Raw genomic sequence first — 72,089 nt, 5'->3', positions numbered from 1 at the left:
AGCTGTAAGCACAGCGTGTTCCTCAGAGGGATCGACTTGTGTAGTGAGTGTAGCTAGGCGCTGTTCCGTGGTTGTGAGTGCCTGTTCCAACGTGCGCCGGACCCCTGTGATTTGTTTAATGCATTCCCCCCGTGCCACCACCTTGAACGCATCCCACTCTATTAGTGTCGAAGAAGCTGTGTTCGTGTTGTGCGTGAAGTAGTCCTGTATGCTGCGTGTGTGCGAGTCCCGAAACACCTGATCAGTCAAACATTCCCTAGGTAGTCGCCAGGTTGGGACTGGTGGGTGCGGGGGGCGCCAGGTGAGTCGCAGTATGTGAGCGTCATGATCTGAGATGACCCGCCCCAGGTAGTCCGCAGAGACAACCGTAGGGAGGATCTGTGCTGAGCATAGAAACCTGTCAAGGCGGACCCTGAGGTTGTGAGGGAGAGAGTGGAATGAATAAAGGCGGGCATGAGGGTGTAGGTGTCGCCAAGCATCGGTGAGCGCCCAGTGCGTGGCCCAAGCACGGAATAACTCTGATTGTCGGAGGGCTGGGGAGCGCAGAGGGGGGGGGTGCGATCGGTCCAGGGAAGGGTCAAGCGTGCAGTTGTAATCGCCTCCCAAGATCCAGGGAATAGCAGTGAATTGGGCCAGGACTCCCGTAAGGTGATCCCAGAACTTGTCTTGCTCAGAATTAGGGGCGTATATGCTGCCTAGGAGGATCCCCTGACCGTCTAAGAGCCCCTCCAGTAGAGCGTATCTGCCCTCCCTGTCCACCACCCGCTTAAGTTCCCGGAAGGGGGTGCCTGGCCTAATCAGATTAGAGCGCCGCGCGCAAATGCCGAGTAGGTCGTGGCACTGAACGTCCCGCGCCATTTAGCCTGCAGTCTGCTCAATTCGGTGCTGTTAATGTGTGTCTCCTGCAGGAGAGCAATCCCAGCTGTCTTGCGCTTGATGTATGAGTAGACAAAATAGCGCTTACTGGGCGTGTGGAGGCCCGGTACATTCAGTGTGAGGACATTAACGTCCGATCGTGGAACTGCCATCAATCAGAGGTCGTGTAAACTGCTGAGAGCACCCAGGAGGCCCGGAGAAAAGTGAGGTCGTACACCGTGTGCATGCCCGTGTATGCGTGCTGTTGAGGGGTAGGGACGGGAACTGGCAGGAGGGAAAACTGTGGTAACAGGGGGCGGGAAACAGTCCCAATACCGGGGATACGTCACCGGAGGTGGCATATCCAAACTAGTGTCCCACTAGGGGAAGAATACAACAAGAAACTGCGGGGGTGGCAGCACGTGTGTATGCGAGGCTGGGCGCTGATCGGGCTGTTGCAGAAGTGACGTATGATGCGCGTGAGCCTACATAGGAAAGCGCTGAAGTAGAGTCAGAGCATAAACGGTAAGTAAGGTGTTTATAAAGAGGATACAATCTAGTCCCACATCACTCGGAGGTGCTAGGGCGTCCATCCAGGATAGCGTCCATCGCTTGAGTGATGACCAAGGGAGAGGAGGCCTGGCCTATCCCCGACATTGTGCCATCACTGTCACGGTCTTTCTCCGGGGTGAAGAGGTGTGGCTGGCGTTCCAAGTCAGGAGCCAAGGGCGACGAGTGCAGTTCAATCACCGCTCTCAGGGCATCTCGCCGCTCTCGTATGATCTGCGTTAAATCCGGCGATCTCGAAGGGGATGATCCGTGGCTCTTGGAGGGGCTCACTTGGGGGTGCTTCGAACCCCGTCTCCTGGATCTCCTTGAGCGACTGTTCTGGTCTCGTTGGGTTCCCGCCTTGGGTAGTAGTGGGCAGTGGAGCTCAGTCCAGTCTTGCGCTTCCTCGGCGGTGACGAAGAAGATGGCCCTACCCTTGTGTAGGACCTTGAGGCGGGCTGGGAACAGCAAGGAGTATTGGACGTCGTTTGCGCGGAGGCGCCTCTTGACCTCAAGGAATGTGGACCTCTGCTGCTGAACTCCTCGGGCATAGTCCGGGAACACCATGACATGTTGGTCCTCCACCTGCAAGGGGCCTGCCGCCCGGGCTGCGCGGAGTACCGCATCGCGGTCACGGAAATGTAGGAACTTGGCTAACATGGGTCTGGGAGGGAAGCCTGGTTTGGGCTCCCGGGCGGGGACCCTGTGGGCTCGTTCGATGGAGAAGAACGCCGAGCGTTCCGCTTCGGGGGTGAAAGATCTGGTCCATGACTCCATATAGTTCAGGGGGTCTGAGTTCTCAATTCCCTCCGGGAGGCCCAGGACGCGGATATTACAGCGTCTCGATCGCCCCTCCAAATCGACTGTGTGCTCTTCAAGGGCCGCCACGCGATGTAGGATCTCCTGCAGGTCTGTCCCCTGCACCTTCACGGCGGGTTGTAGGTCGGTCAGTATCTTCTCCCCCTCTGTCACTCTGTCCGCCAGTTTGCGGTGATCGTCGCGGACCAAGCTGATGTCCGTCGAGAGGGTGCCCAAACGTTCTTCCATCGATAGTCGGGACATCTCTATGGCCGCCAGCACCTGGTCCAGCTTTGCCGATAAGGTGGGGTCCGGTGGAGGCGCGTGGGTTTGCAACCAGGTCCGGGTGTGAGGCATATTCTCGGGGGCCGTTTCCGGGACGGCGGTCGCCTGTGTGCCCTTTGGTTTCCCCATGCCGACAGCAGGTGGGGCGCCGCGAGTCAATGAGGGCAGGAAGAGGCGGGCTCTACGAGGGGGGGCCCTCGAGCAGACCCACGCTAGAAGCGTATGCGTGGACACAGCAGGTGCAGGGCGGCCAAGGGCTAGCCTACCAGGTCTTGGGCTCCCGAGCGGTGAAATGTTCGCACTGGAATGATGAAGCCGGGGTGCAGGTTGCGAGGCCCCCCCGCTGGCCGGTCAGACCCTCCAGGTCTAAGTAGCCAGAGTGTGAGGAAGGCGCGCGGTGATCCGGGGCCTCTAGAAGTGCTACCGGGAGCTCCTCAGATGTCGTGTCTCGCAGGCAAGTATGGGTGCCATGTTGAGGTCAGGCACCATCGGGGATCAGGCGTCGGGTGGCTGTGGAGGGTGCCCCAGGCACGCAGGTAGTCCTCGTTTTGTGCCTACCTCCAGTGATGGGCGCAGCAACGTTGGCCGGCTCCGCAGACTGCCTGGTGCGGCCACTGAGGACCGGGACGCAGCAGGAGTGAGTCCCCGAAGCGGCGTGACGGTTCCTGAAGTCGGGGGGGGTTGTCGCAGCGATGGGTCACAGTAGTGCCTAATCCCCGCTGGCCTCGCCGCCTGATCCGGGGAATCCGCCGGTGGTCGCTCCACTGCTGCGCTGAGGAGGTCTCGGGGGGAGCAGAGTCACTGGGTCTTGGCCGCCATCTTGGGTCTCGGTGTGTTTCTCCAGCTGGAGCAAACACGGAGGAAATTTGCCCCTTCCAGCGTTGGAGACGCCACTGTGGTCGGCGCTCCGGGGAACAGGGGTGCTCCGGTTACCAGTTTTGCGTGGAGGGGCCCACGGCGATCCTCAGGGCTAGATATAGTGTTAGCCAGATCGCGGAGCCTCAACAATGCACGGCCGCCATCGTGGCTTGCGTAGCCACGCCCCCGTTTTGGATTCTTTGATGTGATGTTCAAGTGAGTAAAGTATGTCTGATTATGCATAGCTCTCTGCTTATTCGCTGCCAGCCCATTCCGAATTGGTGAAAATAAATCATGTAACCAAACAGTGGCCAATCATGACTCTTCTGTGACTTACACGTGCTGTCCCACTTTTGAACAGTCTTCTTTTTCAATAAATACAAATATATCCATATGTTTGGAAATCTGGAGTTTGGACCTTCATGCTCAGCATCATAATTTGAGCCTCTTTCTTGCAGACACCAGGGTTGTGGTCTCCAGCAGACAGTGGTCCTGGTACATTTGAAATAGGGCTTTTTTTGCGTCATGTAGATCAGCTGCAGAGCAGGGATTTCTCAGCGCACGGCGTGCGTCACCCACAGGCACTAGGCCTCGCCCCAATCCTCCTCTGCTACGCATCCCATTTTCTCCTCACCTGGACATTGACACCGGGGCTCACTGCACTGCACTCTCTCCAAATCTGTGACTGAGCAAATAGGAGCCTCAGCCAGGCAGTTTTTCACAAGCCTGGGTACCGCAGTCACCGCCAAATCCACTGTGGAACCTCCCGATGCAGGTGATGCAACAGGGCCCCTTTAGGCGTGAAGTTGTAGTGCTCCCACTCAATCAATCAATCAGGAGTTTGTTAAAGCGCGACTACTCACCCGTAAGGGTCTCAAGGCGCTAGGGGTGGGGGGGGTGCAGGTTCCATTCCATCAAGGAGGGGGTCTGTCGAAGAGCCAGGTTTTGAGGTTTCTTGCGAAGATGGGGAGCGATTTTGTCTGTCTGAGGTGGAGCGGAAGTGCGTTCCATGCTTTGGCCGCGAGGAAGGAGAAGGAGCGGCCTCCCGATCTGGTCTTTCTGGTGCGGAGGACCACGGCGTAGGAGAGCTGGGCTGATCGTAGGGTCCTTTGGGGTGCGTGGAATTTGAGCCGGCTGTTCAGGTATGCTGGTCCGGTGCCGTGGAGGGCCTTGTGTGCGTGGGTGAGCATCTTAAAGGTGGATCTCTCCTCGACGGGGAGCCAGTGGAGTGTGCGCAGGTGCTGGGAGATGTGGCAGTGTTTTGGCAGGTTGAGGACCAGTCTTGCAGCAGCGTTCTGGATGTTCTGTAGCTTGCGGATGAGGTTTTTGTTTATTCCGGCGTAGAGTGCGTTGCCGTAGTCGAGTCTGCTGGTGACCAGGGCGTGAGTGACTGTCTTTCGGTGTTCGAGGGGGATCCATTTGAAGGTCTTACGAAGGAGGCAGAGGGTGTGGAAGCAGGAAGATGAGACAGAGTTGATCTGGCAGTCCATTTTGAGCTCGGAGTCCAGGATGATTCCCAGGTTGCGTGCGTGGTCTGTGGGGGTTGGCGGGTTTCCGAGGGCGGTGGGCCACCAGGTGTCGCTCCAGGCGTCGGGGTTTGGGCCCATGATGAGTACTTCTGTTTTGTTGGTGTTTAGTTGTAGGTAGCTGTTTTTCATCCATTTGGCGACGGCTTCCATGCCTTCTCGGAAGTTGCGTCTGGCGGTGTTGGGCTCGTTGGATAGGGAGAGGATGAGCTGGGTGTCGTCTGCGTATGACACGATGTTGAGTCCGTAGGTTCTGACGATGGGGGCAAGTGGAGCCATGTAGACGTTGAAGAGCGTCGGGCTGAGGGAGGAGCCCTGGGGGACTCCGCAGGTGGTAGGTATGGGGTCTGAGAGGAAAGGGGGGAGTCTGACCCGTTGCGTCCTGCCGGAGAGGAAGGAGCAGATCCAGTCGAGGGCCTTGTCCTGGATTCCTGCGTTGTAGAGTCTGCATATTAGGGTGCGGTGGGAGACTGTGTTGAACGCCGCTGATAGGTCTAGGAGGATGAGGGCTACTGTTTCTCCTTTGTCCAGTAGGGTGCGGATGTCGTCTGTTGCGGCGAGGAGGGCGGTTTCCGTACTGTGTTTTTTTCTGAAGCCGGATTGGAAGGAGTCGAGGATGTTGTGTTCTTCAATGAATGTGGCGAGTTAGCTGTTGATGGCTTTCTCATCACAGCTCAGCTCAGCACAGCTCAGGGCCTCACCCTCCACAGCGTCCGGCCAGTGCAATATCCTCCAGCCTGTAATGCAGAGAAGCAAAGCCCACCATTGGTAATCTCCTCCGTGCACTCCGGTGAAGTGGTGGTGCCTGGTATGCGATGCAGACCTTCCTATGTTGGTGTGCAGGAGCACCTCTACCATTCACAGCTAAAAGGGGTGCCAGGCGGTCTTCTCATAAAGGTCAGCAACTTGTCTCCATGCGACCTGCCATACTTTACAACCAGGTAAGGGTGATCGCCGATGCCTCAATATCTACCGCCACTGCCAAGCAACTCCACAGCACCTCTGCATCACAATTTGGATCACTGGTGCAGGCCCAGCAAGATCTCCTGGCTCCATGTAATGTCCCGCTTTCAAGGTTTTGGCTGCCATGGTATTGCAAAGAGGGTGCTATGAAAAGTGATGCATCAGTAGGTTTTCCCAGCAATGCGCCTCATTTCATAACGGTAGCCCTGAATCTGTATTTCCCCTTTCCCTGGGACTGTGGCAGGTCATATTGGCTGTTGGGGGGTCAGAGGGGGGGGGGTTCTGATTTGTGCTGCTCTTGGCCCTGGCTGCTCCATTCTGCATTCCATTGGATTTATTGTCTATTTTTTGTTGGAAGTGGATTTATAGGCTATTTTTACCTCTAGAGTCAAAAAATCATGTTGGGCTGACTAATGTGAGTTTCTTTGCCGCTGACGGGCCTTTCGTCACTTTTCTCAAGCGAATGTCAAAATTGTTGTTGGCTTGATGCTAGTGTTAGTGGCAGTTTCCTCTGCGGCTAGCTGTTACTATCGCGATGTAGCAACGTACTCTAAATACATCGCTCACACAGCAATAGTTTTTGGTGATAGGCACCATTAAGAAAACTGCCTCTAACTAACACTAATGCTAGTAAGCGGCAGCTCTTGTAAATATACCCCTTTGTTTCCTTTGTTCCTTTGTCCCTCAACCCCCAATTTTATCCCTCCTTCCTACCCAGGGCACTAGACGTACAGGGCATAGGGTGTTTCCCCAGGAGGCTGGAAGGTTGGGGGGCGGTCTTTTGCAGTGGCAGTCGGTTTTGTTATTGGGAGCCGGTTTAGCAGTGGTGCAGCAATATCGGCTCCCAGTAACAAACGCAGCAAGTAAGCGTTTCAAGCTTACCAGGACCAGGCAGTGCTCTCCCAGGAGCTGGTCTGAGAAAATGGCCAGAGCTGCTTTGAGTTCCAAGTCTGTCCCTGCTCCTACCTGTGCCCGACGTTGCTTCTGCCCCATCTATGTTGAGTCTCTCCATGTTGTTTCCCTCATGTTTCTCCACTCCACCCGCTTTAATAGAAAAAAGAACAGTTTCATGCTTTTTTTAGGTTTCACCTGCACAGTGCTTGGGCTGTGCTTGTGAAATCATTTATAAAGAAAAAAAGGCTTAACCCCATAACCGCAGCGCAAATTCTCCCGCATTGCGGGACAATGTAAGAGTGGACGGGGCTGCGACGGCCAATGGATGTGCACAGCACCAGGGAGGTAGTGAACGGCCAATGCAAGCACCAAGCGGGTTAAACCAGGCTTAGAGCCCGCCATTACTTACCATTACTTACAATCGATTAGCTTCCATGTCACTCTTGTTTCCTTGCTTCTTATTAGTCAGCATCTCCTGCTCGCCTCCTGCTTTCTCGTTGGCCTTCAAGTGTTTAGCCTGCAGTGAAGATTCCTGTCTGTGGCTAGTGTCTTTCCACTTGCTTCAGGCTTCTGCAGATTCTTTTTTTAAATTTACTTTATGCACTCTTAAAAGACTGCATTTGCTGGCAGTCTGTCCGTCATTCACCACTGTCCATTTTGTTCTCTCCGGCCGACTTCCCCTGCCCCCCCCTGCCCCCCCACGTTGCTTGTCTGCCCACCCTCATCCCTTCATCTGTGCTCTTTGTAAAAAAAAATTGCAGTTTAATAAAGCGCCAACTCGACCCGAAGGTATTGGAGCACTTTTACGAGAGCATCAATTACATTACAGAAGATCAGATTTAAAAAAAAAAATTTTTAGGCATGGGAAGATTATGTGATTTATCCAGAATCAATGGATGTTGAGCAGATGTCGAAGCTCGTACCATAGTTGTTGACAGCTTTGGCGTAATGCCACATCCTATAACCCTGACCTCGCTCCCTCGTGTTGCTTGTCCCTCCCACCTTCCATTATGTTACAGCCTGCTCCTATAACAAACACTGGCACATTCAATAGGTTTTGCCTATGCAGATCTATTGGCTTTTTAAATGTTTATTCAGACATGTTGCACAGCAGTGTGGGCTGCTGTTCAATGTGGCTTAAAGTAAAGAAAAAGTAGAGCTATGATGCGGCCAGCATTGACTGCATCATAGCGCTTCGTTTTTCTTTACTTTAAGCCATATTGCACAGCTGCCCACTGCTGTGCTGCACGTCATAAGCATTTACAAAGCCAAAAGATCGCACACAGGTGACACTATTAGCTTTGCCAATTCTTGTTCTTTTTAGTTATTGATCCAAGTCAGATCGGTAACATAAAAGAAAAAAAACTATTTCGTCATGTTGTAGTCACCAAAAGCTTTTTTTTTTAGGTCTCGCCTGTCGATGCGCATGCGCATCGAGCAAGCGAGACTATGGGGGCTTATCCACTCTTTATCCACTGCAAGGAATCGTGGCGATTCCTTGCAGTGCCCGTGACTTTTATGCTCAATGCGCATGCGCATTGAGCTTAAAAGCGCGTGCACGTCCGTCTTGTTTTACCCGCTCCGCCCCCTCCCCTTCCCGCTGTGTACCATTTCTCCTCCCCCCTCCCCTCTCCTCCGTCCGTCTTGTTTGTTTAATTTAACCCGCTCCGCCCCCTCCCCTTCCCGCCGTGTCGCATTTCTCCTCCCCCCTCCCCTCTCTTCCCTCCGTCTCGTTTGTTTAATTTAACCCGCTCCGCCCCCTCCCCTTCCCGCCGTGTCGCATTTCTCCTCCCCCTCCCCTCTCTTCCCTCCGTCTCGTTTGTTTATTTTACCCGCTCCGCCCCCTCCCCTGCCCGCCGTGTCGCATTTTTTTTTATTCGAAGCCTAGTTCAGACTATCGAGGTTCCTGCCATTGTGCCGAGGACCGGAGCCGCACACCGTTGCAACCTCCACGAGACTCCTAAGAGGTAAGCCCTTATCATCATGCTGAGCGCACCCTTGTGCTCCCCATGCCTTCTACCTTTCAATGGTAAAGGATGGCACCGCTGACACAACCTACACCCTTTCCCACTCCCCAGCTCCAACAGCAAGAAACCGCTAATCAGCGAGGTTAAGCTGCCCTACCAGCCACTCCGAGCAAATACGAACCAGGGAACCACTTCCAAGGACCGCACTGAGCGAAGAAAAGGTAATGCTCAACCCTTGGCTATTCACATTCTTTTCTGACGCCATATGCCCGGCAACCAGCCCTGACATTCATCACTTTCTTTCAAAAGGAATGACGCAGCGCTCTATACACCTTAATCATTCGGATTCAAGCAATATTTCGCTTGAACTAGGGTAAGGCAGTCCATTTACGAAGTTCCGCCCATTCGTTCACTTTACCCTGCCGCCTTGCAAACTTCTCTTCCCACGTCTCGCCACTAAATTAATTGACCCTCCGCATACACTCGATCACCCCCATAAATCCATTAGAACATAAGTATCACCTTCTTGAACACTTGTGAAAACACTTGCACAGTATACCTCGCCACGAATAACACAAAGCTAGCAGTTTTCCTGACATGCACAAGTGCTATCTAGGAGCACACATCTCACAGGTGGCACGAGTACCCGACTCCAACATTGTTTTAACTTATGTTGTCTACAAATATGGTGGCACTTGATCCCTACACCAGTTGTTGACATATTGAAATGCAACTATTACAGTAATTCTGACAGGTCGCTGTTGTCTGTTTTTCCTCCCCCCTTTTTCCTGTTCCTTATCCCAACAGGCTCCAACAATAGACACCAGGCAATTGTATTTAAATTAGTCCTGATGATGATCCCCCTTATCTAGGAGCTAGGGATCGAAACGTCGACTGTTCTAAAACAATGCCACAAACTGACCATTGAGTGACATTATTGTGGACATTGTTTGGCAAAGCTTGCTTTACTAGATTTCAAGTGCAAGCCACCGTGGCTCCAAAGTTATTGCCTGATATTTTGTATGTTTTGCACTACTTAGTTCGTTCAGCTGTTTTGTAACTGAACAATTCTTGCCCCCTTTTGTTTGGAAAAAAAAAGTTTAGAATACAGTTATCTCGCACCGTCTTTAACTGAGTTCTTGCATTGCCTTACTTCTGGGGCACTTTAAAATAGAATTAATGGATGACTCCCAGGGTAGAAACTATATTCATTTTGCCTTCTGGTTTGATGAGCATTCTTTGCAGAGATGGCGTACTTACTCCTGCCTAGCGCCAATGTGACATGTCTGGGAGCACTATTTCGAATTACTGATTCGATTCCCTCTGTTCCAACCCAGCCTCACCTCCTTCGGAGGAGTAGGGTTGAGTTTGACATAGTAAGGGGCCTTGTAAAGCTCCAGTACGCTTTATAGAAATATAATCTTCGCAGGGCCTGATACACTTTCTCTGACTGTCGCAACTATTCACCCATTTATCTACGCCCGCTGCATACTTCCTGTAAGACAACTGGAGTTCAGTTTTCGAGTGAATGCTGGGCTCACATTGGCAGGTGATCTTCCTCACTCTCACTCATCCTCACTCACCCTCAACCCCTCACCCTCACTCACCCTCACTCACCCTCACCCTCACTCACCCTCAACCCCTCACCCTCACTCACTCACCCTCAACCCCTCACCCCCCTCACTCACCCTCACTCTCACTCATCCTCATCCTCACTCAACCACCCTCAACCTCACTCACCCTCAACCCCTCACACTCACTCACCCTCAACCCCTCACCCTCGCTCACTCACCCTCAACCCCTCACCCTCAAACCCTCACCCTCACTCACCCACCCTCAACCCCTCACCCTCACTCACCCTCAACCCCTCACCCTCACTCACTCACCCTCACTCACCCTCAACCCCTCCCCCTCGACCCCTCCCCCTCAACCCCTCACCCTCACCCTCACTCACCCTCCCTCACCCTCAACCCCTCACCCTCAAACCATCACTCACCCTCAACCCCTCACCCTCAACCCCTCACTCACCCTCAACCCCTCACCCTCACTCACCCTCAACCCCTCACCCTCACTCACTCACCCTCAACCCCTCACCCTCAACCCCTCACCCTCACCCTCAACCCCTCACTCACCCTCACTCTCACTCACCCTCACTCAGCCTCAACTACTCCCCCTCACCCTCACTCACCCAAAACCCCTCACCCTCACTCACCCTCACCCTCACTCACCCTCAACACCTCACTCACCCTCACCCTCACTCACCTTCACTCACCCTCAACACCTCACCCTCAACCTCAACCCCTCACCCTCACCCACCCTCACTCACCCTCACTCACCCTCAACCCCTCACCCTCACTCACCCTCACTCACCCTCACTCACCCTCACCCTCACTCACCCTCACTCACCCTCACCCTCACTCACCCTCACCCTCACACAGTGCAATAGTTCTCAGACCATTTCAGTTAGAGCTTTTAGAAATGTTTATGGCTTTTTTTATTTGTAATACTTTAGCATTGGCTACAGGAAACAAAAATGCTAAACATTTACAAAAAAAACCCATAAACAATTCTAAAAACACTAACTCTAATGGTGCGAGACCTATTGCATTTCCAATGCTTGTTTTATTCTTTAGGCATGAGGCACATCATTGGGGATGCTGCATCACATGGCTACCAACCAATGCCAAAGCCAATAGGTCTCAAAGGTGAGACGTATTTCTTTGCCAATTCTTGTTAGATTGAGAGCACGATGGGTTAAGAATTAAGATCAAATTTTTCCAGCATTTGCTCTACTATGCTATGCACATTTGTTCTACATAGTACACTGACTTTAAAGCCAGGCGTTACCGCACAACTTGAAATGCAGCGATTTTACAAACAGTATTTCATCCCCTCTCACCATCTCGATTTGTGTTCCCTCTCCCTCCCACCATCAGTGCTGACTGCCTGCCCGACCTCCTTTCCTACTCTCTGTATCAGGTGTCCTTGCGCAGGGAAGCGGTGCGCTGCGTTCTGCAGCCCTGCATTCAGGAGGGCTAATTACCTGCAATAATCACATCGCTTCCATGGAGAGGAATCAAGGGCAGCTCGGTCCCCACTCGTAGCTTATTACTTTCTCGCCTCCGGTGTTTTCAGCGCGCGCCGCGCCTCCCTTCCGTGGTGCGTGCCCTCGCGAGCCTCAGCTGGAGATCTGGCACAGCGCGCGCATCCCGGGCCCGTTCTGGCACAGCGAGGGCTCGCGTCCACGCACTGTCAGGTTGAATATAAATGTCCAAATATTTGTTCATCCTGTGATACCAGTAATCAGGTCGTTTTTAAGCACTCACAATTTTGGCTGAATAGGAAACTCAGGTTGCAGATGATAGCATTGTCTGAACAGCTGCCATTTTAGACACTAGGCCCCACTTCTATTACCATCTTCAACCCGACCATTAGAGGGAGTGTTTGTGTGGTTATATATGTTTATTTATTTATTTATTTATTTATTTATTTATTTATGCATTTTTATATAGCGCGGACTTTACCCGAAGGCGTCAGAGCGCTTCATAATTAGGAACAGAAATTAAACATAATGAGAAACATTACAAAAGAACAGATTGCAAAAACATAGGTTACTTACATAAGGTAATAGTGACAATTGTGAGCAAACAAAATACATGAGGTAGTAAAAACTGTGAGCAACCAAAAATACATGAGGTAGTAAAGGTAATAGTGACAATCGTGAGCAAACAAAATACTTGAGTAAAGATTGTGAGCAACCAAAATACATGAGGTAGTAAAGGTAATAGTGACAATCGTGAGCAAACAAAATACTTGAGTAAAAATTGTGAGCAACCAAAATACATGAGGTAGTCAAAAGTGCATAAGAGGAAATGAAAGTGACAAGTGTGCAGTTATAAGAGAAAACAGAGTATAATTAGAGGTATAGTCCTGCAATAGGTGCTAGACACTCAGGCTCAGGAACAAGCGTTACGTGGGCAAGGTGGCACTTGTGCAAGTATCAAAGGTAAAGACATGTGAGAGGTAGCAGCCGTGTGTTGCAAGGGCAGAGTGGTGTGTGCATGTTACAAAAGGGCACCGAACACCAGTACATGGAAAATACTGCAAAAAGGCAGACCCACCAATCACAGGCATACACTGGGAAGGCACTTCCATGGTCATGGAAAGTAGAAATTATCAGTAGTGGGAAGTCTTCCTCACAAATAGCAAGAGGACGCGAGTTACTTTTGGAGGTGTCTCTGGAGGAGGAGAACTTTGAGGTCCCTTTTGAAGGCCTGGGAGGAGGCGGTGGTCCGGAGCTGAGGTGGAAAGGAGTTCCAGATTCTCACTGCGTTGCCTGAAAAGGATTGGGCCATTGTTCTTTCCTTCTTGAAAGTGGGAGGTTCAAGCAGTAGATTCTCCGCATTGCGTGAACGTCTAGAGCCACCAGAGAGTTTCAGTTTATTCGCCAGGTAGCTGGGAGATGAGGAGTGCAAGGCTTTGTGGGTAATGCAGGCAGTCTTGTAGATAGCTCTAGCCTCGAAGGGAAGCCAGCGGAGGGTGGATAACATCGGCGTGATGTGATCGCTTCTTTTGGCCCCATAAATGAAACGAGCTGCTGAATGGAAGACAGACTTAAGTGGGAACAGGTGAGATTTGGGGATACCAGTAAGTAGAGAATTGCAGTAGTCTAGTCTAGAGAGGACCAGCGATTGCACCAGGGTTATAAGGTCCTGCTCCGGGAAGAAGCGACGGATTCCCCAAAGAAGGCGCAGTTGGTAGCGAGCAGATTTTGCAATAGAATTGATGTGGGGAGTTAGATTGAGTTTTTTGTCTAGAATGACACCAAGGGATTTTGCACTGTCGACAATGATGGGTTTATTGTTTAGTAGATTGTATTTAGTAGGTGTATGTGTGTGTGTGTGTGTGTGTGCATGGGTGTGTGTGTATGTGTGTCAGAGGCGGCTGCCACATTAAAGAGGTGAGGGGTGGGTTTTTGGGGGCAAGGGGAGCGCATGGGGGGTTATAATTAAAAAAAAAAGAAACGCTTACCGGGAGCTGCTGTCTGCCTCCCGCGTCGTGCTGCCCTCGTTCTTCCTGGTCCCAGAAAGCACTGGGGCCACGTCATGGACTCGCTGCAATCCCTGCGCACGAGAGGAGCACGGGTATTGGTCTGTGCAGGCAGGCAAGACACCCTGCTCAGTCCAAGGGAGTCTGTGGGGGTTTCTCCAGCCTGGCTGCTCAATGCAGCCAGGCTGGAAAAACCTAAGTGCGCATGTGTGTTTTGGTCGGCCTGAGAGGGCAGGCTAAACACATATTCGCACTGAAGGAGTGAAATAGCACTACCCCCCCATGCACCACCCTCTCTGCGCAAGCTGGGTCAGAGATGGAAAATAAAAAATAAAACAATGACATTGTTTTATTTTTTATTTACTGGTTCTGAGCCAGGCGGTGGGTTGACGCTCCGCCGCCATTGTGGAGAAGCTGCCCCTGGTGTGTGTGTGCGTGGGTCTCTCTCTCTCTCTTCCTGATTTTAGCGCTGGTGACGCCCGGTGCGGCAATAGTTTTTTAGTTTTTGGCGCACCCCCTGAAGACCTCCTTCTCCAGGGATTGCCTCACTACCACCCTCCAACAGTGCCCCTCCCCATAGCCCCTCTTACATGCATTTTGTATGTTTTATAGCGCTACTCATACAAGTGTAGGGTGTCTAGTAATCATACATGTGTAAATCAGTCTATATGAAATATTATATAACACACTGAGGATTTACCAGATGTAGAACTCATGTCATCCATACTAGTAGGCAGTATATTTTAAGATGTTTGTTCGGGAGAAGCACAATCCCAGGATTTAAAAGTACCACAGTGGTTGGGGTTGGTTTTACTAACAAGAATGTATTTCTACCCAAACAAACCTTTTCATGATGCTAAGGAAAATGAAAAACTGGGGAAAAACATAACATTCTAACCTATACCATGCAGTTTGCATGTAGCACTCTGATGACAATTCTTAGATCACTGTGGCACATTAGGATTGTAACTTATGAATGGCATGTGAAAAAAGGACCTCTGTGACGAAAGCAGTAACCCACTGAGCTATCTACATAAAATGCAGTTCTGTGATCTACATGCTACATGTTCATTACAGCAGGCATATTAACCCTCTGCACTACTTTGTAATGAGTCAAAACAGCCACTAGACAAAACTCTCCAGCAGGAACATTAATCACCAGAGTTATTTTGAGATCTTTATTGTTGCCTGCTGGGCACTCAATGAACTCTGCAGCAGGTGGTTTTAAACCCATAAGTTATTTCCATTATTTCCAAGCAAAGCACCCTCGCCCACCCACCTGAGGTCAGCGCTAAGTGTGGCTGCACCGGTCACACTGCCCTAAAACCAGCCCTCAGTGTGTATATATGGGTATGTGTGTGGGCATTGACTGGTTGGTGGGATTGTCATCATAAATGTGTGAGAATATATTTGTGTGTTTTGTATGTTTGTGTGTGTGTGTTTATCAATGTGTGTACCACTCACCATTATGTTCAAACAGAATTGTATACTCTACTTGTACATGACAAGACGTTTTGGACAGATTTACCAGTAGGCAGTATCACCTTCAGTGCAACCATAAGTGTGTGTTTTTATGTATATGGGTGTGTGAGGCCATATATGTTTAGGCATGCATATTTGTGTGTTTGGGCATGAGCTGGTTAGTGGGATTATAACAATATCTGTGTGTACATGTTTGTGTGTGAGTGTAGGACTATAAGACCATATTTGTGTGTGTGAGTGTGTTTATCAGTGTGTGTGTACCAACCACTGTTATGTTCAAACACAAAATACAACCTACCTATACTGTACACGAAAGTCTGGCATGATTTAAAAGTAGCAAAAACACAGTTGATGGACAGAATGTAGAACAATGTCATACATTCACCCCAGTACAAGGATCTGGGCCTAAATCCATCATTTTTTTGCACTCCACACCACCCTGGGTAAGACACTGGCTATATGCAAATCAGCTCTGACCCTGTGCCTGATGGGAACAGTCCAGTCCGAACTACCAAGCCATGTCTTTCCCAGACCGGAATCAAGCATCCAACGACCGGTTTCTGGCTATCAGCCTTCATCAGCCTGGATAGCTTGACTCCAGTGGTGTGGAGAGCCTGGGACTCACGTCTGAGCATACCCAGCCCACTCGGGGTGAAAATTGCAAAAACACAGTTGATGGACAGAATGTAGAACAATGTCATACATTCACCCCAGTACAAGGATCTGGGCCTAAATCCATCATTTTTTTGCACTCCACACCACCCTGGGTAAGACACTGGCTATATGCAAATCAGCTCTGACCCTGTGCCTGATGGGAACAGTCCAGTCCGAACTACTAAGCCATGTCTTTCCCAGACCGGAATCAAGCATCCAAGGACCGGTTTCTGGCTATCAGCCTTCATCAGCCTGGATAGCTTGACTCCAGTGGTGTGGAGAGCCTGGGACTCACGTCTGAGCATACCCAGCCCACTCGGGGTGAAAATTGCAAAAACACAGTTGATGGACAGAATGTAGAACAATGTCATACATTCACCCCAGTACAAGGATCTGGGCCTAAATCCATCGTTTTTTTGCACTCCACACCACCCTGGGTAAGACACTGGCTATATGCAAATCAGCTATGACCCTGTGCCTGATGGGAACAGTCCAGTCCGAACTACCAAGCCATGTCTTTCCCAGACCGGAATCAAGCATCCAAGGACCGGTTTCTGGCTATCAGCCTTCATCAGCCTGGATAGCTTGACTCCAGTGGTGTGGAGAGCCTGGGACTCACGTCTGAGCATACCCAGCCCACTCGGGGTGAAAATTGCAAAAACACAGATGATGGACAGAATGTAGAACAATGTCATACATTCACCCCAGTACAAGGATCTGGGCCTAAATCCATCGTTTTTTTGCACTCCACACCACCCTGGGTAAGACACTGGCTATATGCAAATCAGCTCTGACCCTGTGCCTGATGGGAACAGTCCAGTCCGAACTACCAAGCCATGTCTTTCCCAGACCGGAATCAAGCATCCAAGGGCCGGTTTCTGGCTATCAGCCTTCATCAGCCTGGATAGCTTGACTCCAGTGGTGTGGAGAGCCTGGGACTCACGTCTGAGCATACCCAGCCCACTCGGGGTGAAAATTGCAAAAACACAGTTGATGGACAGAATGTAGAACAATGTCATACATTCACCCCAGTACAAGGATCTGGGCCTAAATCCATCGTTTTTTTGCACTCCACACCACCCTGGGTAAGGCTGATAGCCAGAAACCGGTCCTTGGATGCTTGATTCCGGTCTGGGAAATACATGGCTTGGTAGTTCGGACTGGACTGTTCCCATGAGGCACAGGGTCAGAGCTGATTTGCATATAGCCAGTGTCTAACCCAGGGTGGTGTGGAGTGCAAAAAAACGATGGATTTAGGCCCAGATCCTTGTACTAGGGTGAATGTATGACATTGTTCTACATTCTGTCCATCAACTGTGTTTTTTGCAATTTTCACCCCGAGTGGGCTGGGTATGCTCAGACGTGAGTCCCAGGCTCTCCACACCACTGGAGTCAAGCTATCCAGGCTGATGAAGGCTGATAGCCAGAAACCGGTCCTTGGATGCTTGATTCCGGTCTGGGAAAGACATGGCTTGGTAGTTCGGACTGGACTGTTCCCATGAGGCACAGGGTCAGAGCTGATTTGCATATAGCCAGTGTCTAACCCAGGGTGGTGTGGAGTGCAAAAAAACGATGGATTTAGGCCCAGATCCTTGTACTGGGGTGAATGTATGACATTGTTCTACATTCTGTCCATCAACTGTGTTTTTTGCAATTTTCACCCGAGTGGGCTGGGTATGCTCAGACGTGAGTCCCAGGCTCTCCACACCACTGGAGTCAAGCTATCCAGGCTGATGAAGGCTGATAGCCAGAAACCGGTCCTTGGATGCTTGATTCCGGTCTGGGAAAGACATGGCTTGGTAGTTCGGACTGGACTGTTCCCATGAGGCACAGGGTCAGAGCTGATTTGCATATAGCCAGTGTCTAACCCAGGGTGGTGTGGAGTGCAACAAAACGATGGATTTAGGCCCAGATCCTTGTACTGGGGTGAATGTATGACATTGTTCTACATTCTGTCCATCAACTGTGTTTTTTGCAATTTTCACCCCGAGTGGGCTGGGTATGCTCAGACGTGAGTCCCAGGCTCTCCACACCACTGGAGTCAAGCTATCCAGGCTGATGAAGGCTGATAGCCAGAAACCGGTCCTTGGATGCTTGATTCCGGTCTGGGAAAGACATGGCTTGGTAGTTCGGACTGGACTGTTCCCATGAGGCACAGGGTCAGAGCTGATTTGCATATAGCCAGTGTCTTACCCAGGGTGGTGTGGAGTGCAAAAAAACGATGGATTTAGGCCCAGATCCTTGTACTGGGGTGAATGTATGACATTGTTCTACATTCTGTCCATCAACTGTGTTTTTTGCAATTTTCACCCCGAGTGGGCTGGGTATGCTCAGACGTGAGTCCCAGGCTCTCCACACCACTGGAGTCAAGCTATCCTGGCTGATGAAGGCTGATAGCCAGAAACCGGTCCTTGGATGCTTGATTCCGGTCTGGGAAAGACATGGCTTGGTAGTTCGGACTGGACTGTTCCCATGAGGCACAGGGTCAGAGCTGATTTGCATATAGCCAGTGTCTAACCCAGGGTGGTGTGGAGTGCAAAAAAACGATGGATTTAGGCCCAGATCCTTGTACTGGGGTGAATGTATGACATTGTTCTACATTCTGTCCATCAACTGTGTTTTTTGCAATTTTCACCCCGAGTGGGCTGGGTATGCTCAGTCGTGAGTCCCAGGCTCTCCACACCACTGAAGTCAAGCTATCCAGGCTGATGAAGGCTGATAGCCAGAAACCGGTCCTTGGATGCTTGATTCCGGTCTGGGAAAGACATGGCTTGGTAGTTCGGACTGGACTGTTCCCATGAGGCACAGGGTCAGAGCTGATTTGCATATAGCCAGTGTCTAACCCAGGGTGGTGTGGAGTGCAAAAAAACGATGGATTTAGGCCCAGATCCTTGTACTGGGGTGAATGTATGACATTGTTCAACATTCTGTCCATCAACTGTGTTTTTTGCTATGATTTAAAAGTAGGCATTAATAGGATATTAAAAGAAACACAACACATGTCCCAACCACCAATCAGACGCCCCCACATCATATAGAGTGTGTTGGCCCTGTCATAGGAAGAATACACACCAAGAAATAATGTCAAGCTAGATGTCTGTCACATCAGTGTTGGTGAACCTCTATGGAAGTGCATCATATCAATTGTGGAGAACATGTACAGCCAACCCTTTAATGGTCCTTGAAGTATTCAGAGAAGTTTCCCAGGGGTTAAAGGACCTTAATAAAGGGGGCAGTAGAACTAAAATATAATATGTTAGTAATATTGATTACACATATTCATGACAGTATATCCTTCAGGCCTTAGAGGCAAGTGAAGGATGTTGAGAAAAAGTGAGTCACTTGATCACATGTCCATTTCACGTCTATGTCTCTGAAGTGTGGTACTGAAATATTGAGTCTGAAATATTGATCGACACATATATCAATTACACAATATCAATTTGCACGACCTAGTAGAAGCATCTACATTTGGAGTTAAAATAGTAAATATATACTTCTCTATGTAGGTTTACTATGATGAAATTGTGGCAGTTGATATTTTGGCTGCCCATATATGTGTGGATCAATTTTCTGACATTTCGGCATAAAATCCTCTTTAAAGGAGGGGAAATGTCGTAGAAATATTCATGAATTTTTGCCTCTGAATTGTAAGGTTTAATCTCCCATCTCCTTCTAGCTGCATTGAGTGATCCTGGGCAAATAAGTTTATTTCTCTGTGCCTCGGTTGACATATCTTACAGTCATTTGAAATATTTAGAAGCACTTTAAAGCCAACTATGAGAAATTGGGCTGTTTGTTGACTGGGTGTGAGCCTTGGTCAAGCAACAGCCACAATCCCTTGCAGAGTGAACTACAAAAAAGTCTGTGTTTAACCCCAGGTGCATGTAATAAAAAGCAGTCAGGCTTAACATAGAAGCAAAATGTAAAGTATGTATGCAGCACACAAATGGTAATAAAGTGAAAACGGGACTCAAGAAAAACACCAAACCAAATTTGAAAAGGATTACTTTTTTTGACACCAATACTACAAAAATCCAATCAGAGAACCAGTGCAATAAATTTTTTATGTTTTTGCAAAAACGAGCACTTAAAAGATCAAATAGTAGATTGGTCCCGGTCAGCGCTTCTTTTCAGACATAGAAGAAATTTTGAGAAAAAGTGTCTTAGTAGTTAAAGTTCAGTGGGGCAAAGCTGCAGAAGGTGTCTGAGGTGGGAGCGTCATCATCGGATAGCCTTGAGTTGAAGCCGTGGTGAAGATTTCTATGTTTGGACTTAGTCTCTGAAATGGAAGTTGAAAATCTCCAGCGGGAGAGGCAGAGGGCTGAAGCATAAGACAGTTCCTCGAATCCAGGATAACCCTTTGGCAAAGGACCACTAAAAAGGATGTTGCTGCGAAGAAGAATATAGCAAAAGAAGCTGCAAAGTCAATCCGACTGGTGACGCACCATGGGAGGATAGATGAACCGTTTGGTCCGATCTCCTCCTGATTCTCAGAGCAGTTTTTGCTCCAAAAATATAAATCCTGAGTTTTGGGATTTGACCATCTGGGCACCTTTAGCACCACTACCACGGGCCAAGAAATGGTGAGACACCTCTTGGGTGTTCAGGACTCAGGCTGGGTCCAGGAGCGGGTTCAAGATGGTGGAAGCCTTTTGTATCCCTATGGCTCTGATCAGAAGGTCAGAAAAATAGCCCTTGGAGTCTCTCGGGTTGTCCTGTGTTCAGGTGAAGATGCAGTGCTCAACAGAAGGGCTGGCCTCTGAGGGTTCAAGGCAGGCTTCTGACAGCAAGTAATCCTTGCAGGTACAGCAGCAGTCTTACAGAGTGGAAAGGAGGTTAGAGCAGCCGGCAGTCCTCTGAGAGTCCTTTCTCAGTTCCAGTAGTGAGTGGAAGAGTGGATCTGAAGCTCCTACTCTTATTGGAAGGTGGGAGAAGCTTCTAGAAAAGTTCTTTGGAGTGCTTGGAATTCCTGACTTCCCTTCCCTGGCTCCAAGCTGGACACAGTGACAATGTGAGGTTGTTAGGTCCTTTGTGTGAAGGCAGATCACACCGCTTCAGTTGCAAGTGAGCCTGAGCTCAGCTCCACCCCCCATCCTACAAGCAAAGGGACCATGGAGGTACACCTGATCTTTCCATTATGTGACTGTCTGGGAGGAATTTACAAAGTCTAACTGTCACCTACACCAAGTCAGGAGACCCAAGACAGGCTGTGGGCACAAAGGGCAGGAAAATGCCAATTTTCTAGAAGTTAGTAATGCAAGGGATGGGCATGGTACCACACAGCTAGATTAGGCCAGTAAATATTAGAGAAGCCAAAGCATCTAGCTGACCATTTGTTGGCTGCTAACGTTTTGACAGACAGACCAGATTCAGAAATCAGTTGGGCTATTACATTTACTGATTCATTTTTAATCATTTCATTTTATAAATCCTCAAGACAGGTCAGATACACATAACATTCACATTACACCAAACCAAACAAAATTGAGACATAGTGACAAATAACAAATAACAAAAACATTTTTGAGATGGTTTCCAGTCCTAAAACAGAAAAACAAGTCACCCATGAATCACATTTTCAAGAAGCACTGCGGTTACCACACAATGGGGGCACACAACATTTCAGGTAACAAAGGGGTACAGTATTCAATACATATATTTTTCCTAAGCTGCTAAACATTCTGATTTAAATTCTTCGCCTGTTGGTTAGAAGTGGGCTTGAATTGTGAATTTGGTCTGAGTCTGTCTAAAAGTTAGCAGCCAACAAATGGTCAGCTAGATGCTTTGACTTTTCTAAAATGTTCTGAAAGTGGCATTATGAAAATTGTAATGTAAAATCACCACAATTTCTTAGATACCAAAAAAGACATAACCTCCTGCTCCCAAGTGGAGATTACAACGTTTTAAATGTAACAAGGAATCTCTAATGTTATCCTACGGGAGGGGTAGGCCTCGTAGTAGTGAAAAACAAATGTAGGAGTTTTTCACTACCAAAGCATGTAAAACGTAAAAGTACATGTTCAACCTTTTAATTACACAGCACCCTGTCCCATGGGCTCATAAGGCCTACCTTAGACGTGATGTATATGTATTAAAAGGGGAGTTTAAGGCTTGGCATGAGGGGCTATATTGTTTGACTGCATTCAGGCTGCACTGGCAGGCTACAATGGCAGGCTAAAATATCAGGCCTTGGTGCTACTTAAGTGGGTGACACAATAAGTGCTGCAGGCTCAGATGTAACATTTAATTTACAGGCCCTGGGCATATGGTATACTACTCTACAAGTAACTTACTGGTAAATTAAATATACCAATTGGGTATTAGCCAATATAACCATGTTTTAGAGGAGTGAGCTCAAGCACTTTAGCATAGGTTAGAAGTGGCTGAGAGCACAGAGTCCTATTGCCAACAAAACAAATTCAGTAAAAAGTGAAGGGAAGAGGGAAAAAAGTTTGGGTTTGACCGTGCAGGAAAGGCCAGGCCCAACAACAAGAATAAGTCAGAACATTGCTGAACATAGTGAAATCTTTGACTCAGACATTTTTTGGCATAGTGGGAATATTGCATTAGAGCACACATCTCTTGGAATAAAGTTTACAATTTATCAACTCACTTTCAAAGCTCGCACACACCCTTATTGACATGTGTCAGTTACTATCCAATGTTCTAGAGGTCTATATATTGCTTTGTCTTAAAATGGAAATTCCTGCATCATTCCCTCTCATCTGAGTCTATTGCTGAAGAGACAAAAACATGAAATAATATTTTTGTCAAAACTATTTGAGTTTGCCAATAGTATATTGTTCAATGCTTGATGCACAGCCTGGAATTCATCTGATAATGTCTTATAATTTGTTTCTGGTGGCATTCTATTAAACACATTTCACGTAACTGTAAGTTGGAAATTGCAATTTATTAAAAGATAATGGGCCATATGTATCAAGCCTTTTTCCCGTTTGCAAATGGGCAGATTCTCAGAATCGGGCTGTTTGCGAATTGGAAAAAGCCTTTTGGGATGTATCATCCCAAAAGGCCATCGCAAAATATAGAATTGCAAAATTTGCGATTCTCTATTTTGCGAATGCAATTAAGGAATTGCAAATTGCGATTCCTTAAATGCAATTCTGGAAGCACCAGAAATTTGCTATTTTGCCTTAAGGAATTGCAAATTACTACCAACTTCAAGTTGGTGGTAATTAGCGATTTTCTTTAAAAAAGCACTTTTTAGTTTTTTTTAAAACTCCATATGTCACACATACATGCCCTTAGGGCATATGTCGCCCTTTGGGCGACATATGGGACTTTTAAAAAATCAAAAAAGTGCTTTTTTAAAGAAAATCGAGGTTTATTAAATAGTGTAAATCTGGGGCAGCATCAAAGTCCATTGCTGTTGCTTTACAACACCCACAGCAACACCCATTAAACACTTCTTTGCTGCAGAGTAAGGCAAGGCAGCGACTTGTGTTGCTTTGTCTTACTCTATATCTACAAGGTTATGAAAAGCCACATAGGATGGCCTTACGTGGCAATGTAGATATGACTAAGCCCTGTTTGCCACTGGAACATCACAAAAAGTGACATTGAAGCGGTGTACAGGGCTTGTAAATATGCCCCAAAAGATTGAAAGAAGATCCTTTTTTCCATCTCTGTGCTCATATCGCCAATAACTCTGCAAATTTGATTGGTGATTCCGGGGGCAGGGCTTAGAGCCAATTGAAGATAGCCACAGGTTGAAGGAGCTCCATGGCAGCCGAAGGGAAACCTCAGCCACATACCATTATTTTTCACTACTGTTCCGCTTTCCATTGCATGCGCATGAAGTGGAAACTTTGAGAAATAAGCGCATGTCTCCAGGTGACAGTTTTACTGCTGTGTTATTCATTTTGCTGATATGACTGTTTGCTTGCTGTGGCTCCGGTCTTGCCAGCCATTTTGAATCCCCTCATGAGGTAAATATCGGCTTGGATATTATTGCGTTTCATTGCGTTTCATTATTTCTAGTAGCATTGCATATATTGGCTTATTTACAAATTGAATTCCAACACCTGAGTTCTTCTGGGAATGCTCCTTTTTCAACCGCATTTCTTCATTTTAATAGTTGTTTTCCTTTATAGTTTGCCAATTGACAGCCTTATGAGACTATATTCAAATATATCTGTCCTGGAAATAGATATTTTAGAACAATTATTTCAGCCCAATACATGCTCTTCTGTATTGGGAAAACCAGGAACTTAAAGCTACACAACCCAGTTATGACTAGTTCCCAGTATGCAGTGGATACCAAAACTCATTTTCTCTTCTGGAACTCAATATGGAGCATCTGAAATACATTATGTCGCATGTCATCTCCGTTATGCTCCTCCTCCATACCACCGTCTTGTTACCAACCAACAAGCAACCTAAAAAAAGACCCTCCATCTCCTGTCAACCTCTGTTTCTAAGGAACTCAGGGGCATATTATCAAGGGGGTTTATCTCCGCTTTTTTGGCTTTAAAAGCCAAGAAAGCAGAGATAAAATTATCTCCCTATTACCTAGCTGTCACTAACACCAGTTAGCTACAGCTAGTAGGAGATAGCGACCATCTTGGGCCCCACTTTGTATGTCAGTGATATTTATCACTAATGACATGCAAAGTGGGCGTGCCAAGATGTTAGCAACTGGAAACAGTCGCTAACATCGCTATCTCCTATTACCAACTTTTGGAGATATTCGCCCTAAGCGCGAATATCTCCAAAAACTAACACCTGCCCTGAGCAGTTCTTAGCCATGTTATCCAATGGGAGGTGGATAACATGGCTAAGAGCATTAGCTCGGTAATGCATGAATATCGCTGACTTTTCAGCGATATTCATGCATTGCAGCCGTTTTTTATCGCATTTGCGATAAACCTTGATAATAGCAAGGTTTATCTGCGATAATTTCTGACGATGCTTAGCGTTAAAAAATTTGTTGCTAAGCATCGTTAGCGATAAATATCGCTTAACGTTGGTAATATGCCCCTCATTTAGATGAGATTCTGGCCTTGAAGCTTTACATGCATGACACTAATGTCAAATTTCAATGACTCAATGACAAATGGTTTCTAATGGGAAATAGAGTTACTAATATGGAACAACAGATAAGTTATATTCATTTCATTTTCCAATCTTTATTTCGGCCATTTGGCCATAAAAGATAAACAGTACACATATACATCACAGATAAATCAATTCATACAAGCATAAAACCATTGGAATGTATATACAAAAATGCTTTAAAAAAAACTATACATCTGAAATTTTAAGAAGGACCCAACATCTTTAAAATACGGTTGCGCGTGTACCAAACCGTAATAAAAAATTTTGTTAATGCAAAAACAGTTGGGCCAGAGACATCAGATTTTAAAATCCTGTACATTGGTGCATATTCCCTACAGCCCATATTCCTTATCAGTGGGAGGAGCCAGTATTTTCTAGCTGCCTTGTAGGCTGGGCCGAAAAAAGCCACATGTAGATCGGTTTCCTCCATGGCATCACAGGCCGGACACTGCTTTGTAGTGGAGCATGGTGCCCAAGTGCTTGTAAAAGAGCGAAAGGGCAGCGTGCCGTATCTCCATTGGAGAAACAGCTTCCTGGCAAGTACAGGGGAGATAGGATCCAATACCTTCTCAAACCTATAAAGGTCCTTGCTTTGCAAAAACACAGAGGATAAGGACCCTTCTGCCTGTATTACTCGGGCCCTAGCTAATTTTTGTTCATGATATGTGTTGGCCAGGGACCTTTTGGAGATGTTTAATACGGCATTCGCCGGATCTGTCCATAAGTCAGGGAGCCCTAGTTCCATACAAGTGGCTTGGATGTTTTTGATCCAGGGGATGTCAAGCGCTTTTGGGTGGTTCAGTAATTCGACCAATTCCGCCCTATATTCTGCAAGATCGTTACTGCTCCACAGCCTACGCCAGAAAGCTATGGGTCTCAAACTTATTTCATCGGCTAGCGGTCGTAGGCCCAAATCAAGCCTCAAGGGGAGGAGCGGAGTACTGGGCGGTAGTGCGGCTATCCGTCTTATGAACTTATTTTCCGTTAGTGACAGATTCCGACAAGGGATATAACCCCACAATTCCGCCCCATACATGATCGCTCCCCTAGCCTGGGTCTTATATATCTGGATTAGTGCCCCCAATGGACGATATGATGAACCAGTCATCATCCGGGCAATACCCCCAGTTGTTTGTGTGAGCTTGAGGTTTGCCCTAGTCTGATGGTATCCCCAAGACATGGTTTCGTTAAGAGTCACACCAAGATATTCAAAGGTGGATACTCTCTCAAGTCGTACAGCTCCCAATTGCGGATTTGGCCGCAATTTTTGACTCGGGTTCAAAACCATGAATTTGGTTTTTGTCGCATTAATTTCTAGCCCCCTGTCGGTGCAGAAGGCTACAAAAGAATCAAGGATCCTCTGTATCCCCATTGGGGTTTTGGATAGCAGCAGGGTGTCATCGCAAACATAATTGCGGGCACCCTGCTGCCATTCAATTTGGGGGCGTCAGTATAATCGGTGGCATTTAGGTGAGCGATTACCCCGTTGGCGAAGAGGCAAAACAGGGTCGGTGCCAACACACAACCCTGTCTTACCCCCCGGCCAACGGGGAATCTATCGGTCAGTTCCCCCGAACGCCCACACCTCACTCGGGCATAGTTATTGTAATGGAGCCTCTGTAAGATTAATAGGATATCCGGGGGGACGCCCATCTCTGCCAAGACGCTCCAGAGTTTCCCCCTAGGCACCAGATCAAAGGCGGCCCGTAAGTCCACAAAAATTGTGTACAGACTACCGCCCACGAATTTTGCTGCCCTCCAGTAGATGAGGTTCAATCTGAAAACCTGGTCCACTGTGGATACCCCCCTCCTAAATCCCGCCTGATAGGGGCTAAGGGCACCCACCTCCTCCATCCAATCCTGTAGCCGATTCAGCAAAACCCTCCCAAACAGCTTCTGTGCTACGTCTATTAAACTGATGGGTCTATAGTTGGCTGGGAGCAGAGGCGAGCCCTTTTTAAAGATGGGGACCACCTCCGCCCCCAGCCAAGTACTAGGGATTTCCATACCGTCAAGGACTCCATTGAAAAGGGCAGTGAGGTAGGGCGCCCAGACAGTGGGCTCTTGCTTAAACATATCCCCTGGTAAGCCATCCAGTCCCGGCGCCTTTCCCGAAGCCAGAGCTGAAATGGCAGCAGTGACCTCACCCAGCGTTATTGGCTCCCCCTCGTAACCCGGCCAGCCCGCCTCAGTTACAGCAAGAGATTCTCCCGGCTCAGAGCTGTATAAAGACTGGAAGTGTGCCTGCCACACCTCTGGAGCAATGTTGGGCTCTAGTGCCGATTGTAAGTTCCCCGACCCCCCGCTCACTATCCTCCAAAACAGACGATGGTTTTGGATCGCTAGTGCCTTGGTGAGTTCTTCCCACTGATTTTCCTCCCATTCGGCCTTAGCGTGGGCAACAAGTTTCTTGTAGGCTCGCCTACTAAGTTGTAAGCTATCCCCCCCTAGCCCCTCTTTAATTAGTCTGAGGAGTTCTGCTTTTGCCCTTCTACATGCTAGGTTATACCATGATAGTTTGCCTTGCCGCCCTTCTCTTGGCTTTCGTGAACTGCAGGAGAGATGGGGGGGCCGCAGCTTTTATAAGGTCCTCATGAGCCTTGTACAATGTGGCCTGGGAATCTTTATTGTTTGCCTCGGTAACCAAACTCCCCACAGTTTCCAAGATGGGAGTTATCCCATCATAGAGCATGGGGAGTTTGTTCTTGCTTGTAACCAAGTGCTCCCACCTGATCCTTCTCCTGCTATTATCCAGGAGAAGAGGAGGTTTGTTCCCTTCCGCATTGATCCCGAGAGCTTGGGGGCCAGGATAGATAAAATCAAGCTCAAGCGGATTGTGGTCACTATCGGACCTCTCCATCACCCTAAAGTCCTGAACTATTGGCCACTTCACTATTTGGACCAGGACATAATCCAGGCGAGACTCCCTTCCCAGTTTATTATAGGTGGTTTTACTGGGTATGTCAGATTTCAATCGCCCGTTGCAGGCTCTGATTCCAAACTTTAGGGTAAGGGCTGTGATTTGTAGTGCTAGTGGGGTCCAAGCCTTCGGGGGGGGACCTTCCACTGGGGGCACTGCCCATCTGACCTCTTCTTCCGATGAAAACCCCTCCCGAAGACCGGGTAGTGGCTCAAAGTGGGAATTAAAATCCCCTCCTACCACATAGAATGAATCACTCGGTAGTTCGGATATATAATTCGAGAGTTCATCTATGGTTGGTGATTCCTTTGCAATTCCCACTGGCCTAGAATAAATGTTAATTAAAATAAGTTTGGCTTGGTTAGGCCAGGATAATGAAACCACAAGAATGTCTTCAGAGTTAGCCAACAACCGTGATGCCACCCAGCCCAAATGAGATGCAACCCAGGTCGTAAGCCCCCCTGATGGACGACCTTTGCCTTCCCACCTAGCTGGAATGAAAAATGACATGTAGCCTTGGTGACCGTAATCCTCTCTGGCCCAGGTTTCCTGGAACATACATATGTCTCCAGTCTCGATGTAATTTGCCCAGTCCGGGTCACCCAATTTATTGGCCAGTCCAGCAACATTCCAGCAAATTAACCTCAAGTGTTCGGGGGTGTTAGTTGCAATGCCAGAAGAGTTGAAGGGGATGGTTTCAGACACCGTATCAATCAAGAGTTCAGACACTTTACCAACAGCAAGGGCAGGTGGCTCAAGAGGTCTACAAGGGCTGTTGTCCACAAGCACTGGCTCATTCAGTATTCCAGATACAATATCAACATTATGGCCGCATGTATCAAAAAGTCCTGTGGTGCCATTATCCGGAGTCGCTGAGCCCCTTGATGATCCAGGAGTTTGTCCAACTATCGGGGTAAATGGCTCAGAGAATGTGCAGGAGCCGTTGTCCCGGGGCACTGGGTTATATACGGAGAGTCAATCAACCCCATCCAAACTATTCAAGCAATTAAAACGGTTGAAGTGGAAATAGGGTGTGTCTGGCAATTGAGGATTAGGGCGTTGTGCAATATCATTGGGTCTGCGCCTATGTTCCACCCTTGTCCATTCATCATGCAATGGAGCATTGTGCATGCGAATTGGAGGGAAGAAAAAGGATACTGGAAGGGTCTGAATGGTAGAATCCAGTGAACGATTAACACCTTCACAGATATGTAAGACAGTGCCCGGATCTTTAAAAGTTACCAAAATACAGTCCCCAATTATTGTTTTTCTGGTCCTCCCTAGCCAAGGGACCCTTCTAACCATAATGATCTCATTGTTAAAATGTGATGGTAGGGGTCGGTTCCAATTCAGCCATTTAATCACCTTTTTTTTTAGGGATTGGTAGTCTTCATATTCTCCTGTTCTTAGGTGGGGGGCGCCTGCTAGTACCACCGTTAAACTATTAGCTTCTGGAGGGAGATCTGGTCTCCGTGGTCTTGGGACTGGCCGACCAGGGGAAGATGCAAGGGCGCTGCCAGCTTCTTGGTGGCCATCATTAGTCCCTATCTGGGAACTTTGAGGGGCAGCGACTGTTGTTTGTGAGGGCCTACTGGCTAGAATATTGCGCGGTGCCTCGACTGAAATAGCCATTAGTGGCTGCAAGGGGGGGGGGGGCAATAGATGCGCTCGGAGGGGGGAATTTGTTGGCACCCTGTGAGGCTCCTAGTTTAGGAGGGTTTCCAACAGGGGGATAAAATCCCACATTTTTGGATTGCTTACTAACTAAGGTGTTCAAGGTAGTAAGAGATGTCTCTAGTAGAGTGAGCCTAATCTCTACTTTTTTCAGGCTATCGCTAATGGGCTGGAGAAGGGAACGGAATAGGAATTCTATACTCCCCATTGATATGGGCGGGGGATTTATATTGGATGTGTTGGCCACTGGATCACTGTTAATACTAGCTATGTTAGGACTTGGGACCTTAGAGGGGACAACAGTAGGCGCGGTCTCATTATCCTTCCCAAATTGGAGTACGTTAGTATGTTTTTTCCCAAAATCTAAATGAGAAAGTTTAGTTTTCCCCCTCCCCCCCATTGACTTCCTACAGCGTTTGCTAGGTGGAGGCCTATGCAACTCTACCACAACACTTGCTTTTGGCTTACTCTTCTTGTTTATATTAAAAACGGGAGTTTGAGTGACCAAATTCACTAGGGTAGTGCATGTCATGGGAGGAGTTGTATCTGTAATCTTTGTAGGCTCCACACCGGGGGTGCTTGGAATTTCCCGGAGTAAAAGGGGGAAATCCTCAAGGGGCAGGGGATTTAAGCTATTGGGGGGCGTACCTTCCTCCTGAGAGATAGGATACGGGGTGATTTCTGTCAAGGATCTACTCTTCATGGATTCAATGGAACGCCGTCGCTCCGCCCTACGTCTCTCTAGGGAGTTTTCTTTGGCCCCATCTCCTTTGGCAGATTTAAAATAATTGTCCAGCGTCCCTGTATTGCTGCCCCCCTCCCTTGATGGAGTTTCACATGGTGCCGGCGAGGGCATCACCTTGGACGGAGTGGGATGTACAAGTAAAATGTTAGGGATGTGGCCCAGCCCGGCCTCCTTCGGCCCCGGACGGCCACAGACGGTCCCGCCCTTGTCCCGGGCTTCTCCCGGCGCCCTCCCGCGCGCTCCCGCGCAGCGGGAGCTCTGGTCTGTATTATCAGTATTGGTCGGTGGACAGGGGTGTGTGGCCAGCGGGGAGAGCAGCCCAGGTGTGTGGAATGGGCGTGCAGGGGCTCCTGGAGACTGGAGTCCCTGCCTGTGCTCGCAGCCCCGCCGGCTCTTCTGCCTGCCCGCGCCTCCGCTGATAGCTCCTCACAGAGACAGCAGCCCTAGATTTCAAGGCGCTGCGGGACCCGCGAAGCGGGTCCGGCGAGGTCGGGAAAGCCTTTTGGGAGTTGAGGACAGGAACAGGCACAAGATTCCCTCTGGGAGGTCGCTCACGTCCAGCCAGCGACTCTGCAACCAGCAAGCAGTTCCAAGGTGATTCACGGGTCTGTGCGTGCAGCCCGGTTTTCAAACACAGAAGCGGGGGCGTGGCCAGCGGGGAGAGCAGCCCAGGTGTGTGGAATGGGCGCGCAGGGGCTCCTGGAGACTGGAGTCCCTGCCTGTGCTCGCAGCCCCGCCGGCTCTTCTGCCTGCCCGCGCCTCCGCTGATAGCTCCTCACAGAGACAGCAGCCCTAGATTTCAAGGCGCTGTGGGACTCGCGAAGCGGGTCCGGCGAGATCGGGAAAGCCTTTTGGGAGTTGAGGACAGGAACAGGCACAAGATTCCCTCTGGGAGGTCGCTCACGTCCAGCCAGCGACTCTGCAACCAGCAAGCAGTTCCAAGGTGATCCACGGGTCTGTGCGTGCAGCCCGGTTTTCAAACACAGAAGCGGGGGGCGTGGCCAGCGGGGAGAGCAGCCCAGGTGTGTGGAATGGGCGCGCAGGGGCTCCTGGAGACTGGAGTCCCTGCCTGTGCTCGCAGCCCCGCTGGCTCTTCTGCCTGCCCGCGCCTCCGCTGATAGCTCCTCACAGAGACAGCAGCCCTAGATTTCAAGGCGCTGCGGGACCCGCGAAGCGGGTCCGGCGAGGTCGGGAAAGCCTTTTGGGAGTTGAGGACAGGAACAGGCACAAGATTCCCTCTGGGAGGTCGCTCACGTCCAGCCAGCGACTCTGCAACCAGCAAGCAGTTCCAAGGTGATCCACGGGTCTGTGCGTGCAGCCCGGTTTTCAAACACAGAAGCGGGGGGCGTGGCCAGCGGGGAGAGCAGCCCAGGTGTGTGGAATGGGCGCGCAGGGGCTCCTGGAGACTGGAGTCCCTGCCTGTGCTCGCAGCCCCGCCGGCTCTTCTGCCTGCCCGCGCCTCCGCTGATAGCTCCTCACAGAGACAGCAGCCCTAGATTTCAAGGCGCTGCGGGACCCGCGAAGCGGGTCCGGCGAGGTCGGGAAAGCCTTTTGGGAGTTGAGGACAGGAACAGGCACAAGATTCCCTCTGGGAGGTCGCTCACGTCCAGCCAGCGACTCTGCAACCAGCAAGCAGTTCCAAGGTTATATTCAATAAACCACCCATGGAGATACACAACTTAAAGCAGAGGCAACATATCTTAAAAAGGTGACTAAGGATTTGGAAAATTGCAATCGGTGTAATAATGTCCATATTTATGACCTTGCTGAAGAAATGGAAATCGCTCAACTTTTTTACTTCTTTCAGTCTTTAACCCCCAACATTTTACACATGCCTGAATCCACCCAAATAAACATACAGCAGGCTCGCAGACTTGGTCATCGGTCTCACCATGCCTCTCCATCGCGAAAACCTTGTGATGTCATTATCTTTTTTCTAGAATACCAGGATCTTCTTTCAATGATCTAGGCAGCTAACAACAAAGGTTGTATTGCATGTCAGGAAACTCATTATTCTTTACTCAGGACATAGCCAAAGCCACTGGATTAAAGTAAAAGATTTTTTGACATGCGTCCTGCATTGCATTTCCTCAGCGGCAGATTTGGTCTCTTACATCCCTGCTTCTTTAAACTAACCTTAAACAACAAGACAATGACGTACTAAGATTTATTTATGTTGCAAAAATGTATTGACAGCTGTAAAACTGAGACAATGGATACTTCTAAATACCCACATACTTGATTGCAGTATTCTACTTTTGCTTCATGTTTCCTGCTGTTTATATTTCTAGTATACTTGTTAGTTCACCATTTGCTAATATGTTTTTCATGTGTTTCACTGGTATGTTCTAAATAAGATCATAACATATCTTTTTTTCTTCGTTCCTTAGGTATTTGTTTTTGTTTTTGTGTGTCTCAGTGTCTCGTATCTATCCAAATACCCATGGTCTGGATATCTTTCCTCCTGGCTGCCTCAGTCATCTTCCCCTTTGTTATCGCACCCCCCAAATATTTTGTCTTGGTATTTGGTATGTGTTTATATTATTAGGTACCTGTCATTTTGCTAATTTCTTTCTTTTTATTCATGTTACTTTTACTTCATCTACGCCGCTCTTTCTTTTTCTATACTTCTGCTATTACCTTTACCTATTATCCCTTCTGAACTGAGTTCATGCTTTCTGGTTATCCGTTTTTAATCACTTTCTCTTTTCTAGTATTAGCTTTGCTGACAAGATGGGTATAATTTAATTTTTTGCTCAAATAGGAAATCTGTTTTCTTGTTTCTGTTCACATGTAGCGTATGTTAACTGCATTGTAATGCTTTATTTTTGACTCTCTACATTATTACTTGGCATGTAAAAGGGTTAGGTTTGCCTAATAAATGGCAGAGTATTCTTACTCATTTAGCCAAACATATATGCTGGTATTGCTTTGTTGCAAGAAAAAACGTATGCTCCTGAGCTGGAGACCAAGAAACGTGTATGTAATTGGGTCGGACATGCATTCTCGTCACCAGGCAATGGAACACATAATGGTGTTGTAATTGTTTGTAAGAAAACCTTAGATGTTGCAATTATTGTCACTAGAATTAGCCCAATAAGGTTTTGGCCTTTATTGAAGTTAACGGTGAATATGATACCAATAACTATCTTTAACACAATTAGACAAAATGTTTTGGCACATGATTACGCACAAACTAATGTCTATTTCTGATGTTAATTTAATTTTTGGAAGGGATTGCAATCTTGGATTAGATCCTTTTCTGGAACTTTCCTCCAAATCCTCTTTTATCCCTTCCTCTATTCACAAATAATTCACTACAACTATCAAACAAAGAGCCCTCATTGACTCTTGGAGAATTTGCAACCCCTGTTTACAAGAATATACATTCTTTTCACATGTGCATTTCTCCCAATCCAGGATTGACCACATTTTTATTTCTTAACCTCTGTCTGAACATGTTTTACAAGCCGAAATAGGAACTATTTTAATTTCTGACCATGCCCCAGTAATTTTAGACTAATATTTTCTCAATCCTCCCCAAAAGTGAGACACTAATGCTTCAATACCTCTCATTTATTAGATACCTCTTTCACACAATGTTTTGATGCTTTTATAGCTGAATTTTCGCTTTGAATGACTCTCCCAATTTATTTATTCAAGTCATTTGGGGTGCATTCAAAGCTGACTCTAGAGACTTCATTATTACTTAAAGATCAACCAAAAGGAAAGCAAATTCGAAAAAAGCGTGAGACCTCATGAAACACATTATTTCCCTAGAACATTCCTATTTTGTAACCAAATCTAAACCTTGCTTGGCTGAGTTGATTATAGCCAAATTTAACACCAGTAAACTTTCAACGGAGGATGCCTTCTCTTATCTCCATAAATCAAGTGGAACATAATATGTGGAGGCCAAAACAAGGCAGATAAACATTTAGCAAATTACCTTGAAGTAAAAAAAGGGTGCACCAAAATAGATATTTTATGAGATAATTCCACTCCTCTCATTAAAGTCAAAGATATACTCATCTAATTTACCAACTATTACCAAACCCTCTATACACCAGGAACAGATCCTTTGCAAATTGATTTCGATTCATATTTTTCCACTATATATAAGGAATTTGATTTAGCCATTGACTTTTATTCTCTTGATTCTGATATCACACTCCAAGATACCCGTAATGCTATCAATTCCAAAAAAAAGACAAAGGGGCATATTATCAAGGGGGTTTATCTCCGCTTTTTTGGCTTTAAAAGCCAAGAAAGCGGAGATAAAATTATCTCCCTATTACCTAGCTGTCGCTAACACCAGTTAGCGACAGCTAGTAGGAGATAGCGACCATCTTGGGCCCCACTTTGCATGTCAGTGATATTTATCACTAATGACATGCAAAGTGGGCGTGCCAAGATGTTAGCGACTGGAAACAGTCGCTAACATCGCTATCTCCTATTACCAACTTTTGGAGATATTCGCGCTAAGCGCGAATATCTCCAAAAGCTAACACCTGCCCCTGAGCAGTTCTTAGCCATGTTATCCAATGGGAGGTGGATAACATGGCTAAGAGCATTAGCTCGGTAATGCATGAATATCGCTGACTTTTCAGCGATATTCATGCATTGCGGACGTTTTTTATCGCATTTGCGATAAACCTTGGTAATACCAAGGTTTATCTGCGGTAAAAATCGCCGCAGCTTAGCGGTAACATTTTCTCTCTAACCAAGCAATAGCGATAATTATCGCTATTGCTTGGTAATATGCCCCAAAGCTCCCAGACCTGATGGATTTCCTCTCCAATTCTACCTACATTTCTCTAAACAATTTGTTCCTAAGCTACATTTGTTATTCACGTTTTTGCTTCCTCTAACCATGCTTACAGGACCTTTCAAGAAGCTTTAATTTGCCTTATTCCAACTGATAATGAAGAACCCAAGTTGTTTAAAAACTATAGACCCATATCCCTTGTAAATTCTGATTATAACATTTTTACCAAGATTTTAGCCCCACCCCTTCATCCTCTTCTTCCAAATCTAATAAGCCGCAGACAATCTGGTTTTGTTAAAGGTAGACATAATACCAGACTTTTCTTTAACATTCTGAGTAAACCCAAAGCCTATAAACATTCTTTAGCATTCTTTAGATGCTGAGAAAGCCTTTGCTCAAATGCATTCGACTTTCCTATTTCCTACTCTCTCTCATGGTTTGACTTTGTGCCAAAGTTCATCAATGTAGTCTCTCTTTTATTATACTCTTCCCCTGTCACTTCTCTTTTTGCTAATGATTTCAGTTTTTCTCCTTTTCCTTTACACAGAGGAGTGCCATTCCTATCTCAAATTTGACAATTTTAAATATGAGGATAAACAGATTTTCAGTCTACACTGATAATATATTCTTATGTATGACATCTGATTCTTCTTTACAGCCATTTTATATACTGTTTCCACTTTTGCCTCCCATTTGGGTTATAAACCTAATTCAGACAAGTGTGAGATTATTCCACTCAATAGATGATACTTTAAACATGATTTTCTCTATTTAGGCTTTCAAAGGAATCCAGCAACCATTAAATGTTTGGGTCTCTGGTTCACCAGATCCTTAAAATATACTTTTTAACCTAAACCAACTACTTTACCCTCTACTCTATCTTCCCATACTTCCCAATGGAATTCTCTATTTCTCTCAGGGTGGGGTAGGTTAGACTCTATCAAGATGATACTAGTTCCCATAATTCTTTTCTACCTCTCTGTAATTCCTATCAACATCCCCTCTTCAATTTGTTTTAAAATATGCTACTCTCACTGTGCTTTTATGATACAATAAAAAACCTTGAAAATCTCTTTTCAGATTTCAAAATAACAAACAACAAGGGGGAGTTAATTTTCTGCACCTCCAATCTCACCAAACTGCTTTCTTTTTGACACCATCAATCCTTTATCATGATAACCCCAACATAACTAACCCCTCCTTGTGGACGGATTTGGAGCTATTTTTTATACAACCCTTTACCTTTTCAGAATTTTTGTCATTTACTCAACGCCCTTCTTCCATATCACTTCCTATTCATAAAAACACTCTTAGATTATTATGTTCAATTTGTATTTCTCCTCTGTCTCCCCTGGACCACTTCCTGCAATCCCCAATCTGATATAATAAACATATTGTCTCTGATTTCATGTGTTTCTATCACACACTCCTCACTTTGTTTAATTTCCATTTCCTCTTTTTCCACTTCCAGTGTACAATCACTGCTGCTAACCACCCCTACCGCCTCTTGCATGCTTCACTGCCACCCCTGGTGCTAGACATAAAACATCCCTGGAGTTACAATGGGAAGCAGATTTACCTACTTCTTCCCCCCTTCTCTGTGGAATAGAATATCGCTCAAAGCCAAAAAACATCTTGTGCTGCCAACACAACTCAAACTTTCCATGCTCCACAGAGTGACATAGCTCTCTCTAGGCATTTCATTGCTCAATCAACTCTTTCAGGAGAGGAGGTTTATAAGCTTCCTAAGCCTTTAGACAGAGTTCGCCCCCCAAGAACGCAGGCCTAGAACTACACACAGTTGGTTAACTGCCATTTCAAAAAAACTGGTTAACCCTTTATAACAAACCCTTCCTCTACTTTCCATAACCACCTTAAGAAGTAGGGCTTCTACAAAAAGCTTATCTCTGGCATCTACACAATGATAATTTCAGAAATTTAACCTAAGCCGACGAACACATATTTACAAGCCATGTGGTCTAGGAAGAGCCAGAAAGCCTACAAGATAAAGAATGGGTTGATTTATTTGAGGTCCCTCCTTGACAGTGGCCTACGGGAGGTGCGTCTAAAGAACAGCCATTTCAAAGTACTGCATGACTGGCATTGCTCTCTGCATAAACTGATTGGGCCCACATGGCCCCTCATTTCAACTGGTGCATTGTGGCCCACTGAGAATGGATATCCTCCACATCCTCTGGGCCTATCTGAGCATCTCCAATTATTTATACAGTGGTCTGTAAGGCTTTACACTCCGCCCAGTCACTTACAGTCCATCCCTCACTAATGTTGGCCCTTCTGAATGACACAGCCTCCATCAACGGTCTCACCTCCCATGGCTGCTGTTGACTTGCATCTTCACTGGCCATAGCGAAATTCTGTATCCTTCAAAAATGAAGATCTATTAATCTTCCTTGGATAGGAGATAGGCACGAGGCAATGGCTTTGTTAGCCACCTTTGAAAAATCAATCTGCAAGGTGAATGATCAGATGCTTGAATACAACATCTGGGGTCGATTAAGATGCGGTCGTAAAAGACTCCGACCCTCAGTCGGTGCCTTTAGGACCACATGTTAATATGCTGGTCAGATTCCTTATCGACCGCCTCATTACAATGGAGGAGGTCGGACTAGGAATTTGACTGCTCATTCTAGGTGGCTTCTGATGGGCTCAAAGAGCCCATCGGCTAGTCAAAATGCGGCCCGTAATCCCAAGGGTGGCTCTTTCCGCCCTGGGATTACGATGTCGGGTTTCTGCAGCAATTCCATGCCAGCCTTTCCGCCACAGAAAGCCTGTCAGAACTTGCATTTGGGGGTCCCCAGCAGGGCCGTTTTATGTGCACGACCTCCGGTTTATGGCAGGAATGCTTGCTCCCATTGTAAAATGTTGGAATGTGAGTTTACAGTGTTCATTCGCATCCTAATGGACCGGTTGGGACCGCCGAACGGGTGTCGTTCGGTCCTATGACCGAGACATTGTCAGGCGAAGGCAACTCCGCCCAACATCGTTATCAGCCCCTCTGTCTGGAATCCTTTACTTTAACACCTTGGCTGCTTGGGAAATTCTTCTGCAGTGCTGGACCATAATGAAAATTGGTGTGGTCATGACGAGCTCAGCTCGTCATGAGCACACGAGCACTGTGCCTCATGACGAGCTGAGCTCACCATGAGCACAGAAGGGGTTAATACCTAGCCACAGACTCTTACTAATACTGCTTGCCCTACTTTTCTGGTGAATGGTAACTGAATCTGTATAATGTGTTAGGTCCCTATTGGGGTACGCCTGTTGGCATTACCCACAGTAGTGTGTGCTGATTTTATATACGCTGGTAATGTTCATGTTTCTATACCCATATGATGGGCAGTGGATTTATTTTCCGAAGGGGTCCATGAGTGGGGGGAGGGCTCTATAGGATTTACAGTTCTTTTCATAGGAATCTGGTTCTGAATATTTGGTGTATTTGTCTTTTCCCCAGCTGTAAGCAATATGCATAACTTCTATGTTTGTGGAAAGCGTGTTGCATGCTTGTCTTCTTGCATATCCAAAATGTAAAAAATATATTCAAACACAAACTGCAAGAATGGCCAACCTTCTCAAATGGTGGATACTGATCATTGGTACAAGGTAAATCTGGCCTATTGTGGGAACTCTAGGTACATTTGTGGCTGTCGCTATACTAATGGTGAATATCCAAAGCATAATGGTAGTCTGGGCATAAAACAGTCCTATTTGGTATAATGTTAGCATTCTTTGCATAATTGTGATCATTCCATGTATGGCATTGATGATGACCCCTATATTGCAGATGGTGGTCATCCTTAGCTTCTCCTGACAATTTCAAGCATAAAGTGATTATCTCTGACATCTTGTATGTAGAGGGAAATTGTACCTGTTCACTTTGATGAAAGCCGGTGAGGCTACAGAGGTAATTATAGACAGTGACAAGCGTTTATTTAGTTAATTTGAATGTATTTATCTAAAATGAAAAGTTGGGGTGTTGGAGTAATGTTTGCATATTTTTCGAAAATGGCAAAATTGGTGTTTAAAGTAAGATAACAGTTTGAAAAATAAGTACAGAAAAATACAGCTTGCCACAATGTTTTTAAAGTGTTTTTAGGTCCAAATAGGTCATAACAGACAGCTGTGAGTTTTTCTTAGGGTCAATTAAATGTATATATCTAAGAGGAAAAGTTGTTAATTGGGAGCAAAGTTTGTGTATTTAGTGTTAAATATCAAGCTTTAGTCCACTGTTTTTTTGAGGAACTTGCACTGAAAAATGAAATTTTGCCAAAATATTTTCAAAGTGTTTTGGGGAAGGGATAAACATTCCAACACTTCTTTAGAGGATTAGACCTGCATGACCCATTATCAAAGTAAAATGATTGAAATATGTAATGAGGCTTTCTTTAGAACATCCTGAAACATGCATAACTTCTTAATTGTTTTGTAAAGTGTGCCATTTAGTCCTTGTTTCCCGAAATTTTGTTAGGGAGTGCAACCACCTATACCTTCTCAGAGAAGAGAAGCATGTTTTCTCTGCTCTCTTGTTCAAGAGTCTTGTTCTAGAGTCTTGTTCTAGAGTCAGACAGACTATTAAGCCTCACTATTTTCAAAGATCAAAAGCCTCACTATTTTCAAAGTTCAAAAGCAGCAGCGGCTCCTCCGCTAAGGTGGAGGAGTGCTGCCCCAATGCTCTTAGAGCAGTGGAAAAAGGAAGAATAAAATGATAATAACAACGTTATTATCATTTTATTTTTTGTACCGGCTATGGGTCTATGTTAAGGCAGGGTGGGGCTGTGGTCGCAGGGAGGAGGAGTGGTTTGTGCACCATAAGTGTGCATGACAGTTTGGTCACCTGTCTTGGGCCTGCCAAACAGTCATGCGCACTTAGCATTTCTCCACCTGGCTGTGTTTCACAGCCAGGTGGTGAACAGACCCAGGGATCCCAGGCACTGTCTGAGCGGCCAAAAAGGCCACTCAGACCAATCAGGACACTGCTGTCATGCTGGTGACAGAAGCACCGTGATTGGCTTAGGGGAGGGAGCCTGTGTGCTGCAGGGAAGAAGACGCAGAAGAAGCTGAGCCCGCAATCAGGTAAGTGTTTTTTCTATCCTCCTCCCATCCCACCACCACTGCTTCGAAAATAACAACAATATATTTATTTTTAAGTACATTTAAATTATTATTAGTAAGCAAATAATGTAAAAAGTATGTAAAATATATCAAATATATTTAACCAAAGTAAAGGAATAGAAAAAAAATCACAATATATAAATAATTATAATATTTAATTATTACATAAAACTATTAAAACAAATATCTTAAAACCATTTCCCAAAATTATGTAATGAATTAAACTGATCAGCCAATTAACAATTAATTAGAAAACTAAATTTGATTAAATTAACAATTATTAATAAACTAATTTACATAACTAATTGTCAATTAATAAATGAATTAATATAAAAATGAAATAAAAATTGTAAACAATGATTTATATTGCCTATCATTTCCCACAATCATCCCCTACAAACCGAATGAACTGCTGCTTAACTCACATTTACTAAATAACACTGCAAAGGAAAAAAGTCCAATTAAAATTCACAAACCATATTAAAAATAATAAAATCAAATATGATTATACTAATACCTCACATTATTTTAAAACAATAGTTTACACAACTAAATAATGAGAATGATTTTTACAAGGATTTTTAAAGACAAACTAATTGGAACTTCTATATTCTGTCCCACAATACGTTTGTGTTGCTGATATTTGTGGCCCAATACTCTTCCCTCACGTATACTCTTTTTCAATATGTTTCGGAATACCAATCAATGTAGTGTTCAGTCCTTTTAGCTATGTCCATTAAGCTATCTCCAATTTAATAGGTGCACAAAATTGTAATTTGTTATCAACTATTCCTTGATATTTCTTGTATAAATTGGGCATTTTTATGCATAGTCACTAGCGAGCGGTTGTCCGCATGAAAATCTTACATGAGGTAGGTACTCATGTACAAAAGGCTTGTAAGGAAAGAGCTCAAAGATTTGTCCATGGATGTTTTAGCTCTGGATTGAGGTAAAAATATCAACCTACAAAGGTATCACATCTAGAATACTAACCTCACCACTACATTGCAAGTAAACTATGGTAAATAATATGTAAATATATATATGTATCTTGACGATGGAGTCGGAGGCAATCTAGTGAATGCAATATATTTGTAGGTCAATATTTCGGTGATATACTGACATACAACCCTGTACACACAGGGCCAGATTTGTCACGGTTTTGAGTTGCTCCTGCACCTCAGAAGAGGGTTCAAGGGTGACGCAAAACCTAAGTGAGATTTATCAAGCCACGCAAGACATCTTGCATGGCCCTGCATGACTTGATACATCTGGAGTAACGCAAGGCAACACACATTGTTGCCTTGCATTACTCTGCCCCATGGAGGTGCTCCATGGGTAGAGCATAGGTGTTCCCACACCTCCACTCATGAATTTGGCGCATTCCCATTGTTACCATTAGTGGTAGAACTGGGAATGTGTCAAAATGCTACGCCTCTCTAGGTGAGGTGTAACAAGGAGAAATATCTTGATTTCTCCTTGTTTTTTTTCTTTCAACGTGAGATGCATTCTGCAGCACACGTAGAAAGAGGAAATACCTATCAAGATTGTTTCTATGCATGGAAGTGTACCTACCTCCCTGCACAAAAACAATCCTGCCTTCAACGCACTCATCCTCCCAACATTGCTCAAGGGTGCCTGCATTGGTGCTAGGCAGACAAAAGTGTGCCAGTGCTAGGAAATGACAGGAATGCACCGTATAATGGTAAATATGGCACATTCCTGTCCTTTCACGTAGCGCAGCAATTTGGCTTGCTGCATTGCTTAGTGTGAGAACTTTATAAATATGGGCCGCAGTTTTTAAAGAAACAAATTGAACTTTGGTAGAGCATCACATGCAGTTGTACACACATCCAGTTTCCGAAAAAGAAAGTCACCAGAGGAGGCTAACGTGATTTGCCCAGGAGCACAAAACCTGTTCAGCCGCGGCCCGTGGAGGGATTTCGGTGGGGCAGGGAGGCGGTGCGGGGGAGGGACAGGATGGGGGTGGAAAACAACGGAATATGGATAATTGCAGGTAAGTAAACAATTTAATAAATAAACGAATTTTGTGTCGCGCGCTGCATCGCAAAGGTGAAAGCAGCATTGAAAAACTTGGCAAAAAATAGAAGCCAGTCCCTTTAATGTTAATTTGCATAGGGACTACCAGATACCATGAACAATAAAAACAATAACACAGTTACAAATGAGGCCGGCGTCTCCACACCGCATTCTAAATGCAAAGAGAATTCTACGGTGCATCATTACCGGAGTATAATTGTGTTACGGAGCCGCAATCACCTGCTGCACTTAACTGGCAGTAACATTAAGATAGTTGAGATATTCATTTTAATTAAAACATAGCCTGCAACTACCACAGGCCCGAAGAGGCGAAACCGACCCTCCTCTGCACAGTTTTACTTGCTGGATTTTGTCGCTAAGAGCCCAGAACCCCGAGATTAGGAAACTGAAGAGACTTTGTTTGTTTTCATCTAATCTCCTGATGAAAGAATCCATGACTTTTTCAGAGTGACTGCAAGAAAGGGGGTAATTATCTGTGAAGCAAGTGGATCTTTCACAAGCGACCTTCCATCTCCTGAGAACCAAGGGGCAGATTTACCAGCCCCATGCACCGCCGATGCATCACGTTGCGTGACGCACTGGTGGCGCAGCCTGCTAAGGGATATCTACAAGCACAGGTAAAGTCACCCTGCGTGACTTAACCTGTGCTTGTAAATATCGCCCCTGTTCACGCAGCACTTTGCATGTTAGGGGCGAGACATGGTGTTGCTGTGGGTGTTCCCACGCAACACCCATGTCCACTGATACATTTGCAGATTTACGAGAAATTGTAAACCTGGAAATGCGTCACTTTGCTGCGCCACCAGAGGGGTGGCGTAGCGAGGTGCAACGAGGAGAAATGTTTTTATTTCTCCTCGTTTTTTGCTCTTTCAAATGTGTGCTGCATTCTACGGCACGCATTGAGAGAGGAAAATGCCTGCAGTGATTGCTTTTGTGCAGGAAGGTGCCCCTTCCTTCACAAAAGCAATCTCCCCATGGCGCAGGCATCCTTGCAGCATTGTGCAAGGGTGCCTGCGTCGGCGCATGGCAGCTGTTTCTGCGCCAGCGCTGGGCAGAGCCCAGGAATGCGACATATCAGTGTAGATATGTCGCATTCCTGTGCTCAGAAAGTGCTGCAGCGTGGCGCTGCGGCACTTTCTTGTCGATCTGCCTCCAAGTACCCCTATAGTGGTGCATAACTATCTCAGGGTAGCAAAGTAGAGCATTCCAAGCACTCAGAAGAGGTGGTGTGGGCTATTGCTTCAGTCTGAAGGCACGCAACAAGGAGAACAAAACAAATCATTGCCGATATCCTGCTTTTTCTTATAAAAAGAAAAATACGTCACTATGCGTACACTACTCAATACTCCACATAATTTGCATATAAACATGACATGGCACCCTCCTAAAGGTTCACACTGCTAGACCTGAAGCCTATTACCACAATACCCCGACTAGCCACCATGTAATGGGTTGTAATATCAAAAGTCAGGCCTATTGGCTTTGTCAGTGTGTCACCACATTAATATCAGCAGAATGATGTCATAATAGAGCAATATAACACCACGAATGCCATTACATATGATACCCTCTTACAATGACATTCAATAATACCTGTAATATTTCACGGCACCGGAAAATTGCATTTTGCTCCTTTTGGTGCACACCAGCAACTAGGGAGTGCTTCTTTAAGCCTCAACTTTGTGACTCTTCGAGATATTTATTTTTATTTTTATTACTCTCCTTCCTCACACATGATCTGTCTCCCGGACGTGGGCCTAACCCAGCTGCACCCCCAGGACACCAAGGCTAAGTGACCTCCATGTCTGTACCCTCTGGGGCCCACAGCCTCCATTAGCCACTTGCAGAGCACCTGGGTCAGTGAAAGCCTTTTGGAGGACACACTCCTGCACAACCTCCCCGAGCAGGCCTGTCCTCCAACAGTGCCCAAGAAAGCATAGGAGGGTCAGTACCACTGGCAAGTCCAAGTCCCTGGGTTCCAACTGAAATCTGAAGCCCTTGATTCCAAATTTGCAGAAGGGTCCGATCCTCCAGCAAGGCCTTCCTTCTTTGTCACTTCTCCCAAGTCAGATGTTTTCAAAACTCTCTTTTGCACAGGAGTTTTAAAGTGGGAGTGGAAAGTTCCCCTATCCAATCCTAGTGTGACGCATAATAACTCCACGTCACTCCTCTGTTGCATTTTGATAATTTCCATGATGGCGTCATCAGGTGGTGTATTGGAAGACCTTCTCTGAGAGCTTAAGTGCTGCACTTACCTGTGACAGCTGTCTGGTACCTGCCCTCCTAAACCTAAAATGGCAGCCCCTTCTAGGACATGCTCCAGGGTCTGGCTACATTCCTTTGTTTCTGTGTGGCTGAGTCTTCCCAGCCCTTTGGAGGGGTGCTGTCTTTTTTGGTGACTGGGAGGTTTGTGAACTCCTTCACTATGGCGAAGAGCTCTTTGCTGCGGTTTGTGATGGCTTCTATGTGGTCTCCTAGTGTGTTCTTCTTTGTTTCGTTCCTTAGGCAGTGATATTGGTTGAGACCTCTTCTGAAGGCAGTGAGGTCTCCAGTTTCTTTGCTGGTGCTCCACTTCCTTTCTGGTTGCTGGCAGTTGCATTTGGAGGAATTCAAGTTCCACTGTGAACCAGCTTGTTCTACTGGTAGGTACTTTGGGCCCGGCTGTCTTGACAGGGACGATTGTGTTGGCACTTTCTGTGATCCACTTGGAGAAATTCTTTGCAGCCTGCTCTGAGTTGGATGGTGTGCCTGGGTGGTGGGATTTGAGAGTATTGTTCCACTGGTCTGGCGAAACCTTTTTCTACTTTCTGCGTGTGGAGCCTGGGGGGGGGGGCAATGTGCCAGTGTTGTTAGGTCCTGCGATAGTGAAGTGGACGCTGTAGTCGTGAGTCCAGGTGAGCTGCGTGACATGGACTCTGTCACTGGATGTGAAAATTTGGTCGAGCATGCATCCTGAGTTCTGGGTAGGGTCGGTGACAAGTTTCTTGAGGCGCAAGTTGTTCATTTTTTCCAGGAGGTCAGCTGTGTTGGTTTCGCCTGGGTCATCGAGGTGGAAGTTAAGATCTCTTAGGAATATGTTGTGCTCGGAGTCGATGACGATCAGGGCGAAGAGGTCAGGAATGGCATTGCAGAAGCTGGGGCATGGTCCTGGTGGTCTGTAGGTGAGGGTGCATCTGATGATGCTTTTTCCATCTGTGTGGAGTTGGAAGTTGAAGTGCTCCATTATCAAGGTCAAGTTGTCTGGGGAGGTTGTGCAACAGATGGTGTCCTTGTAGATGATGGCAATTCCACCGCCGTGTTTTTGGTTCATTCCCAATAGTGATGTCCGAAGTCGAGGTGGGATTCAGCCAGGTCTCTGTGAGGAAGATGACCTCCTGGCTGAGATATGAGATTATGTACCAGATCTCTGTGTTGTGCTTTACGAGTGATCAAGTTTTAAGTAGAATGCACTGGAAGTGTGCCGTGGTGGTCTCGGTCAGTGTGGTGGACGCAATCGTGTTTGCAATGTCTCTGCTGATGTTAGTTGCTTCTGTGATGAGGATGAAGTGGCAATTCTGGCAGCAGAAAGGCACTCTTGTGGTGCAGGGAGATGTGTTATAGCAGTGGTGGTTGTTGATGTGTGCAGGGTCCAGGGCTTGGAAGTCTGCGGCGGTGTAGCTGCACGGGGTGTCAGGGCCAGGGTTTCTGGTACTGATTGCAGGCCAGGCACAGACGAGCACAGATGGGCTTGCCTTTGGCATGCCTTCAGCACGCCAGCAGTTCATCTGCATGATGGCCTACATAAGTAGATCCTGGGTGGTGGGCTGGGCTTTAGTAATAAAGGCTAAAACAAACAGTGGACAAAGAAAAATGATGCAGCAGAAGTGAACCACAGGAATCTGGCATGAAGTCGAAGCAGCGACAGGGAGCTGGCACAGGACTTCTACTGGAGCCACGCTGGGGCCTCCGTAAGTAGGTGCTGGGAGGGGGCAGAGCTCTGCTAGCAGTGGAATATGGGAGGGAAAGAGCAGGGAAATGGCGGGAAGGTTAGTGGGTGGAGTGGCGGTGAAAAAAGGAAAAACCAATACAGTGGAAAAAACAAAACACTGGAACAAAGCAACAGTAGTAATAAAGACTAAAACAGTATCAATCAATCAATCAAAATCCTTTATTAAATCAAATTAATGACCATGAAAGTACATGTAAAAATATACACAAGACATACAGCAATTAATCATCCATACACAAAAATGTTAAGTTTGATAGTCATTACTAAACAGTTGTCACCCAAAAAAGGCCAGAGGAACATGGCTATGTTATACAAAAAATCTCAATTGTAGTGTAGACTATTTATATAGCTTTAAAAAGGAAATGTGTTGTTATAAAATAAAACTAATTCGTGCAAAAAGCGAAACTCAGTCATGATCAATTAGCATACATCTTCTTTTAAAGCAGAGACAATACATTTAAAAATTGCATGGCATAAAGCAAGGGAGTTTAGGCACTGAATATACTGTACCCCTTCCTTGTGTGCTCCAAAATTTCATGGCCTGTAAAAAACAATATGAATAATGGACTCTAAAAGTGCAATACAGTGTGCAAAAGAGCATAAAGTGTGAAGTATATTTAGTCATAATGCCATCACATGGGCAACATGAGAGTGATTGAAACCGTCCCTGTCTAAAGAAATGCTACTAGTTCGTGAATTGTACATAGTCTTAAGCAGGTAAAGTAAAATCTTAACTTTGGGTGTCTCTATCCAACTAAGATATGACTCAATATCCAAGGGAGGGTGAGACATACCCCGAGATGGTGACCCTATATAAAGATATTAGAATTATCTCTCTCCCTGTGTGCAAAAAACAATCTTCTTAATCTTACTTTACACAGATGTTGACTATTGTTAGGGTATCAAAAATTTACTTAACCCACGATCTTTGAGAGAGTTCTTAACATATGCAGCCATGGGATAGCTGGTGAATTACTCAATTTCAAGCAGTCCACAACTATTTTGAGAGAGAAGCTCAATTCAGGAGTAACGCAATCTTTATGCCATAAAAGAATAGTTGCAAGCTTGCCTCGTCCTATATGACGCGTAGGCCAAGTTCATCATGAGGAATGAATCTGGGGGTACATTTGTGGACTGATAGCAATCTGCTAGAGAATTTATTTACTACAATTTTAATGAGGCCTAATTTTATCGGAAATCACACACCCCGCCCCATATAAGTCTGCTGAAACACATTTGCTTTTATAGGGCATAAGCATCTCTTTAAGTGGCCTGTAACCCAACGTTTTCGCAAAGCTAAAAACTGCTTTAGAGGAGGCTGCCGTCTACTGTGCTCGTTGGGTAATTAGGTGATCCCATGTCCTTTTGGAGTCAAAAAGTATACCCAGATTGTTTTTTCTGCTGTTGGTAATGGGAGAGCCTCCAATATGAAAATATTTGAAAAGTGTAATTCGTGGACCACTGGTCAAAATAAAAGATTTTGATTCACATTTGGGGTCAGGATCTTTGGCATGCCTTTACCCCTGTGGCTATTGAAACATCTGTCCCGTAACACAGGCAAGGAAGAAGGTCCAATTGGCTGACACCCTGACACGAACACAACAAAAACACACCAACTGCAACACGCAATTGCATTTACAAGATTACTTGCTCTTGTCAACTAAAATATATAGGGATGACCACTCAAGCTGTTAATGTATGAATCACTGGCCTCACAGCTACATCAGGTGCAGAAAATCCAACACTAAGGGGTTGATCTTGAAGGCAAAAAGACCGCCACCGCAGGGCCGGCGGTTGCAACCGCCGGCTCTGCAGTGGCGGTCCTTCCGCCATCAAACATATTTTTCCCACTGCCAGATTACGATGGCGGTGGGTATTGCGGCGGACGGACTTTATGTCTGCCGCTTTTCCACCGGTCTGCAATCGTTATGATTGCCAGCCTGGTGGAGCTGGACAGTAATATGGTGGCGGTGCCTAGCAGACACCGACGGCCATATTATGATGTGGGTTGTTACAGGCCTTTCCTTGGTGGCAATGCTGCCATGGAAAGGCTGGCAGGGATTGGCTTCGGGGGCCCATTGCAGGCCCCCTAGGAGGTGGGGGGGTGCACTTGAGGGGTACCCATGGTACACCCCTGCAGTTCCCTGCACCCAGTGGCAGGCACAGCGTGGTGCCTGCCACATGGTGCAGGGAAATGCTGTGCATGCCCTTTTACCATTGCGGACAGTGCTGCAGCCAGCCTCCTTCTCACCATGGTCTCTCTCTCTCAAACCCCTACGTCTGATGTACGTCTTGCCAAAACTGCGCATGTGTAGTTCTTGCAAGACGTAAGTCAGACATAAGTGTTTGTGGGAGAGAGACCAGCGCGACGAGGAGGGGGGCAGACCTGAGACACCACAGTAAAGGTAAGTGCCTTTTTTCCTTTTAAATTTGTGTTTGAATATTTTTTATTAGGGGGGTGGAGGCGGGGAGCCTTTTTTTGTCATGGGGGCTGGCTAGTTCCGCTCCACTGCAGAGTCAGAGTTTTTCCTAAACTCTGTGTTCTCAGCGTAGCGTGGAGTAGACAAAACTCCACACACTCAGCTGGTGAAGCGGAGTTTTCTGCCTCCCTTAAATTTTTACCCCTCCGCTATCCACCAATTTCCCTACTGTTGCACTGACTGGAGTGGGAATAGTAAATGTTGTCCCTCCACTATCCAACTCTTTCCCTACTGATGCACTGACTAGAGTGGTGATAGTAATTTTTAGCCCTCCGCTATCCAACCCTTTTCCTACTGTTGCACTCATTGGAGTCGGAATAGAAATGTTTACCCCTCCGCTATCCAACACTTCCCATACTGTTGCACTGACTGGAGTGTGAAATTTAAATTTAAAGATTATTAAATAGTTTAATTTTTAAATTATAATAGAATGTATTTTTTAATAGGTGTTAGATTACTGGTATATGTGTAGATATATTTTTTTATTTGTCACATTTCTGTATAATTTTAAAATGATAAAATTCATTTAAATTAATGGTTTATTAATTGTTTTAAAGTAAATATATATAATATTAAAATATTATATATGTGTTTTTAACTTTTTTAATTAAATTTATTTGTTATATTTGTCAAAATGTATAATAAATCTAATTTATTAAAAATTATTATTAAATATATTTAATATATATTATTTTATATATCTATATATATATATATATATATATATATATATATATATATATATATGTATATATAAAAAAAACATTTTGTACAACTATATTTTTGACATCAATGTTTTTTTCCGATATTTTTGTACTTACCATTATAAATGTAGGATGTTGATATTTTTTACATTGATATTTAAAACTCGATATTTTGGTGTGGGGACCGTTTGAGTGTCGATATTCTGTCAGTGATCCTGTCCTTGCGTAGGGTTGGACTGAATGGTAATATCCCATAGGGAGAACTCAATAAATAAATAATTCTACTACCCTCCCCGCTTGTGTTCAGAACTGCCAAACATTGCATGCATATTCCACACCGTACCCCATTATTGGAGAATATTGTCCATACCACCTATGGGTGTGGATTCATTGATGGTGACTTAAGGACATCATTTGTCCAGCACATGAACCAAGACAATTGCTATACCTGTTCTCCCTACACTCTTTGCTTACTTCATGCACTCTTTCCCATGCTCATACTATTTATAGGCTGAACTAAATTTAGAATGTAAATGAGCCATTGCTTACACAATCCTCGTTAACTCAGCCATTTACCGCACACTTTCATCTACACTTACGATAGGACAATACCTGAGATGAGTCTTGAGGAATTACAATTATAATCTACTTCTATTATTATTTTTATTTTATTGGATTTTAAAGTGGCTGGTCATAATAAACTCCCTGATGATATTTGGTTTGCCATAATGAAGGCCCTACTGGGTGTTGATGCGAGTTTTATGACTTTAGTTTAGCTGTTTCCGGTCTTTAATAGTCAAGAATGACCAGAGGTCTTGCACACTCTCCCCAAGATGGCTCCTGCAAGCCCCTCACTAGTCTTTGGAAAAATGAACAGGAAGTCCAGGCAATTCTATAACTCCGCCCCAGACAGACTCGCCCCATTACGGGACACAGAGCCGGGATAGGTTCAGAGGTGCACACAATGCCGCAAACGAGTGAGTAATGTTTCAACGAGTGACTTCCTACAAGAACAAGGATAAGGCGCATGATCACTTTTAATCCTCCCTGTGTGCTATTACACCTTTAGGTCACGAGTGAGCTGTTCGCTCTGTTTGGTTTCTTTAAGACCCCCACTGACTCAACGGGTCAGTGAGTGTTCTAATAGCAGTGAGATGTGTACTCCTGGGAGGAGATGCGCCAAAGGGCACACAGACTTTTGTCTGTGAGCATATGTGTGTATGCAAGGGTTCCTGGCTTCAGGTATTTGTTGAACCTGATCATAAACACATGTAGTTTCACAGCAGGGGCCCATTCATGCATTATTGGTAATGCTATGGGCTGTGATTTTACAACAGAGAACCTGAAACTACACGATTACTGTCACCTTTGGCACTATGTTGAGAAATACACAATCCACGTTTGTGCCCTAAGGTGTTGTGCACAATGGTGCTACTAGATGTGTGTTTTCAAAAATCCTCACCTTGAACTACGAAATGGGGTATGAAACGAATAAGGTGTATAAGGAAACAATAATATACAATACTTAATTTCACCCTACGCCTATCAGAATCTGAATAAGACTTTCTAAATTTTGTATGTATTATCTGTCTCTTTTGTCTTTCAGGTCAGTTTGCAAAACAGGGTAGAATCATGCTTTGTGATGTATGGTGGACGGATTACTGGTATTCCCATGACACATTGATGAATCAGTTAATCAGTAGTGTAGGTTGCTTTTTTTCCGGTCCTGACAAATTGCCAATAGACCCTTTGTGGGATAGAGTAGGCAAGAAAGATGCTGACCTCACGTTTTAGAAATTAATCACAACTGCTCTTTAGGACCATTGAATCCCATACGAGCATCACTGATTTTAATTAGGTTAGTGAGCTTCACTAGAAAAGTTTACTCAAACCCAGCATCACTAGACCTATTTTGAATCACTTTTTTACCACACTACACACTCTTCACATCCCACATACCCACACTTCATCATACAGCATAATCAAAATATCTCTGGCAAAGGGCCCCTTTGCGGGTGCCCGTCGGGCATTGCAGCGCCGGCCCTACGATGAGCATGCCAGATGATGAAGCATGACACCTTTTGGGTGTGTTTGGGCACTTGCTCCTATTAGAGCATATTCCACTGACCTTACATACCACTAGTACTCAACCTTTGTCTAAGGAACTGCACACAACTGTACTTAAGTTCAGCACGCTGCAGCCACCATAAGTCCTGGGCAGTAGGCGGAGCTCTGCTTGAGGCGGGAAGCAGAAGGGAAAGAGCAGACAAGGGCAGGTAGGCAAGCAGGAGGAGAGGCACTGAAAAAAGGAAAAAAAAACATACTGTGGGTAACAGCAAAATAAAGCAACAATAGTGAACCGCACAAGTCTGGTGTGAGGTTGCAGCAGTGACAGGGAGCTGGTCCGGGACCTGTTACTGGAGCAGTACTGCGGCCTCCATAAGCAGGTCCTGATTGGTGGGAGGGGCTCTGCTAGCATCTTGAGGCAGGCGGGAAAGAGCCGGGAAACAGCGGGAAGGTTAGCAGGTGGAACACAGCAACAGTAGTAATGAAGGATAAAATAAACAATGGATAATAGTAAAATAAAGCAACAGTAGTGCACCACACGAGTCTTGCGTGAAGTCACAGCAGCGACAGCGAGCTGTCACATTGACTGTCAGCAATGGGTCCCAACCCATTTAGTCTCCCTGTTTTTTTCACTTTTAAGAATACCTAGATTATGGGATTTTGCTGTGATGAGACTTATTACCTGAGTCTCACTGTACGTTCTTTTTTAATAGTTTGATAGTGCCACCCGCCAGGGTTCACCTTTTAAGATAAGGTCTGCAGCCGCACAGCTAGGTTAAGAAGCTCTGGGCTGGTTGTAGGTGATCACATTTAAATTATTTGACTGTACTACCTCAATAACATTTAAATTAGGAAAACTATGGGGCATTTTATCGAAAAATGGGGTTAACATTATCGCCGCTTTAGCGGCAGAAAACAGCCGCTAAAGTGGCGATGATGGGCTTGATAAAATGCCCTTGTGAATTCCCTTAGAAGCCCATGTTCTGGTGTGAACATGGGCTTCTATGGGAATTCTCTACGGCGTATTATCAAGCCCATTATTGCTGTTTTAGCAGAAGTTTTCTGCCGCTAAAGCGGCGATAATGTTAACGCCGTGCTTGATAATATGTCCCTATATTTTGTAAGTAATGTTACATACTACGTGAAGATACGAACTTGCAAAGTGAAAATTAAAAACGAATGAAATTAATATTTATCGAGATGTTCAGTAAATAAATGTAATTGCTCTTTTATTCAACCAGTGTTAATATGTATTCTTTTTTAGGACTCTCCTCCAATGTGTAACATTTATTATTACAGTAGTTCAAGAAATGATCACATTCACACTCCCACTATGGGAAAAATGACTCGGCCAAATAGTCTCAAACAACATTCCTCCCTCTCAGGAAAGGCTCAATGTCTAAATGTAGGCGCTGCAACAGCATCTCCACTGGAGGCTAAGAGACCCCTACGACCTGGTGAGGATATCTACGTCTAGTGGGTGGGAGGCAACAGAAGAGTGGAGGCTATAGCCTTCAGTGACCCAACAGGCTGATATACAAACTGCCAGACTCTAAAGGGGGCCCTGATTCATGAGTGAGTACAAACTGGTCAGCAGATTGATTCACTGAACAAAACTATCAAATATAAGGATCAAAAAGTAGGCCACATAGTTTGACTCGGGTAGAGTGTAATTTCCAATTGAAAACCAGTTGAGGATACCTAAATTGCTAAACAAAATATAATGAAACAAATTATATTAATGGATCAAAAAACCTTCGGTGTTTGTGATTTACAATTTATTAGCAATAGGAAATAACCTGATTAATTTAGCACACATCGAGCAAAATGACCTAAATTCTGGCTCCAGGGCATCATTTTCAAAATCATTGCTTATGATTATCTGTGCTTTATAGGTCTCTATTGCCCTGTATAGAGAAATAAAACATCATGGATAAGGTTCATGGCTAAAAATGTATGATTAAAGTGAGATTTGAACAATAACACTTTTTTATTTTTCCAGAAGCAGGAAAGAGGTGGTACTTGGCCAATATGAAGAAGAAGGTACAGCCGTGCCCCATATTTAGGCTTGTTTTAAAATCGAGGGGTATATTATCAAGGGGTTTTATCTCCGCTTTTTTGGCTTTAAAAGCCAAGAAAGCGGAGATAAAATTATCTCCCTATTACCAAGCTGTCGCTAACACCAGTTAGCGACAGCTAATAGGAGATAGCGACCATCATGGGCCCCACTTTGCATGTCAGTGATATTTATCACTAATGATATGCAAAGTGGGCGTGCCAAGATGTTAGCGACTGGAAACAGTCGCTAACATCGCTATCTCCTATTACCAACTTTTGGAGATATTTGCGCTAAGGGCGACTATCTCCAAAAGCTAACACCTGCCCTGAGCAGTTCTTAGCCATGTTATCCAATGGGAGGTGGATAACATGGCTAAGAGCATTTGCTCGATAATGCATGAATATCGCTGACTTTTCAGCGATATTCATGCATTGCGGGCGTTTTTTATCGCATTTGCGATAAACCTTGCTAATAGCAAGGTTTATCTGCGATAAAAATCGCCGATGTGCGGCGATAATTTTTGTCTCTAAACAAGTTAGAGACAAAAATTATCGCTAGTTGTTGATAATATACCCCCGAGATCTGCTTAACTCTTGAGGTGTCTATTTGCAAAGCAGTTCTATTTCACATAATTCTACCCCACCAAGATGATTGAGTTTTTGTTCGCCATTTTGAATTTTACATGCATCATACGGGATAGTCAATGAATAATATGTAATGGTAAGGGAAAATGGTCCAACGTATTTGCTCATGAAACAACAAAAGGTCCAGAAGGAAGTGTGGAATTTTGAGAGGATTAAGACAAATTTGGTAGCTCGAAAAAACTGTATATTACCTCTGTCCACAGAAAAAAAATCATTTGGAATACAAAACATGGTGGAAAGGAAGAGCTCAATCTGACACAAAATGCGCACCTGAACTTTACATATTTGGAAGAAACAGATACATATCAATACCACGTGGTGTAGTATTTACCTTGTACTGCAGCACTCCTTTTATGAAATTGTTGGTGTTAATGTGGTCTAATATTTAGAACAGGAGTTTTGCAGCAATTACTGCATGTGTGAGGCATTTATCATCAAATCTCATTTATCCAGGGTTCTCTTGGCAAAATATTCACCAGAAAATTACTGGACGTGCATTTTTGCTCTTCAGTTGGTATTACAGCGGAAATCAGGATGATTCTTCCCATACCCATTGTAATGCAAACCCATCTGTATCCTTGTGAAATTGATTCTTTTAGCAACTTCTGTGCCATGAAATTGATTTACAACAGACGGGTTGGCCCGCAGAGACAAGGAAGCCAGCCTTCATAAATTGCGCAAAGACATTGGACGTCTGATGTACTTGGCAGCAAAAATGAAGGTAGATGAGACATCTCTTATGTAGCATAATAAATGTCCTTGAAGAAGTATAAGTTAAGGCCATCTAGCACACCCATGTATTGGGTAGCCCCAGCAGGCTATTGGTCAGACTTCAATGAAGATGTTGGTGAGTGGAAACCATAGTCGTAAAGGCATAGAGGTCACAAGACCCGCTGGGATCTGTCAGGAACCTTTTTAAGTCTTTTCATGAGTTCATGCAACGATTTCATAGATATGTGTGGCACATGGCTGCCAAATCATCATGAGCATCTCTTCCTGAAATCCAGCTTCGAGCTAAACAAGCTGCTCCTTGACTATGAAAAATAACAAAACTTGTACCATGACCACGAGTTTAGTTCGAGGCTTCGAATATATATAATAAATAACTAGGTAGGCTGTGGTGTTTCTGTGCTTGGTCCCTTCTCTGGAATAATTGAACAGCACACTAAGGGCCAGATGTAGGAAGCCTAATACCGGTCGGTAACGGCCGAAATTACAGAATTTCGGCCGTTACCGACCGGTATTAGGCATTTGAGATGTAGGGGCCTAATTTAAAGATTAGGGGCCAGATGTAGGTAATTCTATTTTACCGACTCATAAATACCGAATTTTACCGATTCGGTATTTATGAATCGGTAAAATAGAAGTACCGAGATGTAGGTAAATCCAGATGTGGATTTACCGAATCTTTAAAAGTCGGTATTTACCGATTCGGTAAATACCGACCGGTATATTTACAGAATCGGTAAAATTACCGATTTGCCCACTTTCTGTCCTCCTACATCTCGGTAGCCAAATACCGGTCGGTAACGGCCGAATTCGGCCGTTACCGACCGGTATTTGGCTACCTACATCTGGCCCTCAGTAATTTATCGAATCGGTAATTTAAGGAATCGGTAAATTACCGAATACTTAAATACTGATTCGGTAAATTACCGAATCCTTAATGTAGGAAGCACTCAAGTGAGTGCTTTTCACTTGTAAGGATTAGTTATTTACCACCAACTACAAGTTGGTGGTAAATAACGAAATCTGTTTAAAAAGCAATTTTGTGCTTTTTTTAACAGTGCCATGTGGCAGACATACATGCCCATAGGGCGTGTATGTGTGCCACATGTGCACCCTTGCACTATTCAGGGGTGCAACAGGGTGTCAATGGGACACCCTGCCACCCTTGTAGGTCTCCCCCCTCTTACCGATTCGGTATTTACCGATTCAGTATTCCCCATTCATTCCTATGGGCCTCCAGGCCATAGGAATGAATAGGGAATACCAAATTTACCAATTCGGTAAAAGTTACCGAATGAATACCTACATACCATTTACCCATTCTAAAATACCGAATCGGTAAAATTCTGTATTTTAGAGTCGGTAAATGGTATTTACCTACATCTGGCCATAAGAGCTAAATCAACTGACTATAATTCAGAGAACACTGGAAACTAACCTGTTCAGAGATGCCATTGATGCTACACTAGGATCAGCTTCTCTTAATTTCCCTTGGAATCAGAACTTAGCCTATTATCCTCCAGGCCTTCATTCAAGACATTATGGTTTCAATCTGTTGTGGGTTGTGCTTTGTATCTATCATCTAACACCGTACACTGAACCTAAGTCCAGAGTGTGCTATAAGACAACTTATTTTATGCCATACTCATAACTAAAGAAAAGCAGGAAGGCGTGGCATTCACATAGCCAATTCAAACCTGCGACAATTCAGAAACACTGGCTAAGTTCATCCAAAAGGTTATTTAGGGTGTGATGGAGCAGGACAACAGAAGTAAACCAAACAATGGTCTGCTTTGTCAAACACTTGGTTCCTCACCTTCATATATAGGTGGGCGAATCATCAGCTTTACAAAGTTGGTGCTACTTCTGCTTTCATTGGCTTCAATGTCAGAGACCAGTAATTTGAAGCCTGTCCACCACTGGGCCACCGGCTTCTTTGTAGATACAGATCCACCCTTCACCCCAGGCATTCAGATGCTGATTTCTCCTGCCTAAGTCCACCAATCATCTCCTGCCTTGGTGGACCGAGGCAGAAAAAGGAAGAATGATATCTCTAATGCCCAACAAGAAGACACTTTTCACTTCAACGACATTTGTTTTTTAGCTACCAGAAACAGGGCCCCATGTTTTGGGTTTGTTTCTCCACTATAAAAGAAAACATGGCGAGGATTTCAGGTGGTGTTCCACTGGGCAGGCAAGGGCCCTATCTCTACTTCAAAAGCACAGTGGCAGGCTAGATGGGTCTGACACAGGCCCCTGCAGCCCCTAGAGCGCAGCGGAGGCCCCAACTCTACAGGGGGCCCCCAATCCTTCAAGAGGGCTCCAAATAGCCCAAGGCAAATGAATGTCTGTGAGATATCTGATGTTCAGGGGCCCCTTCTCACATTCAGCAGGGGAGTCCCAACATTTTGAGTTATGCCACTGGTAGTCTGCACCCCGTTGTGGTCTGGTTTGACAGAGCAGCTGTCCCCAGACAGCCATGTGAACATCACTAGAGAGGGGCTTTATGCCTACTCACATTTGGGAGCCAGGAGTACATGTTTTGATTGGGTAGATGTTGTGTGCTTCTATAAAAAGAGTTCTTGCCCTCCATGAAGTTGTGGTCAGTTTGTCTACCAACTACTTAAGCTTGACCCTTCAGGGGTGCACAGAAAACATTGGAATACTATTAATGTGTCTCCCATATCTAGATAACTTATGCAGCCGTGGCCTGTGCAGGTAAGAGCGGTGGAAGAAAAATGTATTTTTTATTAAAATTTTCACTCGTGGTTGTCTGTCGAATTCCAATAGAAACCCATGTTCTGGCGCGAACATGGGCTTCTATTGGAATTCTCCAAGGCATAGTATCAAGCCCATTATCGCCGCTTTAGCAGCAGCTTTCTGCCGCTAAAACGGCGATAATTTTAACGCCCTGCTTGATAATATGCCCCCAAGTTACTAGTGAGTTAAGGTGTCAGATGGAATGCCCTTTTCTTCACTTTTATCGATTTTGAGATCAAAACAGAAGGCAGGCACCAATCAGATAAGTAAAAGCCGCGCTATGGGGCATATTAGCAAGAACCTCGTTTAAATTATCGCCGTTTTAGCGGCAGGAAACTGCCACTAAAACGGAGATAATGGGCTTGCTAATATGCGTTATAGAATTCCAATAGAAGCCCAGGTTAGATGTCCTGCACATCTAACCTGGGCTTCTATTGGAATTCTATAATACATATTAGCAAGCCCATTATCGCCGCTTTAGCGGCAGTTTCCTGCAGCTAAAAAGGCAATAATTTTAAGAGGTTCTTGCTAATATGCTCCTATGTGCACAAGGAGTAGTTAAAAGGTTCACGAAGAAACAGAAGCTTAAACCTACTCATCAGCCAGTTGAAGTGCTCAGAAGTGAATAAAAAGTGACATTATGGAGCTGTAGAAAATATTCAAATAATCAAATAGAAATAATTATCCTCTTCACAGACGGAAGTAAAATGTTTAGCACTGTGTGGCCTGTGAGCCTCTTTGACTTCGTAAATCCAATTTTGCGAGGTATTTTTTTATTTGCCCTCCACTCTTAAAAATGTGCAGAAAGGATTTAATTGAAACATTGCATGGAGGTCACCCTCCTGCAGACCTCAGATGGGACCTCTGTTCCTCACATCGCTTCCTCTATATTTAATTTCAGTTCTTCTTGCTGGTAATTGAAAGACTGAAATATACTTCTAATTGTTCTGAAAGCACACCATTAGTTCTTTGAAAAATCTTATTACCAGAGAAGTGACTCGGGTGATAAAGGACGGCACATTCCCGCACCAGAGTCTTATGCCGCCTAGATTTAGGGCGAGGGGCTCAGAAAGGACAATTGCTGTCTGAAAAGCAGAAACGAATTGTAATTCATTAATCAGGAGCTGACATCACATTGGCTGGAAGAGAGTGCTGTTAAGTTAAACCTACATGTTCGCTGCAAGCACCCCTACACGCAATTGTTTGTAGGTGTGTGTGTGTGTGTCTGTATGAGTCTCTTTATGTCTCTGTCTATGTGTGTGCGTGTGTTTCAGCATGTGTGTCTGTGAGTGTGTGTGTGCCAAACGGGTGTGTGTCAGCAGAGGCAGATCTCTTTGTAATATTCTATAGGTGTTAAGTGGGGCATATAGTATCTACAGATGATATTGTGCTGCGGACGCATGAATGTTTACTTGGGGTGTGTTTCTTGTTTTAAGGAGTTAAGATTTGCTTTTGTTTTTTGTGATATGTGTGTGTAGCTCGGCTTGTATGTTCAGTGCAACCTGTATATGTGGGTGCGCTGTGTAACTGTGTGCTGTTTGTGCAATTAGTGACTTGTTTGTGTGTGAAGTTTCTTTTTTTAAGTAATCCAATTGTTGACAACACTTTGGGGGATATTCTCAAGAAAGTGTGATAACTATAGCAAAATTAGCTTAACGCAACATTGCACATCGCAGTCTGTCGTGGGAAAACAATGCTGTGACAGCGGCATATTCACAACATGGTGGAACCATGCACTAGGCCCACGATAACACATAAAATGTCCACGTTAAAACTAACACAACGCTGAAAAAACGCGAAACAACAACACGAAAGTAGTAGTGATGAGGCCTATCGCGATACAAACATCAGCGATAACCAGCGACAGGCCTGCAATTCCCACAAGTCATGAGGAAAATGCTCCACAATAGCAGAGTAAAAAAAACGGTGAGATGACAACGTACGAGCATGTTAGAAATGGGATCTCTGGTTGGCTAAGGCTTGCGCCAAAACCAGGCAAAGACCACCAGTCTAGTCAGGGCAAGGGAGTTACACGCCAAGATAACCCCTGCTCACTCCCTTGGTAGCTTGGCAGAAGCAGTCAGGCTTATCCCGGAGGCAATGTGTAAAGCGTTTGCCCAACACACATACACACAGCAGCAACACACTAGGCACACCACAAAAAGGAACTCTACACAAGGTTATATATAAAAATAGCCTTTGTATTACTATAAACACATTAGATCATAATCACACATCTACACTGTGCCAACTGGCACTTGACAGTATTTACAGGGGATTATATAGACGTGACAGGGCCACATGGACCACCGTCAGAATCAGCACTTAGTAGAAATCATAGATGTAGAACATAGAATAACTGAAGCACAAAATAATAATTTTAGAGCACAACCAGTAACCACTGGTAAAAGGTAGGAACACACTACGCAATACTAATCACCATAGGCATAGGTCACGCAGTGAAACATAAACTGACTAGCATAAACCATACTAGGCAAAACAACCTCCTAGTCATGAACCACATTTAGAGGTATAAAACAGGGCATAAAGGCATTGCACATTACACATCAAATTTAGGCATAAACAGTGTACCCCAAGCGAGGGCACAACACATGAAGACTGTCCCCAGGCCAACTGGCATCTCACAGGGCGCCAACACCCTATGTCCAAAATAGTCATGGCTGGCTGTGCACGCAGCCAAAAGCAACAAAGTAAAAGAACAGGCCTAAACGTGGCAGCTGCCCACTACTTGCTGGGCAGCTGGGGATGGATGGGGGCGAAGGAATGCGTCTCACTCCTACCTTCAAGCTTGCCCCTCCAAAGAACTGTGCGCCTAAACGGTGCAGCTGCCCACTACTTGCTGGGCAGCTGTAGGAATGATCACGGGCACCCGCGTGCCCCTCGAGCCCCTCTCTGGGACTCCAAATGAAGAATGAGAGGGGTCCAAACATTGCAGCTGTCTGCGCTCCCACAGGGCAGCTGGAGAAAATGCGCAAAAGGTTGTTTGGCACTCCTGGTGCCTCTTGGGCCACCACTGGGGCTTCTCAACACAATCTGTCCCACGTTGCAGCGGCCTGCAACTGCGGCACCACTGTGGACCCAAAAGAAGAACGGGCACAATTGTGCCTGGGAGCCCCACTAGGGGGACTCTTAGAAACAAAAGGCCCAACGTTGGAGTCCCGTTCTGGGACTCGGATTTACCAAAATGGCAGACATAGCAGCTGCTGGGCAGCTGGGGAAGAAGTGCACGGGCACCTACGGGGCTTGGGGGAGCCCCCCCTGGGGGACTCTTACGGAACTGAAGAGATTCCTACCACACTGTCCCCACTGAGTCACTGCGAGCACCCCCACTCACCTGGCTGCCTTGGCTGCTCCTCCGGTTGGGTCCTCTCTGTCCTTGGGAACCTGCAGGGCTCCCTCCACACACGGGAGCCCTGCTCAGGAAACTGCCGCCGTCCTTGATCTCCCGGTCTCCTTCAATTTGCAGAAGTGTGGGGTAGGCTCCTGCCTGCTTCCGTACCGCTGTGGTCACAGGAGCACGGGGTAGGCTCCCATCCGCTTCCTGCTTCCTTGCTGACAAACACAACCACACACACGGGGCTCCCTCTTTTACATGTGAGACCCGCTGCAGCTTCCGCTCGATGGGGGCGCGAGGCCCCGCCCACCCCCAGGCTGCTCCTGCTCTACTTCCGGGTTACCGCGGGCAGTGCGGTGGTGATTTCTTTGGGGCTCAATACGGGGTAGGCTCCCATTATCGCACGAAGTCCCTGGCGGGGTGGGCACCTGCCAGGGGTATTCAAAAGGCACAAAGTCCCTGGCAGGGTGGGCACCCGCTGGGGATATTGAAATAAACAGCACAAAGCCCCTGGCGGGGTGGGCACCCGTAGGGGTATTTAAAAAGCACAATGTGGGGGGAATCCCACACGGTGCAGCGCTCCTCAAGGCAAATAGGTGCTTCTTCAGCAAGGGAAATAAAAGCGCTCTTCAGGAGGCAGGATCAAGCGCTCCCAGGCTGGAGTCACAAAGTCCAGTGAAAGTCTTTCAGTGTGCAGGGGGGGCAAAGGCTGGGCCCAGGGCCAGCTCACAGGGCCCTCCAGCAGGGAGGCAGTCCCCAGTGGTGGTACCTCCTGGTACCCAGCACCAGCAGCAGGCCCCCCTCAAGTTAGGAGCAAGAGAGAACATTTTCATGGGGTCACAGCCCCTTCTTACACATAAATTCCCTTTGTCACCTGGGGGCATCAGACGCACCACAGGGGGCGGAGCCAGCATTGTGGAGGGAAGGCACAGCCCTATTCAGGTCCCAGGTGCAACTCTTCCCTTCCATCTACATGCAGATCTCCCTATTCTCCACCGGGCAGACCCATCCTGGCTCCTGGAGCCAAGCACACCAGCCAGCCTCTGTCACTCACAAGCCAGACAAGCAATTCACATTCACTGCACACAGAAATGACAACTTCCTTCTAAAAGTTGCATTTCTCCACTAGTCACATTAAATCTGCGCACACCATTGCGCAGCACTTATTCTCACGAGTTCGCACATACCAAACTTGCCCCTGCACTCCTCTCACACCAGGAATTACCATGGACACACATATCCCCGATATATGTGAACAACAATTCCCAGGCAAGCACAAACGTAACTAGCAAGTACACATGTAGATAAGGTTATCTACAACAACATTCGACAACTGCTTTCTCCAATAAAATTGGTTTTAATTTCTTTCAAATATTCATAGGAAATTAATATGATAAAAATGCATTACAATATTCAAAATCAGTGCAGACTTCATTGTATCTATACATGATATGTCAAGATTAAAATTTCAGTAAACATTTTAAAAAATGATGGTTTCCTGTCGACGCGTTTCGACACGTGAGTTGTGTCTTCTTCAGGACTGTACCATCGATGTTCTGTAAAAATAATAATTATGAACATTTTTTTACTATGTGATTCTTTTTCCGGTTGAAGCAGTTTCCAATTGTTTATAACATGTTCATTGTACCGCTAGTCATTCTTTCTTCTATATATGATGATAAACCGCATTATTGCTCTAAGCATCTATGTTGAACCCATTAGAATGTGTCCATTATCTATATACATAAGCATCTTCAAGATAAAACAAACACATTTTAGAGGCCAATGACAATGTCTGCATTTGTTGTGTAACATCAAGGAATAGAGCAAAAACATGCCGAAGTCCATACTGATGGGGATTTGCCTATGATCAATACCTCCGTTTTATTACCGTTCAGGCGAGGCAATTGTCTGCCATCCATAGTGCCACCTTCTGCATACAAGACGCAAAATTGGTGGCGCTTTGCTTCTCTGGTTGCGTTAGGGTTACAGTCAATTGCGTATCGTCAGCATACAATACTATCTCAACCCCAAACGTATCTGTAATTCCTCCTACGGGGGCCACATATAGATTAAAAAGAGTGGGGCTGAGACTGGAGCCCTGTGGCACTCCCTGATTGAGTTTTATTTCCTTGGACTTAAACTGGCCCTGGGCGACCTGGAAGGGTTGGTCTGTTAGGAAGGATTGCATCCATTCCCAGGCTTTTCCTCTCACTCCTCCCTTTTTCAGACACTGTAGCAATGTGTGGTGAGCTACAGTGTCGAAAGCAGCACTAAGATCAAGGAGAATTAGTGCCGCCGTCTGGCCCTTATCAGCATATCTTCGTAGGGCTTCTGTTGAAGACAGCAGGGCCGACCCGGTCGAGTGAAGGGCTCGAAATCCCGACTGAGAGGGATGGAGAAGTCCATTCGTTTCAGAAAATGCTGAGAGCTGTTTATTCACAGCTTTCTCAGCGATTTTTGCAAAGTAGGGATTTGGTCCTTCTTACCGGTGCCTTATGAGTCCATGGTGCTGTACGATCAAGCGCCTTTAGGATCAGCTTATTGAGATATAAGCAGGCGGATTCTATATCTTTGTCTCCAGGGGGGGCTCCTAATGTTATGATTTTATTGAAGGCCTCTGTGGAGAATTTTGCCAATTTCCTACGTTTATTGGCGTGGGTGGGGTCCTTGTGTGATCCCTCATCTGGTACCGACACCCTGAAAGTTACAAGGAAGTGGTCAGACCATATAACTGGAGTGGGTGGGTCTATGGTTAAGGCGTCCCAGTTGGCAAAGATGGGATCCAGGAGATGTCCCTGACAGTGAGTTGGTTGTTCTGATTTGAGTAGCATCTGGATGCCGGCTAACTCCTGTTCCCTAGTGCATTTGTGGGCCAAATTTGTACTGCCTCTAGGCCTGTGTGTTTGGGGCTCGGAGGGATGTCATCATCCAAGTGCAGAGTGCATATCCTTGGTCACCTGTGACAGTACAGAGAGACACGAGTCAAGACTACGTACTGCATGATGTGTTGCCAGACTCACTGGTTCATTGATGTGTGATATGTGCGACTTAGTGATTCCTGTATGACATGAACTGCTTGTTGCAAATGAGCAGCATCAATGTGTATTACTTATCCTCACTGCTGCTCCTCCCTCCCCCCGAGCATAGTCACTAGTGTGCACAGCAAGGTTGCATCACTTGCACCCCTATGGCACAACATCGTCATGCCTGTCTGCGCATGTCCAGAAGCCTGACTACGACACTGTGATGATGCGCGCTGAAGGTGGCCGGCCACGTATGTGTAGGCCCATTGTAAGGACAGGACTGACACAGATGTAGAGTACCTGCCTGGCTGAACTCGTCATGTGGTTGAGGTCAGACATTTGGCGCATGCGGCGCTAATAGTGACACACACAACAGTTGGCATGTGTGATCTCTGACCCCGAGCGGGCATGCCCTCCCTCATGTACCCCTTCGGCCGAGCCCGCACTCCGGGGGCATGTCACATAGTAACATTGTCCATTGCGGGACGGGTGGCGCAGATACTACAACAGAGACACACGCATTAGTAACTTCCTTGGGAAGGCCTAAACTTAATCACACCCACATCCACGTGGTGAAGATCTGCACCCCTACGCTGGACTGTCATACGCCTGTCCACTCTGCTGACGCTCACAGGCAGGTCCGACACGGTTACATGTCCCAGGTCTGCCCCAATGCCTGAGGTGACATGGTTGTGCACGCTGTACATAACACAATGTAATATAGTATGGCCAGGGGCCCTCATGCATTATGTTGACCACACTGACACAGTGAGCGAGTTTGTGGAACTGGCTACGGGCATGTGCGCCCAGCCCCTTTTAATGGCAGGGTCACAGGTCCAGTGACGCATGTGCTGGATGGGTGGTGGGTAGTGTAATCCACCCCTCAGGGGATGGTTGGTGCTGGCAACAACCGCAACTGTGATCAGACAATCAGCAGTACAAGGTTCAAACAGCAAGGGCCAATGACTTGAGCTGCACAGAGTTAGTGGCCCCGGATGCACTGCGGTCGGCACAGGCACACTGCAACGGGACGGATGAGTTGCGCTGCACTAAGGTAAGGCCACGCGAGCTGAGCGGGCCCTCGTCTGAGTGGGCCCTCGTCGATGTTCAAGGTGAATGTCATGAAGGGTTGCTGGGGACAGGGGAAGGTATCCTTCCAGTGCATGATGCAGAAGGCAGAAGCAAGCAGAAACAGGCAATGGCGGGGTTGAATGCTACAGACTCCACTTTACCACCACGTCACTATCAGCTACATGATGATGAAGACAACCCCCAGGCCGTGGACAGAGATGCCACCAAAGTTCAACGAGAGAGTGCCCATGATTGCGCTGCACATACTTACTGACACCAGAGCTGAAAGGGCATGCACTCTGCGATGAGGCCTGTACAATGACATAAACTCTGTGATGAAGAGGACAAGACTCAGCTCCAATTGTGTGACCTACTCCACAGCAGTGTGTGCCGGAGGAGCCATCAGCAGTGTCCCACAGCTACATGTCGTTGGCTTGCGATGCTCAGAGTTAGTGGCACTAGTGCAGTTTTTGGTAGCGTCCCATCACCTCCGTCACATAATGGCTTTTCTCCTCCGGACTGAAGCGCGTCTTCCTCTAACCCCTCTCATTTGTGTACTGTGACATGAACACTGCCATGAGGAAATCAAGACTCAGTTCCAAATGTGTGACTTAGTTGACCACAGTGTAGGCCAGAGGCAGCGGTCAGTGTGGGTCAACAGCTGTCCAGCCATCACCTCCTGGATCTCTTACACACGACGCTGGAAAATCTACAAAAACTCCATCAATTGCTCAATGTCCACTGAGAGCGCCATCCCATTCATGGAATGTTAGAATTGGGGGTCTCTGGTTGGCGCAAGTAAGTACTTGTGACAAGCAGGGACCCTCTCCTCTAAGTCAGGGCAAAGGATGACCCTTCAGAATTACCCTTGCTCACCCTCTAGGTGCGTGGCGTGAGCAGCCAAGGCGATTCTCCAGGCGTTAGTCAGTTAAGCATTTGTAGACACACACACAGTAAAATATACCAATCCCCCCACAAATGGACACCAGGCTGTGAGTATATAAAAATACGCTTCTTTATGTAAAAATAAAATATACTCTTTAGAACAGACTTATCACAAGATCAAATAACGGTTCTGTATGCCCACAGGTTGTAAATAGGCAAGCTCTCTTTTGGTTGTAGTTCAAAAATGCACTGTTCTTATCTTAAGGTGTATTCCACAGTGTTCCCGTGAGTCTTTGTTCGTTTCTGCCCAGATTGTGCACTTTTCCTCCCCTCTAGGTCCTAGGGGGTTCGGTTATGCACTCTGCCGCGCTTTAGACGGGTGAAATCCCGACGCCCTGCCAAGTCTCACGCTTCCCGTGTGAGGCGCGATCGGCCCGGCCGGGTCTCTGACAGCTGATGGCCCCCCTGGTCTGCGGGACCCCCCCGGGGGGGAAACACCGACCTCAGAGCTGTCCAGGTGGAGGGGAGGCCCAAGGACCCAGCGCAGCCCCAGTCACTCGGGCAGGGGCTCCGATTGCAGCCTCGTCTTCCCGACAGCTAAAGGATTCCAGCGGGAGGGGCTGGAGCGCTCTTCTCAGCGCGGAGCTGCAGGCAGGCACACAGAGCGGTGCGAGTCAGCGGAACAGAGGCGGCTCGCACCGCGGGGGATATTCACAATACCTTGGCCCTTGCAGGCAGGCTGGCAACCCCAAAACCAAGGGCAGAAACAAACGTTGCGGGCCCCGAGCCCGTTGACGGTCTCGGTGGCGGCTTTCCTCCGGGGACAAAGGCGAGGTGCCCAGCGGCTCAAGCAGAGCGAGGCTGGCACCCGGGGCGTCCGTCCAGCGGAGGTCTGTCCCCTGGGTCTGTTTGCGTCCGGTGGGGATTTCTGGCGGGAGGGTGAGGCACCGCAGCGGGCCTTCTTAGGCGGTCGACACAGCGATCCCCTCAGCGGGGGAAGAGCGGCTCAACGGAGCGGAGCTCTTCCTCGGCGGGGACGAGAGGACAGAGTCGGTCACGGCCTGAGGAAAGGGCTGGGGGGCACCACAGCAGCGAGCCTTCCAGGCGGTCAACCCAGCGATCTCCTCAGCGGGGGAAGAGCGGCTCAACGGAGCGGAGCTCTTCCTCGGCGGGGACGAGGAGACACAGTCGGTCACGGCCTCAGGGAGGGGCTGGGGGGCACCAAAGTCACAGCTCCGGCAGTAGTAGATATCCCAGTTAATTACCGGCAGACGAGCAGAGGCAGGTTGAGCCAGATGGTCCTGTGGCTCAGGTCAGGGGGCAAGCTCAGTCAAGCCCTTGGAGAATGTTTAAGCACAAAGCAGCAAAGTCTTTTCTTATCAAGTCTTTTCCTCTCCTTTCTCAGCAAGGCAAGCAGCAGGCCAGTTCTCCCAGCGTCTCTTCTCCTTCTAGTCGGGCAGAGGTCCTTCGTGGTGAAACAGGATTCTAATTTACAAGGAGCAGGGCTCCTACTTTTATACACAGTTTCTTTTGTTCTCACTGGCCAGGGGGGCCTCTGCATAACTGCTCTCAGCTCCTGAGCACTTGTGGTGGGTACTTCTGCTTCTGCATTCAGTGTGAGGGCAGGCACATCAGCCGCTCCCCAGGGGGGCGGAGCCGGCATTGTGAAGACAGGGGCAGCCTGAGCACTCTGTTGACAAGCTTCGGTCCTTCCTGGGCCAGGTGCAGGCTGAGTCATCAGTCGCTCCCCAGGAGGGCGGAGCCAGCATTGTGGTGGCAGAGCACAGCCTGATGCATCATTCAGGGGAAACTCCCACCACCCACTAAGGTGTCATCTGGCTATTCACTACCTGTCAACTCCCAGCCCTGTCACTCACACACACCAGACAGTCAGATCCACATCCAAGCAGAGGCGGGCTGAAATGGTTAGGCAAGCAAATGCTAACTTTCTAAAAGTAGCATTTGCAAACACAGGATATTAAAATAAACTTTACTAAAAGAAGTATTTTATTATTCTGAGTTCAGGCATACTAAACATTAATTTCTACCATGTTCCCTGAGCCTGCTGGGATTATAGAGTGTAATAATTCCAGCAGCCCATCTGGCCTAGAAGGGAACTGGTAGCCTTACAATAGTGAAAAACGAATTTGGCAGTAATTCACTATTAGAACATGCCACACACATCAGGGCATGTTCTACCTTACACTTACAATGCACCCTGCCCTTAGGCCTACCATAGGGGTGACTAATATGAAGTTAAGGGAAGGTTTAGGGGCTGGCAAGTGTGTGCACTTGCCCAGCCAGCATGACAGTACCAGACTGCACGCAGGTTCTGCAATGGCAGACCCTAGACACATTTTAAGGCTGCTTCTGTGGGTGGCGCAACCAGCGCTGCAGGCCCACTAGCAGTATTGGCATTCACAAGCCCTGGCACTCCTGGTGCACTTTACTGGGGACTGACAGTAAATCCAATGAACCAATCAGGTATATCAATCACATGTACACTTTACAGTAGGGAGAGCATATGCACTTTAGCACTGGTCAGCAGTGGTAAAGTGCCCAGAGTCATTAAACCAACAAAAACAGGTCAGAGAGAGTATTGGAGGAAGGCAAAAAGTTTAGGGATGACCCTGCCAAGAGGCCCAGGTCCAACACAACCCCCTTCCAGCCAAAACGCAGGGTAGACCAATCACCACTGTGATGGGCTTCCCTGCTTTGGGCGATAGAACCTGGACCTGGCCCGCAACAGCAGGGGCACATTCCAGTTCTACGCCAATCTGAACCTATTTCAAATCCTCTGTCCATACTCTCAGGGTCCACCAAGCCAATCCCTGGGGCACCCTTTTCTTCCTCTGTGAACACCACCTGTGTAGCCTCTAACCTTAACTGGCTCACAGGTGTGTCCCAACAGGCAGTCATCAAATCACAGTGGCCACTGACGGTAGTCAGGGCTGAGACCCAGGCCTCCTGCCTCTCAGGGCTCTCAAACCTCTGTGGCCTCAGAGAGCGGGGGGCAGTAGCCCCAGGTGCTTGGCACCCTTTGTCCACTCTCCCTCCTGTCAGGTCAGGTATATCATCCTGGCACTGACCCACCAGCCCCAGGCCTGTACCTGGTGGCTGGACCAAACACTGGGGTGGCCTCTCCCACACCCGGTCCTCCTCCTTGGGGCTCTGCACCCCCCCACCTGGAGTGGTACCCCCTTCCAGAATTGTCAGGGCACCTGTGGCAGGTGATCTGCACAATTCTCCCACCAGTTCAGGGGTGCTATCCTGCAACTGGGGCACCAGGTCAGGGGGGACACCCTGCACCTGGCCCTTAAACCTAGGGTCTAAACCCTCAAGTCGCACCGGGGTCAGAGGCGAGGACTCCCTCCCTCTGCACCCCCTTCCAGAGTACTGCCCACTCCCAACTGGAGTGGTACCCCTAGACGGGACATGGGCCAGGACACTGATTACAGTGGTCCCACCCTCCAGGTCAGACAACACCTGAACCTGACTCTCCAACTCAGGGACCCAACCCTGCAGTTGAACACTTGCCTGGCGCACCAGGACTTCCCGGGGAGCACGCATGCCCCCCCTGAGGGTGGTACATAGCTCCTGTGCCGTGCAACAGTCTGCCTGGCGCAGATCTCCCAACCCCTGTCCCTCTGACAGTGCGGGAAGATCCCCCAGGACAGAAGTGGTGTCCCCCTGGTCATTCACTGGGGACGCAGCCCTGCTGGCTGGCCCCTGACCCACTGGTTCTTCCACTGGGGACTCTTTTCCCCTCTCGCCCCTCTTTCTGGACTTCTGCACCCTCCCAACTGGAGTGGTACTGCCAGTCACCAGAACTACTGGAGCCCTGTTTACAGAGCCTCCACGTTCTCTAGCCACTGGGGGATCCCCCTTAAAGGGTGACTCATCCGGACAGCCTAGGCTCCCCACCTGGTGTTCCGTTAAAGAACCATCCAGGCTCTGAGACTGAGGTTGGGCACTACCGGGACAACACCCATTCTCACTCCTTCCCCTTAAGGACAGGACGTGAGGCCCTACACCCCTCTCACTATTACAGGACCTAGCTGGGCTACTCTGCGCCACTCCCACCACTCTGGGCTGGAAGATACCTGAGCCACTCCCCACAGGATCACACCCCAATGCCTCTCCAGACCCTCTGGAATCCACCACAAGGTCTGCCTCCAATGTGAGCTCCCTGGGGTCAGAGAACTCACTCTCAAACAGGTGTTGGCATAGCTCTGGAAAACTGGGACTTAAAGTATGCTCTCCCACAATTGGATTACACAGCCCCCTAGCAGGGTTAACCAAATTATCCTTCACCTCACCATCCAGCGCCTCCCACACATACTCCACACCATCCTTCTGAGACTGGCCAGACAGTAGCGAACTGTCTCTGTCACACAACCCACACTCTTCTGGGCGGTCCTTACACTCACCCACCAGGACCTCAACCATGGGGGAATCCCTCCCACCACTAGGACCATGAACTCCTACGCCAGCCACCCTATTCCCTTCAGGGACGCTGCGCACTACTGGAGCTACCTCATGCCCTTGAACCTCCTGGTGTATGTTAACCCCCTCCAAGTCAGGTGCCATATCTCTAGGTGCGCGCGCTATGCTGTCAGCACTAGATACCTGAATGTTGCTGCCACCATCTGAGCTGGACTCCACCTCCAACTCAGCAAAGCTCAATCTGCGAGCTACACAAATCTCTGGATGTTGGGCGGAAGCCCTCCTGGCTTCAAGCTCCAAATCAAGTTCTTTCATCCTAAAGTAGTGATCTCTTTGGCGTTTTAGCGCCTCCATGGCTAATTTTTGGCTTTCCATTGCCAATTTATGCTTGTCCATTTCCATTTGTCCTTTTAATTTCGCCATCTCTATTTCATGCGCCCTGGTTGCTGCCTTGTCTGCCAACTCCTCTGGCGACAAGCATCTGGTTGCTGCCTTTTCCATCCTCACTGAACCAGGCATGACGTTTCACAAGCACATGGAGATCTCCCAGCAAAATTATAAAAATGGAAACCTGTGGCTACGTTATAGATCTGCTCTCACTATGTGGTGATCAGTAATTCACTGTATGTAAACTACAAATGCAAATTCGCAAATCCCACCGCTGCCACCAATGTTAGAATTGGGGGTCTCTGGTTGGCGCAAGTAAGTACTTGTGACAAGCAGGGACCCTCTCCTCTAAGTCAGGGCAAAGGATGACCCTTCAGAATTACCCTTGCTCACCCTCTAGGTGCGTGGCGTGAGCAGCCAAGGCGATTCTCCAGGCGTTAGTCAGTTAAGCATTTGTAGACACACACACAGTAAAATATACCAATCCCCCCACAAATGGACACCAGGCTGTGAGTATATAAAAATACGCTTCTTTATGTAAAAATAAAATATACTCTTTAGAACAGACTTATCACAAGATCAAATAACGGTTCTGTATGCCCACAGGTTGTAAATAGGCAAGCTCTCTTTTGGTTGTAGTTCAAAAATGCACTGTTCTTATCTTAAGGTGTATTCCACAGTGTTCCCGTGAGTCTTTGTTCGTTTCTGCCCAGATTGTGCACTTTTCCTCCCCTCTAGGTCCTAGGGGGTTCGGTTATGCACTCTGCCGCGCTTTAGACGGGTGAAATCCCGACGCCCTGCCAAGTCTCACGCTTCCCGCGTGAGGCGCGATCGGCCCGGCCGGGTCTCTGACAGCTGATGGCCCCCCTGGTCTGCGGGACCCCCCCGGGGGGGAAACACCGACCTCAGAGCTGTCCAGGTGGAGGGGAGGCCCAAGGACCCAGCGCAGCCCCAGTCACTCGGGCAGGGGCTCCGATTGCAGCCTCGTCTTCCCGACAGCTAAAGGATTCCAGCGGGAGGGGCTGGAGCGCTCTTCTCAGCGCGGAGCTGCAGGCAGGCACACAGAGCGGTGCGAGTCAGCGGAACAGAGGCGGCTCGCACCGCGGGGGATATTCACAATACCTTGGCCCTTGCAGGCAGGCTGGCAACCCCAAAACCAAGGGCAGAAACAAACGTTGCGGGCCCCGAGCCCGTTGACGGTCTCGGTGGCGGCTTTCCTCCGGGGACAA

Source organism: Lissotriton helveticus, chromosome 5_1, assembly GCF_964261635.1.
Source record: "Lissotriton helveticus chromosome 5_1, aLisHel1.1, whole genome shotgun sequence".
Taxonomy (NCBI): domain Eukaryota; kingdom Metazoa; phylum Chordata; class Amphibia; order Caudata; family Salamandridae; genus Lissotriton; species Lissotriton helveticus.
This window is presented reverse-complemented; position numbering follows the sequence as displayed.